The sequence below is a fragment of the Spermophilus citellus genome (genome assembly GCF_964194105.1).
Source record: "Spermophilus citellus genome assembly, chromosome: 1".
NCBI classification, from domain to species: Eukaryota; Metazoa; Chordata; class Mammalia; order Rodentia; family Sciuridae; genus Spermophilus; species Spermophilus citellus.
This window is the reverse complement of record NC_138182.1, coordinates 47043178-47104125: the sequence shown is the minus strand read 5'-3', so window position 1 is coordinate 47104125 and position 60948 is coordinate 47043178. Positions and strand designations below refer to the sequence as shown.

General features: G+C 42.3%; 1 protein-coding gene across 1 annotated transcript; it reads left to right on the top strand.

Annotated features, from left to right (window-relative positions):
* Positions 1-1461: 1461 nt before the first annotated feature.
* Positions 1462-14277, top strand: RGCC (regulator of cell cycle). The gene is made up of 5 exons (XM_081284898.1): positions 1462-1703; positions 2241-2426; positions 10505-10612; positions 12400-12462; positions 13881-14277. The coding sequence occupies exons 1-5, from the start codon at positions 1661-1663 to the stop codon at positions 13886-13888; spliced, it is 408 nt and encodes a 135-aa protein (XP_081141024.1). The 5' UTR covers positions 1462-1660; the 3' UTR covers positions 13889-14277.
* Positions 14278-60948: the final 46671 nt, after the last annotated feature.

Below are 60948 nucleotides of genomic sequence, written 5' to 3'. Positions count from 1 at the left end.
GCAACTCTTTAGCTTCAGCTCCCAGACTGGCTGCTACTCTGGGCATGACTAGTGAGTATCATGGGCAAGTCTTTTGAGGAAGAGCAATAGGGAGAAAAAAAAATGGATTTACAGGGGAGACGAATGGGGAAAAGAGGAAGAAAGTGATAAAATGAAAGAAGCAGGTGCCTTGCCCCATTGCCTCAGGGACCTAGTTGTCTGCTTTCCTATTTGGAGCCTCCTCCTAGGTGCTCAGTTCTCCTCCTTACAAGCCTGCAGAGCTTCCTTCCCATTCTGGAGGGAGGGAGGGTGTGGTGAAACTCTGAAAACAGACAGACCTGCCTTATATCACTAAGAGACTGGCAAACTTCTTTAGTTTGTCTGTCTGTCCCTTGGTTTTCTCACCTGCAAACCAGGGGAGCTAGGACTGGTGCATGACAAGTACTGGCACCTAGAAGACCCTGCAGAACTGGGATAAGATGCCTATCTTCCCTCAGGCCAGAGACCCTTGACGCTGACCAACAGAACTTTCTAGACTGATGGCTATTGAATGGCACTTGAAATGTGTCTAATGCAACTGAGACTGAAATCTTTATTTTATTCAATTTTTATTTTTATGTATTTATTTAAAAATTGCAGTACTGGGAATTGAACACAGGGCCTCAGCATCCAAGGCGTTTCAGCATGCTGGGCAAGCATTCTGCCACGGAACTAATCCCCAGATCCTTGCTTTACTTTTATGTTTTTTTAAAATTTAAATTTGTTATATATAAAACAACCTTGTTTTACTTTTAAATAGCTATCTATGGCAAATGTCTACCACGTTGACTGGCACAATTGCTAGGGTGTTCGCTGGGTTGGGAGTGTGGCACGGTCCCCTGCCAGGCCATGGAGCAGGATGGCTCATTCTTGTGCACACTGCAAGGCGCCGGGTTCGCTCTGCCTTTACACTGTGATTTCTTCCCTTAATAAACCAACCCTCTCTGAGTAAAGCCGGGTCTGGCGGGACTACAGCAATTAAGAGCTCAACTTACTTGTCTCCTTGCCTCCCAGCCTTTCCAACACCCGATAGAGCCTCCCAGGGTCATGGGCTCCCTGATACTTTTTTGCAGCGAGGCGGAGAGAGTGCATTTCCACGTTCGTTTCACCGACCAGGAAACTGAGGCTCGGGGAGGTTGTGGCAGATGGTGGGAAGTAGTGGCGCTCCAGTCTTAGCATAAACTCGTAGGAACTCTAGCTGCTCCAAAGACTGCCCGTGGGTCGGGTTGTCAGGGTGTGTGGGGAAAGCGGAGGGTAAATATTTGGGGCTGTAACCCGGACTCCGGCCACAATTCGTCACTGCGGTCCACAGGCTGGCGCGTGGCGAGGGCGGTGCTTCGGCGACCGGGGCGTCCCCGAGGTCGGCAGGGACCGACCTCGGCGGCTCCGGCTTCCGCGGCCTCGCCCCGCCCCGCCCCGCCTCCGCCCGGGGCTATAAGACTGCGGGGCTGGCGGCGGCGGGAGCCGGAGACTGAGCGGACGCGGGCTGGGTTGGGAGCAGCTCGGTGGGATCCGAGCCTGACGGAGGGAGAGGCAGGGCGCGAAGGTGAACCCGGCAGCAGCTCCGATCTCAGCGCACAGTCCCCGGCTGGCACCTCGCAGGGCCTCCCGCCACGCGCGCCGTGCCGAGCCCAGCTGCCCCATGAAGCCTCCCGCAGCTCAGGGCAGCCCCGCGGCCGCCGCAGGTGAGTGTGGGGTCCTAGGCTCCCCTCAAAGCCCAGCGGGGGGTGGGGGTGGGCGAGAGAAGAGGAGTCCCTTGTTGTCCCTTCCTTCCTCACCCGCGGGACCCTACCCACTGGTGACCGCGCGCGCGGGCGGATGCAGCTTAGCTCCCCGCGTAGGACTAGGGATCCGAGCCCGACGCGTAACGGGCACCTCCTGACTCAGTCTTCCCACTGCCACCAGATTCGCACGCGCCCGGGTGGAGCGAGCGTAGGGACAAGCGCCCGACAGCGCGTGGGAAAGACTGTGGCTGTGTCGATTAGCTGGAGGACCTAGGCTTTCAGCCTCGCCGTTGCAGGCTCGGTTTCCTAATCTGTGCAACAGGCTGGCTAGCTGAAGGCACTTTGGAGAGTGGTTGAGGATTGAAAGAACTGCGTGAATGACACCTGAAAAAGGCGCAGTAAATGTTAGTATCCTAGGGAGTCGTGGCGGTCCCCTCCTGCCCCCAAGAGTAGCTAACCGCAGCACCCATCAACTGAGCTCACCGTCCCTGACCCCAGCCCCAGCCATGGACTCCGCGGCTGCCGCAGACCTGACCGATGCGTTGTGCGAGTTTGACGCGGTGCTGGCTGACTTCACGTCGCCCTTCCACGAGCGCCACTTCCACTACGAGGAGCACCTGGAGCATATGAAGAGGCGCAGTAGCGCCAGCGTTAGTGACAGCAGCGGCTTCAGCGACTCAGAGAGTAAGTGTGACCCCTTGCTAGGACAGTGGCCCCGTGACCTCACTGCTCAGGCTTTAGCCTCAGTTTGTTTAATCTGTAAGTAGACATGGGGGTCAGGAAACCGAGACCTAAAGCTCCAGGAGGCCTGGAAAGTTGAGTTTTCAGGACTTGTAAGCCCAGCAGTGGTGGGACCCATGAAGGTAGTCCCGGAAGGCTTTTGAAGGACACATTTACCTCTTGCCTACAGGTATGTCATGAGCCCGTGGCAGGACTCCTGGGACCTCAGCCAGGCCTTTCCACAGTTTCCTCTCTTTCTCCTCCTTTCCTGACCCTTCTAAGCTATAACTTTAACTTTTTAGAGTATGTGGAACAAGAGTCACCTGAATGGTGGTGGTGGTGGTGGTGGTGGGGGTTGGGGGGGACATGGGTGGACACAGTACTGAAACATTTGTGAAACCAGAGAAGATTTCATAAGCTGCTGTTCTTGGAATTTTTGAAATAACTTCTTGCCCTTTCTTCTGGCCCCGAGCTCCCAGACTTGTTGCTCCATTGTATGCAGTTTTGAAAGAATCTCTGGCACTGCAGAATTCAAGTACAAGGGTTTTAAGAGTGTCCCTCTTCCTTCAGGCGGTTGGTCACCCAGCCTGGAGGGGGAGCTAGAGAGTAATGACATGGAGGGGATTCCTGGTAATCTTTCTTACAAAGGGGTCTACCTCGGGACCTCTTTGTCCTAAAAAAATCTTGTAAAGAGACAGTTTTTATTTTTTTTTCTCCAGGAATTCAAATGCCCTGTATGATTATGGATATCTGTTTGGATGTCAGCAGATTTGGCAACTTTTAAATATTACATGATTGTTGATTTTCAAATCCTGGATTACTTTATTGTTTTTCAAAGTGAATTTAGAATTCATCTCTTTATTCTAGATCCCTTAATCCCTAGATGGGTTGCAAGCATGAATGCCACTATCTTTGCTGCCTTTTATTCTGAGGGTAAAAGGAATGGCCTTATGATTCTCTTGTTTTGAAATCTGAAGCTTTCTCTTGTTATTGGGCAAAGGATTCATGCAAGACTTGCTCCTGAGCTATTGTCCTGAAAAGGGATGTGGATCCTTATCACCCTGGTCGGGGTCTGAGTCAGAAATCAGTTCCAGTTTCCTTGGCAGCCCTGCCAGAGAGTTAGAACAAGCTGTAACATTTGAGTAGAAAAGGGATTGAAGACTGTGCTCTTAATATTCCCTTAGAATTTTGGGTTTTTATTGCTAATGACCTGAATGCTCATTTTCAATGTCAAAGGGAAGTCTTCAAATTTTCGAACTTTTTCAATATCAATGGCCAGACTTAAACTTGTCTCCTTTTTATTGGGGCATGGAGCAAGTTCTTCTTAAAATACAATTCTTTCCTCCGTGGAAAAGAAAGCCGGGACAGTCTTGTCATTCCTGCTCTGTGGCAAAGAGCAGCTCCTTTAAAGCCATAGCGTCATTCTGCTAGAATACAACCTGAGCATGTCCATTCATGGCTACTCATACTTTCCACTGGGTAGGATTTCAGATCTTCATGTGTTTTCAGGGGTCTCAGAGAATGAACTGACACACATTCTTAACAGTTTGCGGGGAGATACTTGGGATAGAACTTGTGGGTTTTTTTAGGGTATATGTGTATATTTTCCTTTCTGCTTTTGTTGTTAACTGTTAACCTAACCCTTAGTTTGGTGGTTAGAGAAGTAATGGGAAGGGTCTAAAGAAGGCTCAAATGACATTCATCTTTGCTATAAATGTGTAGTTTGTTTCCCACAAGACTAGTTAGAAATAATCTTGGCAGGAGTTGTGTGTATCTAAATAGTAATTTCTTAAGGAAGCATAATATGTGTATTTTAATTGCTGCCAAGAATTGAGCACAGACATTTGTTACACTCATTTGTCTGTTTGATGTTTTTCTGTAGAAGAAAATGCAGGAGAGGTAGAGCCTATTGAAAATTAGCTCTCTGGAGGGGGACAACCAGAGTAATGAGTGTAACAGCAGCTCACTTTTGCCAAGCCCTTACTATCATTATTCTGATAATTATTTATTAGCTCTTGCTATTAGTGATCTCTTTTTTTTTTAAAAAAAACTTGCCTTCTTTAATGCTTAAAAAAACCACTAAAATGCACATATGAGACTATATCGTACAGATCAGAATCATTGGAACCAGTGTCTTTCATGAAAATGTTATGTATGAAGCTATAACCAGTGTTACCTGGTTTGTCCTCTACCTTTTACAACTCTGTTTCTCAGAGGGTGCAATAAAGGTACAAAGGAGATCAAAACAGGATTCCTGTTTCTTTGAAGAGCACTACTTCTTCCACCCAAAGAAGTAAGTTACTTAGGAAAGAAGGATGGATATTGAATGAAGACTACTCTTCCTGTTCCCACTTTCAGGGAGACCTCCTAAGACATGAAGGGGGCAAAATAAGATTGCAAAATAAAAATTCACATTAGGGATGGATTCAAATGGTAGCTGGTCAAAACAGGGTAGTATCTTTCCCACAGATTTGTATTCCAACATATATCACATACTTTACTGGGAGCATCTTTAACTTAAGCAGTAAAAGAGCAATCCACCTGGGAGCTAGGGCAGTGTTTTTCAAACTTGACCCTTAGAGGTGCTTTAGAAGTTGTGAATATTTTTGGTTTAAATGTATCTATCTATCTATCTATCTATCTATTTATCTATCTATCTATCTATCTATCTATCTATCTATCATCTATCTGTGTTGTAGTTGGACACAATACCTTTATTTTATTTATTTTTTTAATGTGGCGCTGAGGATCAAACCCAGCACCCTGCACATGCTAGGTGAGCACTCTACTGCTGAGCCACAACCCCAGCCCCCATTTAAATTTGTTTTTAAGAATATATATTTTTAGTATTTTAAAAATTATAAAAATATAATAGCATGATTTCTCCACTGTGTTTAATCAAAATTTTACTCATTATAGTCCATATTTTAACCAGTATGGTAATTTCTATTACCTGACTTTATAAAAAGTTTATAACATTATCCTAAACCTTAAAAGATGGTATGAATTTTTGTCCTTGAATGTTTTGGCATTTTGCCTTTTTCCTTTGCGGGGGGTGGGGTGGATGGTGGTGGTGCGGGTGGAGATGTTTTGATACTTAATAGGGAAAGTCTGTGGTCTACTGTGTGTCCTCAGCTATAATGATATCATAGACCATATTTGGGAATAAGGAACTGGCTTCTTCAGCATGAGCAACGTATACCAAATCTACATATCTTTGTCTAGACTATTCTGGTCTAGCCCTAGGTGAGGGAACATTTTGGGTTCTAGGGGACCAGAATGACAGCATATCAGTTGATGTGATTTGGGAGCCACTGAGACTAGAACCTGGATTTATTGAAACCCTGAGTGGATAAAGCCAGGTAGGAAGCTCTCCGGATGTCTGGTACTGTGTTAGGAATTCTGGATGAGTGACAGATCTTACTCTGGCCAGGGTGGTGAAACTGAGTATAGGGGCTCTTTCTTATTGTATTCCACTGTAGTGAGGCTGTCAGAATCTAGATTTTGGGGAAGAGAGTCCCCACCCCGACCCCTGTCTCTGCCATTCCCTGTGGGAACAGGGAAACAGATCCAAGGCTTTCTTTTTCTCAGTTAATTACTATAGTTTGCTTGCTGTAAACGCGTGGGATTGTTCTATATTTACAGGAGCTCTGGGCAAGGTTTACTGTCTGTGGTTTTACTTCCCTCTAGAGTAGCACATGTCAGTGCTAACCCTAAATTACCTTTCCCCCTCTCCCTCCCCAACTAAAAAAAAACACGTCTACTTTTTAAACAAGTCTCTTGTTTTTGCCTGGAGTTTCTGAAGCTCTGTTGGTGTACCTAAAGTTAATTTGGTTGTATATTTAATATGCTTTTACTTCTTTTGATGCTGTCTTAGAAAACCCAACCCCAGAATTTGAGGTTCCCTGGCTTCGGTGCACTAAGAGAACCTGGCAAGGATATTTCCAATAGGGGAGTTAAGATGATTGTGAGAGAACTTCAGAGCAGATTGAAGTAGATCTTATAGGCCCTCACATATTGAGCCATAAAACCTGCCAAGTTTCCCCAAATAATCCCAGTATGAGTCCATGGAGCCTCTATTAATAGCACCTCCTGATACCAGGGTGGGGCATTAATACATGAATACACTATCAGCCAGGGACACATTGCTGTCACTTTATCAGACTAACTGGCTGATGTTTTGCAAGGAATAGAGTTCCAGGGAATGGGAGTCAGGCCTTGCTTACCACAACACCTACTATGAGATTCCATTCATTATAGGTGTGTAATAAAAGTCTGTGGGAAGAAGTTTTATTGGGTAAAGGATGAAGAGAGGTCTAGAGTTTGGGGTCCCTCTGTGTAGGGGGTTTGTTCTTGGGCCCTTCTGGAGAGAAACTTAAGAATTTTGCTACCATCTAAAAAAGAGCAGGATCCAGAGTCCAGAATATTGGTTTTCTTTTTTTTACTTATGAGGATCTTTTCTCTCTTGGGCTTGCTATTTGCCATTTTGCTAGGAACTTTATTAAAACGACAGGCATCATATACAGGGCATCTGGCCTATAACTGCCCTTTTGCATGGTCTCTGTCCTATGAGATCTTTCCATGGTGGCATGGCTTCGGGGCTCTTGGGGTTGCTTTTTTTCATGAATGGCAGGTGTAGATTATTGGTATAGCTGCCATTTAGATGCAGGTTTAACTTAAGGATGCTGGGACTTCATTTCCTCTTGATGGTTGAAGGTCGAACATCTCAGAATGTGGAGTTAGGTCAGCCCAGATGGTGTAAGGACATGGAAAGAGAGCAGAATGGTGGTGTGGCAATGAGCCAGTGAGACGCCACCCTGCGTGTGTGTGTATGTGTGTGTGTGTGTGTGTGTGTGTGTGTGTGTGTGTGGTGGTGGTGGTGGCAGGGGCAGGGGGAGGGGAAGCCAGCGCATGCTAAACTGGAATGCCTGTGTGTGTGTATGTTTTTGTATATAGTGATACTGTAACTAGTATTTTGTGTCTCTCCCTCCCTTGTTGTTGCCCGTGTAGCATGAGTTCATTAACAAGAAGAGACAACTTCTGACTATTATGGGAGTTTGGCTTGTGACTGAATTTATCAGTCAAGTAAAAGTCTGGGAGTAGTTTTCTGAGTTTGAGGAATGTACTTGATGAAGGCATTTAGCATGTGGGTCAGGTTCTGAAGGAGCAAAGGCAAGCTAGGGCTGTCCTCCGAGATTATGGCTCTTCTGCTGAGTGTCCTAAGCCAGCTGGGTTAGTTGAACTTTCCCCAAATCCTCACTGATACCCTTTTTCCTCCCTCCCGTTTTCTTTCTTCCTCCCCACCTTCCCTCCCTCCCCTTCCCTCCCTCTTTTCCTCCTTCCCATTTTCTCCCCCCTCCCCCTCCCTCCCTCCCTTTCTCCCTTCTTTACTTACTTCTTTCCTTTTTATGATACAGGTGATTAAACCCAGGGTCACCTTATCACTGAGCTACATCCACAGCCCTTTTTATTTTGAGACAGGGTTTCCCTAAGTTGCTGAGGCTGGCCTCAAACTTGTGATCCTCCTGTCTCAGTCTCCTGAGTCTCAGTTGGGTGCATGTACCACTGCACCCAACTTGGATACCCATTTCCCCTACTAACCTCTTTTGCAATGTGCTTTTCCATGTTGAGATATTTTTCCTTCTACAGACACTTGCTAATGTTTGGTCTACTTGTCTGGAGGGCAGAAAAAAAAAAGTGATATTTTTCTCCTATCCTGAACATGAGTACATGAGGGTATAAAATTGCTGGAGATATTGGGCCTAACAGAGATGAAGTTCAAAGTCAAGAGAAGTGCAAACGGGGTGGAGTGAGGTGTGGTGATGAAGCTGACTCCCAAATGCCAGCTGTTCTGGGAGATAGAGACCAGAGAGGTGCCCTCTGAGCTCTCGGCCAGCAAGTCTTGGAGCTGGAACTTTGCCCAAGGACAGGCATGACTTGCTTAATGTCTTTCAGAGCCCAAGGCCTCATATACCTTGCTCTGGTTTGTGATCTGACTCTGGGACTCTCTCTAGTTTTCTTGCATCATCTCCTCCCCACAAGTGTCTCAGGCTCTATCTGTGGCAGTTCCCCTGGTTATTGCACAGTCACAGACAGCGAGGCCCCTCCATAGGTCCACAGTCAGCACAACCACTTTCCTTTGTGCAAGGGATGGCTTGAGAGGTGCGCAGCTGGTAAACCAAGCTGAAGGGCTTCTCAAGTCAAGTTTTGGAGAATACACTCTGAGAAATATTAAGAGGAGGGCCACAGAAATATGTCCCTATGTCAAGTGCACTTGGGAATAAGGCCCAAACTGGCTTCTTTATCACAAGACATCGCAGGCACGTTAAAAATGGGAATGCCAAGGGTGCTTGGTGTTTCTATAACTTAGTTGATCATGCAACTTCTTCTTTTCCAAGGACCAGCATTTTGAGGAGTAGGTTTGGGGGCATATGTAGGTATAAGGTTGGGTGTTTGGATCTCGGTGTTCATCATCAAAGCCCTGAAAAATAACTGTGGTCCTATTAGGTGACCCAGGCTGGACCCCTGGAAGGAAGAAAAGATTGTGAGCACTATTCACAAGGATATTCTGGGCATGTTTAGAAAAGTGGACCAGATAGGCATAGAGGCCAGAAATAAAGAGAAGATAAGATGGCACCTGGGACTGGGAGAAGGTAGAAGAGAGAGCCTCATACCTGGGAAGGTGTAGCAGCCTTTTAGGGCTGAAGCGAACTCTCTCAGAACCAGAAACCTCTTTCTGCAACCTGATTCCTTTAAACTTGGATATCCTTTTTAATGTAGTCAAGTTCATATTTTAGTTAAAGGAACCAAAAGGCAAGATGTTTTTGCCTTCCCCTGAGCTGGAGGGAACTGGCTGCAAGTGAAGGAAGCCCAAGGAGGAGTAGGAGCCTGCCAGACCCTTGTTATTCAGCTGCCCTTACTCACCTGAAGAACTTTCCAGAGCTCATCTCTCCACCACCTCGGCTGGCTTTGTGTGCTCTTTTACCCAGAAAGGCTGTTCCATTGCCACCTCAGCAGCCACATCCTGCTTCCGCTGGCGGCTCTGCCTTTGAGCCCTTTGCCTTGGTGCTGCTCCCTTTCTCTTTCACCACGCCACAGCTGGGCTAGCTATGGTCTGATTTCCCCTACCTTGGTAGGACTCAGAGACGTAGAATCTCAGAACTTCAGAGCAGGGAGGGTCTTTAAGGATTCTTTAGCCCACATTTCTGTTTTATTGCTGGGTACACTGAGGCCCAGAGATACTGCCTTGCTCAAGAGTACTTGAGTGCTCAGTAGCTAAGCTGCTTTGAGTCCTTCTGCAGTCCAGCCCTGGCTCTGGGTCCTTGCCTTGCTGTTGTGCTAGTCTCTGGGGTTATAAGAATAGAAGGATCTATGAAATCCCTTGCATGTCTGTAGTAGGTAGCCTACCAGGAATAGAAGCCTCCTCTTCTTCTTTTTTATCGTTATAGTGCATTATAATTATACATAGTAATAGAATTTGTTGTTTCATGTTTACAGATGCCCACTATATAACAACGTAATTTGGCCAATTTCACAGGAACAGAAATCTATCTTTGACTCTCCTTGTTTCTAGAGTGCAGAATCTTGGGGAAATCCACAACAAAGACTCTCAAGAGCAGTGCAGAGGATTATTAAGCCATAGGATCCACCTTTGTTTGTATCTTAGGGGGTTCCGAGAACTGGGGGACATTTTTCATGGAAGATGATTCCTTATTTCTAACATGCCAAACCAACCCCCACCTCTATCAGTCAAGCACTGGCTTGACCACTGGGTCTGACACCTGTTCAGTAGGCTCTTGTGTGCTAGCCGAGGTCTGGTCCTACTGATCCCCTTACACTTGGGTGTGTTTGACTAGAAACACACACATACACTCACCTGCCCCAAATCATTTCAGGGCATAAATATAAGATCTCAAAATCCACCTGATTTCTTTACTAGCTTTGCAACTTTCAGAGCTAAACGATTGTTTATGAGTAATTAACAGACTAAGGAGTCTACAGCTGAGTGCTATTTCTAATGAGTATGTTTTCTTTTCTGGAAGGTGCAGATTCACTTTATAGGAATAGTTTCAGCTTCAGTGATGAAAAGCTGAATTCTCCAACAGAGGCCACCCCAGCTCTGCTCTCATCCACTGTTGCTCCTCGGAAAGGTAAGCTCACTGGTTGGAGTGTGAGCTTTTCTGCTTTTAATTTTCCTCCCCTTCCCAATCCTTCACTTTTCCTCTTGTTCCTAACCAATCTTTTCCACATGTGAAAAACAAACAGATAAGATTAATATCAGTATGGTAGAGTGTGAACTGGAATTTGTAATTCCTCAGGGTTTTGATCTGTGTGAGGACAAGAGTAAATAATTTGGGGTAGACAACCTGCATTCATGGGGGAAAGATGACTTGTAGATTCCAGACTGTTCTTTCTCATTGTAAACATGACTGTGCCAAGATGATAGCGCTTCTTTCTGTTCTCCTCCCAAGCTACTTGGTTCCAGAATTTAAAAATAAGCAATTTGGCTTTGCAGAAAGGATTTTTTTTTAGTGTATTAACTATTTAACCAAAGCTTTCACACGACCAATTTAGTAATTAACTTATGTCATCATTATGAGACAAGAAGTGGCCTAACATGATCCAGAATAGCAGCTCCAGCCTGTCTCTACTGTGATATTAATAGATCTAAAAAGTTTTTAAAGATGCATGAGCAGTTTCTTAATTTTGGGAATTGACAGAGTGTCTCCAACTGGAGAGCTGAATGTTCTGTTGTACTGGACAAGCGCCCTTTTGAAAACAAAAGAAGTTTTCTTCCCCCCACTAAGGAAAGTTATACTTGCTGAAAATAGTTGCAGAATGTAATAAAAATGGAACATATTTTAAAAGAAATATGAAGATTCCATCACTTTTCTCAATCTGGCACTGACAGAACGTCTCTCTTTTCTGAAAGAGATATTTTTAAAATTCCCTTCTCAACACCGCAATCCTAGCAGCCACTGGGGATTCGGCCACGGTTCAGCTCTCTGTCTATAATGGATCTGTGGAATTCAGAGACAGAGCAGTCTAGAAAGTAGCTTAAACAGTGTCTAGATTTTGCTACCTGATCCTCTAGAGATAGGAATTAAAGCTGGGGAGGGGGAGCCTCTTTTGGCAAACGGACTTGAAAAGTGAAGAACAATAAGCCGGTTGTAGCCAGTGGAGGATGAATAATTAAAATACTCAGTAATGCATTTTTGGGAAAGCACCAAGGGTAAACTCCACAGAAAAAGTAAAACATACAGAGAAAATATACATCTCAGGTTACTGAGAGATCAAAATCTAGATAAAGACCGTTACTTCTTGCTGGCATCACCATAGGACAAGGCTTCCTGGGCCCAGCTGCCTCACATCTCCTTCCCTGTGCCACTTCCAGGAGGAGCAGTGTAGTTCTTCATTCATTTTGTGCTGGAGGGGCTCTGAGGGCTGCAGTACTGCCCTGGGGTGATAGGACAAGCAAGAATGCATCAGAAGGTGGGAGCCATATGAATTACAGAATGTGGGGCTCCATTCCACACAGCGCCATGCTTGCTATTTTTGACCGATAACTCAGATCCTTATCAAGCAAAAAGTCAAAATATTTTGTTTTTCCTCCTTTTCCTCCTTTTCCTCCAAACTTTTAAGACAACAAAGTGAGAGTCTTCTTCCAGTTTTAGGAGGGTGCAGGGTGAGGGTGGTGGGAGAGCAGGTGATGAACTAAAAAGGAAATATTGAGGCTAGTCTTTAGCATTGGTTTCTGAGTTTACCATGAGTAAAGGTTGGAGCAGACACTCAGGAATGGTTACGGGACATGCTTCAGTAAAGTCTCTGAAGATAGATGTAAAATGGAAATAATCCCTCGCATAATCCTGGAAAACCCCAATGTGGGGTCATCAGCTGTCTTTGATGGGGAAACTGAACTCAAGTTCTTATTTTACAGCCAAATTAGGAGACACAAAAGAGCTAGAAGACTTTATTGCTGATCTTGACAGAACATTAGCAAGTAAGTACATGTCTGGCAATAAAAAAAAAAAAAAAATCAAACAGAAAACTAGCCGACCCCTTTGATAAAGTGCTGTAATGTCAGCCAGCTTGCCTCGGGGCATGAGGTTACATCATAAGGCTTCTTTAGGTTTAGAAATAGGACCCTAGTGGCTTGGAAAGAAATTCTGAGGATAAGCTTGTGTTAAAGTAGACCACATTCCTTTCTAAACTGTGATGACAGGTCCCTGGTGAACAATGGTGTTTTGTTTGGGGAAATAGTAAGCAAGACTGGAGCTTTACCTTCCTGATGGCTTGTCAGGTTCCTTAGAGAAGGAGAGCTGGTGGATCACATAAGCATTAAGCAGCACACCAGAGAGTTCCATCCCAGGGAACCCTCTGGCTAATTTTCCCAGGTTAGATCCAGGAAACTTGGTGAGATCTGACTTTTAAGACCTAGGTGCCAAAGAAAGAATTGGTTTGGGGAACCCATACCAATTACTGAATAACCTGGATTAAGGATGCAGTACTTGTTTCCCATTTTGGAATCATACTAATGGTAACCCAATTTGTGTGACCAAAGATATTGACAACTGAAGATATTAGATCATTAACTACAATGGTGGTTGTGGGCTCTAGGGGAAGAATCCTTATAATCTATCCATATACCCTACTTAAAAAGGACAAGATTGGCCAGACTTCTTGGTGCATGCCTGTAATCCCAGCAGCTTGGGAGGCTGAGGCAGGAGGATTGCGAGTTCAAAGCCAGCCTCAGCAAAAGTGAGTTGCTAAGCAACTCAGTGAGACCCAGTCTCTAAATAAAATACAAAAGAGGGCTGGGGATGTGGCTTAGTGGTCCAGTGCCCCTGTTAACCACCACCCCCCGCCAAAAAGGGGGACAAGATTGTAAGACTCAGGAGGACCAACTCCAGCCTCCAGGATGAAATTTGTCCCAGCTCCTCCATTTTTTGGTGAAAGGGATAATTTTCCTTAAAAAGAATTCTGTGCTGTACTAAATAACCAAGTAAAATGTGAAAAATTAGATCCCAAACTATTTTAAAATAGCTCTGTTCTTAATACTCTTTCAGAAAGATGGAAACATCAGGTAGAAGGTCTTTGCATCATCTCTATTTACCTGAAGATTTTATTGCTCCTTTTCTTACATGCTGCTACACCCTACATCAGAAGATCTAGGCCTGTTTTGACAAGAGAGTATTCTAACTGCAGCACAATTTGTATGAGACCTATGTAACAGGCCTGTCTACTTCATGGAAATTGCAGTTGGCCGCCCAGTCATTCCAGTTAATCAGACACACATTACGTGGGAAGCCTGCCATTAAGTTTGATGCTTTGATGCCTGTCTGAGACCGTGTGATGTGGTTAAGCATGGGGATCATGAAGTTCTGTGAGTGACTGACCTTCTTTATATCCTGTTTACAGGTATGTGAAACGAGGAGTTCCAGGTCCTTTTATTACAAGAGAGAAGCTTCAGAAAGCTCCGAGGACTTGACAAAATCAGCTACTAGAAAATGCTGCCAGAGGCGATAGAGATGGACGCTCACCTACCACCAGGCCATTCTTAGACTCACCTTCAAATTAGCCCATGGGCCCGTCTCTGGGCAATTTAGACAGTGAAACTGACTTTGTTGACCTGCCTGCAGCTAATTAGAACAGGTGATCTATGCTAATGTATTTTTCTCTTAAAACATAGCTTTCTTGTAATTTAAAGTGCTTTTATGAAAATATTTGTAATTAATTATATATAGTTGAAAATAGTAAAATGCTCTCCCTATTATAATATATTTTTGTATGCAAATAAAATTTGAACTGGAGTCTATATTTTGTAAGCTTCCCTTCTCTTTATTTCTCTCCCTGTGTTTCCATTCAGTAATACTCTAGCAGGAACAAAAAAAATCAGCACATAAGATTATATACACCACATACTATGCTATTCTTTTTGGGGGGTGGTACCGAGGATTAAACTCGGGGGTATTCAACCATTGAGCCACATCCTCAGACCTATTTTGTGTTATATTTAGAGACAAGGTCTCACTGAGTCGCTTAGTGCCTTGTCATTGCTGAGGCTGGCTTTGAATTCAAGATCTTCCTGCCTCAGCTGAGCCGCTAGGATTATAGTCGTGTGCTGCTGCGCCCAGCTATAAATTGCACTTTCTTTAGCCTCTTTCTTCTCCTCAAGTTTCTGGGAAAGCTTTTATGTTGAATGCAAATATTTATTTCTTTTTGAAGTTGAGATATTTTTATGGTTTGGGTACGAGGTGTCCCCTAAAAGCTCCTGTTTTAATGCAGGAGTATTCAGAGGTGAAGTGCTTAGACTATGAGAGCTGTAACCTAATCTGTCCATCCTAGTTTGAATGGATTAACTGGGTAGTAACTGTTGGCAGGTGGGTCATGGCTGGAGGAGGTGGGTCACTGGAGGATGCTCTGCATCCCTTTCCCCTTCCCTCTCTGTCCTTCTGCTGCTGGTGTCCTTGCACCATGATGTTCTGCCTCACCTTGGGCCCAAAGCAGGGGAGTTACTGACCATGGACTAAACCTTTGAAACTGTGAGCCCCTAATAAACTTTTCCTCCTCTAAGTTGTTCTTATCAGTTGTTCTTATCATTTTGGTCACAGTGACACAGTGCTAACACAGAGATAATTCCCATTTTGTAACATGCAATTCAATGGGTTTCAGTATATTCAAAGATATTGCAAACATCACCACTATCTAAATCTCTGCCTCTATGGATTTATATAGTCTGGAATTTCATATAAATTAAGTACATGATGTTTTGTATCTAGTTTCTTTCTCTTAGCATAATATTTTTAAGGTTCATTTATGTTGTAGCATGAATCAGTACTTTAATCCCTTCTATGGTCAAATAATATACCCTTGTGTGGATATGCCACCTTTTGTTTATGAATCCATTGGTTAACAGACATTTGAATTAGTTCCACTTTTTGGCTAATGCATACACATATGAAAGTATTTGTATGAATGTATGTTGTCATTTCTCTTTCTTTTTGGTACTAGGGTTGAACCCAGGGACATTTAACCACTGAGCTTCATTCCCAGCCCTTTTAAAATTTTTTATTTTGAGACAGAGTCTTGCTAAGTTGTGTAGGCCCCTCACTAAATTGTTGAGGCTGGCTTTGAGCTTGTGATCATCCTGCCTCAGCCTCCTGAGTCACTGAGAATACAGGCATGCACCACCATGCCTGGCCTTGTCATTTCTCTTGAGTGTATCATTAGAAATGGAATTCCTGGGTCATGTGTTAATTGTATGTTTAACTTTTTGAGAAATTACCAAACGTTTTCAAAGCAGCTGCACATTCCCATTGGGTTGCATGCAGATTTCAACTTCTCCACATTCTCATCAACACTTGTTAATTCTCTCTTTTTGAATATAGCCATCCTAGTGAGTGTGAAGTAGTACCTCATTGTAGCTTTGTTTTGTATTTACTTTGTTTTGCATTTTTCATGACAAAAGATGTCTCTGTGTTTATTGGCCATTGTCATATCTCTTTGGAGACATATCTATTCAAATCCTTTGTCTGTTTTAAAACATTGGACTCTGTTTTTTATGTCAAGTTACAGGAATTTCAATGTATTCTGGATACAAGCTCCTTATTGGGTATATGATTTACAGATATTTTCTTCAATTTTGTGTATTGTCTATTCACTTTTTTTGTCCTTTGAAGCTTAAAAGTTTTATATTTTGAAGAAACCCAATTTATTTTTTCTGTTGTTTCTTGTGATATTGATGTCATAGCTAAGACATTGTTGTCTAATCTAAGATTACAGAGTTACCAGTGTGCTTTCTTTTAAGAATTTTACTCCTGAAAGAATAGTTTTAGCTTTTAACATTTATGTCAGTGACATACTTTGAGTTAATTTTAGTATGTGATGTAGGACATAGGAGTCCAACTTCATTCTTTTGTGTGTGAATATCCAGTTGTCACAAAATAGCACTATTATTGAAAAGTCAATTTTTTTTCCCGTTGAATTGTGTTGGTATCCTTGTGGAAAATCAATTAGCCATAAATATATAGTTTTTTAAAATGTATCATCAGTTTCATTCCACTGATCCACATAACTATCCTTATTGTATTACTACATAGTCTTGATTATTACAGCTTTATAGTAAGTTTGAAATTCAAATGTGTGAATTGTATCCTTATTTTGGCTGGTATGGGTCCCTTGCATTCCTTTAAATTTTAGTATTACCTTGTTAATTTCTGCAAAAAAAAAAAAAAAGGCAGATGAGAGTTTTGCAGATAGTGTTGAATCTATAGATTGCTCTGGGGAGAGTTGACCTCTTAATGACGTTAGTCTTCTTGGCAGTTTTTAAACACAAAATATCTTTAAATTTATTTTCTTTAATTTCTTTTGATCCTATTTTGTAGTTTTCACAGTACAAATTTTGCCTGCCTTTCACTAAATTTCTTTATAAGTATTTTATTCATTTCGATGCTATTGTAAATAGAATGTTTTTCTTATTTTATTTCTAGGTTTTCATTGCCAGCATATGGAAATACCATTGATTTTTGATATTGATCTTGTGTCTTGAAACCTTGCTGTACTTGTTAATTATATCTAATAGTTTATGTGTGTATAATTCTGTATTACTTGCAAATAGAAATGTTTTACTTCTTCTCGCATATGCTGAATGCTAACCTCTTGTTTAGAACTTCCAGTATAATGTTGAAAAGAAATGGTGAGAGGACACCATTCTCATTTTGTCCCTGGTCTAAGAGAATAAGCTTTCTTTCAGTCTTTTTCATTAAGTATAATATTAGTTGTGGGATCTTTTTAAAAAAATCAAATGAACCCTTGAGTTGTTTTCTAAGCTTGATTTTTCTGTTACCTGGATCTGGCACTTGTTCATGCATCAGAGCCTTGATTCACTTTGGATATATATATATTTTTTCAATCAGGACACAAGTGGCTATTATTTTCACTGTAACTTTTATTACTGGCCTCTTTTGGAACTGAAGATCTAACTTCATTTGGCAGCTCTTTCTGTATGGGCTCCTGGGATCTGGATTCCCAAAGTTAGAAGTGTAGTGTGTGAAGTTTTATAAGGAAAGGAAATGGATTCTTTTTATAAGTGTGTGGGAAGGGCAGTTTGTGCTCCATAAACCCCTGTTGGATAATGACTTAGGGACAAGTGGGCTGTGGACTGAGTCACAGCTTGGGGTTCTGGGAATGCCAAAAAAAAAAAAAAAGTGTTTTAGAGTTTCTCAAGATGTGTTTCAAGGATTATAACCCTAACCTGTTTAGAAAAATAAGGATTAAGTTATTAAGGTATTAAGGTCATATACTTGAAAATGCTGTATGCTACATGTTCCACTTAGAGATTTATAATGCATATTATTGTATAAGTTACTTAGGAGTCAGTCTAAGTTGCTGGATCAGAGAACCAAACAGGGTGGCTTGAAAAAGAGGGAAGTTTCTTTCTCTTTAGCATTCCCGAAATGAGTGGTACAGTGTTGGGAGGGTGGCTTTCTTATCCAAAGTGACTGCTCCTGATCTTATCACATTTACAGCCCAGCAATCAGAAAGGAGGAAAATCAAGTCAAGCTCAGGCCTGTTTCTTTCAACGACATGAGTAGAAGGCACAGTCACTTCTGCTCACATCCCTGTGTTCAAATCTTAATCAAATGGTCATTCCAAGCTGTGGGGGAGGCTGGGGAGGAGTTTCAGCTGAGCAGTTATTTGCTTAGCTAAAATTCGAGAAATCCATTATTTAAGAAAGATGAAGAGAATGGGTATTGGAGGGCATCTAGTCATCTTTTCCTTGGCACATTGAAACTTCGAAGTGTCCTGCAGCTAAGAGACCTAGCTTTTGTCTTTCCTTCCTTCCTTCCTTCCTTCCTTCCTTCCTTCCTTCCTTCCTTCCTTCCTTCCTTCCTTCCTTCTTTTTGGAAAGCTGTCAATAATCCACAGCATTTTGGCGTTCCTTGGAACACCCCATGGGAAGTGCTATCCCAGGTAACCTCATTGTTATGGGATCTATTGTACCCCACCTTCTCCAAGAGGATGGCTCTTGCAAACCGTTCAATTGCTACCTGGAGAATGTCAGCCAGCAGGCTTTTGGGAACAGAATGAGACTGGATATTACGCAGACAAAGCTGACATGTTTTTGACTGGGAATTTTCTAACTTCTAGGAGGAATAGCTAAAGCAAAACAAAAAAACACTTCATACAAGTAAGAGGATCTAGTGTAGCCCAAATAATCACAGGCCTGCCAGCCTCTGGACTGGGGCAGAGGAACCAACAGGAACCACCCACATCATGTTGAAGTGAGCTACATCCTGCCTACCCCCAGGTGTGAGAAGGCTCATCTGAGTGGAGGGGCCAGAAGTGGTGATGGTCATCAGTCAAGATTGGGGACACTGAGGAAGTTTCTCCACAGAAATATCCCTCTAGGGGTGGGATGGGGGAGGGGGAGACATGGAGAACCCATTGTTCCTTGTCTGATGGGCCTTCACGTCAGACCAGCTTCAAATCTCAGCTTGACCACACACAGTACCTTGGACAGGATTTAAAACAATTTTTTTTTAAGATGTGGATGGACACAATGCCTTTTATGTATTTATTTATGTGGTGCTGAGTCTTGAACCCAGTGCCTCACACATGCTAGGCAAGCACAAAACCACTGAGCCATAACCCCAGCCCCTGGACAGGATTTTTAAACCTCTTAGCAGCTCTGCTTTTTCATTTGTAAAGTGGGGGTGTGAGTCTCTTCTCCTAAGATCAGAGCCAAAATGAAATATAGAATATGAAAAGTGTTTGGTGCTCTTTCTCTTCTTCAAATCACAAGAACACTGGGCTGGGCTCCTACATCCAAGGTAAAAGGAAGCGCCACTTACTGTGGCTGCTGAGGGCAGGTCTAACCACACTGCTCCTTGTCTGATAGAAGAAAGCAGCAGATCTGGTCTAATGAGACCAGAGAACACAGACAAAGGCCACGAGACTGGCTGAAGCCCCAATCCCACCACTGACAAATCCCTTCTCTCTCTGGGCCTCACATTCCTCTGGTGAGGCTAATCCTCCCTTCCTCAAACTTGCCTCTCTCCCCTGAAAAACAGATGGAATTTTTCTTGTTTTTTTGGTTGTGTGTTCCTTCCACACCCATATCCAAAATGTTTTCCTGTGTTAATTTATTTGGCTAAGAATGCTGGTGGTGAGAGACACTGAACAGGAAATGGCTGTCATAGCTGCTGTCTGCCAGTTTTGTTTTTTTTAAGGTTTTCTCCTGAACAGCTCACCTTCTCTGGGCGGCTTGGTATTACGTGCAAGAGTAAGTGGAAGGGGAAAGGGAAAGGGAAGCACATTTTTAGAAGAGAACATTTTCCTTCAAGTTCAAAGTTTACTGAAGGTCAAGGAATATGACAATCCACAATGGCAATAAAGGTGGCTGCTTTCCACCGTCAGGCCTTTGTACTTGTAGTTCTCTTTGCCTAGAATGCCTTTTCTGTTCTGTTTTTCTAGTTAATTCTACTTCCCTGGAATCAGCTCAAGTACCACTTGTTTGAAAAGGCTTTCTCACTCCTGACCCCCCAATCTAGGTTGGCTCATCAATGCTATGTACTTGAGGAACTTTCCTTAAGTGTACTTGGTTTGGAATGAAATGCTTGTGTAGTTTGCAATAAAATGTCCATTAGCATAATTTTTGGGGTAACGTCTCCTCAGCTTCCTGTAACTGGATCATAAGCTTCACAAGGGCAGCGATCTTAGCTTCTCTGGCTTGGCTGGCCACCAGATCCCAAGTGACTACTGTTGTGCTGGGCACATGTTCACACTCAGGCCATACCCACTGAACGAACCACCAAAATTCCCACCTCTTCCACAGCCCCAGCAGGCTGGCATGCCACAGTGCCTGTGGGGTGCTTGCTGGCCTTGTCCCAACCTCACTGGGCCACTCTTCTCATGCAGATCTTTACTGTTTTGCCTTTCCCATCCTGCCACAGCATATGAAATTGACCAAGGGCCCACACTAGTGCTGAGGTCCGCCACAATCCCTTTCCCAGCTACTTACAATTGACAGGAGAAGACTAAGAGAATTTCAGGGCCACAAGGAATGCATCCCTAATGGTAGAACTTTAGATATCCTGAGTGGTAGTGGGGAAAGAGATGGACCTTGATCCTAGTGCAATTTTAATGTCCTTTTCTAGGACTCAAAGACACCAGAGTCAGAAAAATTTTCTTAGTCTCACTGTAGACAAATACTGTATAAGCACTTGTGTGTATGTGTATGTGCACCTGCTTTTACATGCACAGGTGTGCCCACATGTGCATGCGTGTGTGCGTGCGTGCGTGTGCCTGTGTGTGTGTATGTATCCGCGCGAGTGTGTACGTGCGATGCAGTAGAAGTTATACGAGACAAAATCATGGGCCCTGATTTGGATGACCCATAGAAGAAGTCAGGGTCCTGATCATCTGTTATTGGGCAACTCAGCAGACTCTCCTGTGAGTAATGTGACAGTCCATTCTGCCCTGGGGGGCTGGCTCTGCCCTCCTGCTGCTGGGCTTGCCTTTGCTGGTCGATGTCACAGAACAGGATTATATTCCTACTTGGGGTTTCATATATCACATGGAAAGGGCCCAGTTCCATGTGCTCCCAAGAGGTGTGTGACCTGTTGTCCTAGGCTCACAGCCAAAGCCTGTTCTGGAACCAGAAGCATCAGAGCTTGGCTGTAAATCTGAGCCAAAGGAAGCCCCCACCTAGCCAAGAAGAGGCCTGGGAGGGGCAGGTCCAGAATGTGACTGCTGTTTGTCAAGGGTGTCTTGACGGTGAGCCTTGGAGCTGCAGGAAGGAGGACCTGGAGCCCTGGGTGGGGAAGGGAGCAGCAGAGAGTTACCAGCCATTTGGGAAGGGATTCTGAGCGAGGGGCTTGCTCCTGCTTAGGAAAGTGGGAGTGTAAAGAAGTTCCTGGGATAACTCCGCATCTAGACGGAATTTGGGAAACAGGATGAGTTACCCAGTGAGGTTTCAGGGAGGTAAGTAGATTTGAAGAAAAGGAAATTGTCAACCTAAAGGGGAGTGGGGAAGAGTTTCAGTCTCCAAAGAATACTGATATTTATTTGGGAAATAGCTGGGCTTGCAATGGGAATATGCATGTCACAATAAACTATGTGCATATTCTAGAAAGTTGAGGCAAGGGAAAGTTTTTTAAAATTTATTAGTTATAGTTGCACACAATACCTTTATTGATATGTGGTGCTGAGGATCGAACCCAGGGCCCCGCACATGCTAGGCGAATGTTCTACCATGCGTCACAACCCCAGCCCCAAGGGGAAGTTTTTAAAGACAAAAATAAGGAGAATTCTGTCAGATACTTTGAAACAATAATCCTTGACTACAGTGATTAATAGCAAGAAGGGCATCAGTCTGAGGCTAGATAGGTACTAGGCAGATGTCCCTGGAGAGGTACTTTTTGTATAAGGTGTGTTGGTCTCTGCAAGCTTGTGGTCTGACAGTCTTTTGTGAGAGTTACTATCAGGTAATCAAAAATGACAACCCTTCCTTCATAACCTCCTGGCCTTATTTACTTTTTTGGGGGAGGTAAGGTTGACACAAGAACTTTTTGATTTTGATTTCGACAACATTCATATTTCTTTCCCAAAACTTAAAGCAGAATGAAGTTGAGGATCATTCTGGAAGTTGGTTTGGAAGCACCTTTTCCAAATGCAAGAGTTGCTGTCATCTGATCCTCCTCTGACTGGCTGTATTTCCTTGAGCTGGTCCATAAAAAATGTTCATCTAGTCATGCTGCCTCACTTTAGAGACAAGAAAACTGACACTGTGGGGGCCAAAGGATTAAATGACCAAACAGTATGTCCCTTGGGGGGGGGGGAATTCAGGAAGGTGAAATCAGGGATATAAATGTGTCACAGGAGAAATGAGCTCCACAGACCCAAAATATAATTGATGAGAACAATCTCCATGATCTAGGACTGACAGAGTGGTTAGCTGTGTCCAGAAGGACGTTTGCTTGCCAGTGGCTTGGGAGCAGATAAGAGGGGTTGGGTAAGGCGGGCGGCAGGGGAGTGCCAATCCACAGACAAGAAAAACATTGGGGGAGGGAGGTCACCTTGATCCAAGGAAGCCCATTGTGCTAAGATTAGAGCCACCCTAGAGGGGTTACAAAACAGGTCAGGGCCATGACCTTTGGGTCCCAAAGCACCAGGGAAAATGAAATCTAGATCTCCTTGGCAGGTTGCTCGGTAGAGTTTTTCAAACCCAGCCAAACTGCTCACAATGGCATAATCTGTGATCCTGAGATTCTAAGGCAGGAAACTCTCCTGCATGTGAACACTGCCTTTTCAGTCCATCTTGTCCTGAGATCTAGAATTTGTCTCCTGCTGTATCAAGACCTATTTTTAAAAGCAAAACTCTTCCCCTGGGAGAAAAAAAAGAGACAGATGCCTTAAGTCCGGAAGGTCAGATTAGCATTTCCTCCTGATAAGTGAGACTCTGCAATTGACAATCACTACTTTATTTCTCTTAAGATGACAGACACTGGCCTGTTTCTTTCCTTGGAGCTCAGATACTTGCTTTCTGAGTCTCCTGAACAATGCAGGAGACCTAGGGAATGTGCAAAGAGCTGGGTTTATATAGTCGGAGGAATAAAAGACCGAATGGCAGTTTAATGCAACTCAGTGTCACCTGCTTTCCTCATTGCCAAGAGTGGAGTAAGGGATCCCATGGTTAAATGACAGCACAAGACGTCTCAGTTGTGCACTCCTGTCTGGTGGGGAGTACACAGAGGGGCTGAAGTTTGCTTTCTCCTGCAGCTTTTTCATCTTTAAAGGATAGGGTATGATTTGCCCAAGTGGGTATCAGGAAGACCCTTTCTGAGAGCAGGGGTTGGGCCTGTAACACCATAAGCCTTTTTCCTGTGGTTGATCTTCCTGGTCTCTGTTCTCCCCTGTGGGCTTTTCAAGCTGTTGCATTTCAGTGAATCAAATGCCACTTGCACAGAGAACAGTGCACAGAGTCTGCAGGGCAGGCTGAAGATGAGCACTTGGCCAGGGTGCACCAAAGTCACTATTTCAACACCACCCTTCCATACTGTAGGATGAAATGATTCTCACATGACATGCGCCCTTTCTAGGGCATCATGGAAGACTCAGAAGTCACTCTGGAGTTTCTGAGGGAAAAGACATCCTGTTTGGGGATTTAAGTCTAGCAGTAAAAGAGCATGAAGTCATCTTCTGTGCGCAGATTAAAAGGGATGTTTCTGTGAATGTGACATGGAGGCAATCCACTGCAGCGCTTCGATAGGGCAGCTCTGGGAATCTCCTTATGGTGAGAATGTGATTCCAGTAGACATTGTTGTCCTCAAGCTACAAGGAAGATAAGGCTTTGAGGCAGCAGAGCTGGTCCTCTGAAGCTCCTGTGGGTTAGGCTCATACTCCATCATACCAGATGACCCCAACGAAAGATCTGGGTCAGTTGACCTCCTGCCACTCAAGACTCAGAGGCTGGCCTTGTTGGATTTTGATCAGGTAGAAATCTTGTCAACTTTACCCCTCGTCAATGAAACTCTGTGTCTCATTCACCTTCTAACTGATGCAGGACAGTCTCAGAAGCAACCAGGGATGGTTTGTAGCTAAGTGAGTTAAGAGATGCTTTTAGGAGTTGTCTTGGCACAAACTGTGACCTTACAGTTCTACAGTTAGAGCTGTAAAAAAATAAATAAATAAATAAAAATAACACACACATATTTTTATTTTATTTTTTTTGCAGTACTGGGATTTGAACCCAGGGTCTTACATGTGCTAGGCAAGTATAGCTCCCTATTTTTAAACCACTTTAGAATAATAAGAATAAAGCTTTAGCTAAAGAACTGCTTCAAATCCTGTTAGTTTTCTATTTGGGTGATTTGGGACAAGTTATTTAATCCATTTGAGCTTGAGTTTTGGGCATAAACAACGTGTTCTAATTAATCAAAGTCTTATTAAGAAAAATAAGTGAGATCACACAGATGTAACTCTTGTACATAGGAAATGCAAGGTGGAGCATTTTTGTGCTCTTGAAAAAATTATAAAAAATAAGCCTATTTATCATAGCAGGCCTAGGATTTTGTTTTAATTTTTAAACATACTAGCACCCTAAGAAGCTTCTTTTGGGGACCTTCAGAGTCCCTATGCTGGACTTTCCTGTTCTCCAGCCTGGGGATTTTACCTGAAGTCTACCTAGTTTGGGCTGTTTCCGATATCCTGGCTCCCACTTCAGCAGGGCCCATTGTGATTTCCCTCCTAGGAAAAGTTACACCATGATACAAGATCAGCCCCAAGTCCCCCAGATCCTGGAGCAAGTCCAGATGGGAAGCCTCTTCCCCACTCCCGGCTGGATGCAAAGTGCCTGACTCTCATTGCATTTCTATAAGTTTAACTCAGCTGCTTCCCACTCATTCTCTCCCACAAGCCTGTGAATTTCTTAAGAACAGGGACTGTATTCCTACCCATTCTGTATATCCCGGCCTGCAGTAAGGGATAGCAAAACCCAGTTGAGTTGTAGAGTTTGGTATAAGACAGGACTTCAAATTTGGCAAGTGATCTACTGACTCACAAAACATCACCTTCTGCTTCAGTGGGAGACATTCCAAGGATAGGAAAATGGCTTTCCAATGTGCACACTTATTTATTAACATTTTTAAAAAAATGACCCAAAGTCAGGGAGGCCCAAAGCCAGCGACCAGCAGCCAGCAGCCAGCAGCCAGCAGCCAACAGCCAGCAGCCTGCACTGTGTAAGCCAGATTGGCAGGGCTGGCCCTGTGCTGCTGTGATGGGCAGGGAGAACTTGGGAAATTGGTGCTGATTCCCCTGGAGGGGAATCCCAGAGCCAGCAGCATGGCCCATCTCACAGCTCCTCAATGGCATGAAATGGAATTAGAAGCAGGCCTGGAACTTGTGCAGCTTAGTATATGTGGTGTTGCAGGCAGAGTGGCTAAACTGGTTCTGTGCCTTCAACATTTTTTCCATCCTTTGACCCAGTGTTAACTCACCTGGAGATTTTTTCCCTTCAGCCACTTTCCAGCTCAGTTCAACACTTATTTGAAACAATCACCACTTGCAGCCATCACCAAATCATTCCTGGGTCCCCTTGCCGCCACCTCGTGCTCATCTCTAAGTCCACCCTTCTATCCATCCCAGCTGCCACTGCTTTGGTTCAGCTCCTGGTTATGTCTCGTTGAGATGACCAGTCCCCCCTTCTGATTTCTAACTTTTTCCACCCAGGTTCCTGCTCAAAGAGCCCTTCTGTGCTTTCTCACTGGCTTAAGGATAGACTTTCATATGACAGCTTCATACGCACATACCACAAAGTTGTTATTTTTGTTATATTCAGAGTTGTGCAACTATCTAATTCCAGAACATTTCCATCATCCCCACCCTCCAAAGTAACCCGTATCCAGCGGCATTTATTTCTTCCCCACAGCCCCTAGCAACCACTAAGCTACTTCTTCTATGGATTTGCCTACTCTTCACATTTTATATAAATGTAAGCATGCAATATGTGACCTTTGGTGTCTGGTTTCTTGTACTAGCATAATGTTCTCGCGATTCCTTCATGTTGTAGTGTGTATTAGTACTTTATTCCTTTTTGTGGCTGAATAATGTCTCATTGTGTGGATTTTGTTTATCAAATGTCCATTCATTGATGTCCATTCATTCATTTCAGTTGTTTCCACAAATAGTACATTTGTGTTCAGATTTTGTAGGGCATATGCTTTTATTTGTTTTGTGGAAGAGTGGATTTTTGGGTTTTTTGATATGTAAAGATTGAGTTCAACTCCTTATGGTGAGGAGAGTCCTGCCTGTTCTGGGCCTGCATTTGGGCTCCTGATGTGCCCTGGCCCTGCCTCATCTCCTCTTTCCAGTCAGACCAGACTAGAGCAGCTCTCAGAGCAGATCATACCCGACACTTCCTGCCACCCACCCCTGGCATGACCTGCTTCTCTCTAAGCTCTGAACCTACATAATGCCTTCAAAGCTCAGCTCAGATGTCATAACAACTGGGGATTCTCCAGTGGAGGAGGGAAAGCCCTGCTTTTATGGAGCTTGTGTTAGAGTGGGAGAAAATCGGTAAAGAGCAATAATAAGATTACCATGTTAGTAATCATACATGCACATAGCTAGCTCTTAACCAGAAATTTGCTTCCTTCTCCACAATGTGGAATTATGCCTGTCCCAACAGGAACAAGGTTTATTTTCCAGCCTTCTTTTAATCTGTCCAGATGTGACCATGTTATCACAGGAAAGCAGGGAGATGAAACTCCAAACCTCCATTCTTGTGTTCATATATAAAAGAAAATTTCAAGCCAGACACCAAAAGTCATGCAAGAGAGCTTTGTTATAAATGATACCAGAGTGGCAGTGAGATGAAAATAAAGTAAAAACAAAGTAAGGCTCAAGCAGAGACAGAGTGAGAAAACAACAAAGGAACATGCTGTCTCCAAATTTACGGCTGTTTTGAAGTTGTCTTGAGGATTTGGGTCCTCCTTCAGCACCCCTCCTGCACACCGGGCAGTGGAGTTTTTGACCCTAATTGGTTCTCTCTGGAACTGCCATGGTGTCCACCCTGTTAGGGTGGTGGCTTCCTCTACAAGTCAAGCCTATGTTAATGTGGGTACTGGAGTCAGTGACTGGTCACCTTACTGAGCCTGAACCTCTAAAGAATCTCCCTTTCTAAGATAGTAAGCGACACCTGGTGCTATAACTTCTAGTTTGATCTTGACTTTATTAGTCCCATAAATCCTTCTCTCTTGAGGTATCCTGCCCCCCCTTTATCTCTTCTACTTTTGTTAGTTTATCCTCCAGGTTTGTGTACCAATATTTTTTCCTGGGTTATCTGCTACAAATCGTTTACTCATCGACCTTGGCAGTAACTTCAAGAAAACTCTTTAAGAGTAACTTAAAGTAAACCTGTGACCTCTCTATGCATTTCAGGGCTCATCACTAACTTCTACCAAACAATGTAACTAATTCTTGTCAGTGGAGTGTGAGTAGAAGAACTGTGCACTTCTGCAAGGGGGCTTTTAAGAAGCGGGTCATCGTTCTTTGTATATCCTGGAGATTAATGCTCTGTCTGAGGTGCAGGTGGTGAAGATTTTCTCCCATTCTGTAGGCTCTTTCTTCATGTTCTTATTACCTTTTCTGTATGAAGCTTTTTAGTTTGATGCCACCCCATTTATTGATTCTTGATTTTAGTTCTTATGCTTTAGGAGTCTTATTGAGGAAGTCTTTTCCTGAGCCAATATAATGGACAGTTGAGCTTGCTTTTACTTCTAGTATGTGTAGGGTCTCTGGTTTAATGACTACTAGGACCTTGATCCATTTTGAGTTGAGTTTTGGGCAGGGTGAGATATTAGGGGTTCAATTTCAATCTACTACATATGTATTTCCAGTTTTCCCAGCACAATTTATTGAAGAGGCTACCTTTTCTCCAATGTATGTTTATGGTACCTTTGTCTAGTATTAGATGACTGTATTTTTTTGGGAATGTCTCTGTATCTTGCATTCTGTTTCATTGGTCTTCAATTCCATTTTTGTGCCAATACCATGCTGTTTCTGTGACTATAGCTCTATAGTATAATTTAAGGTCTGGTATTGTGATGCCTCCTGCTTCATTTTTCTCCATAAAGATTGCTTTGGTTACTCTGGGTCTCTTATTTTTCCAAATAAATTTCAGGACTGCTTTTTCTATTTCTATGAAGAATGTAATTGGAATTTTCATGGGAATTGCATTAAATCTGCATAGTGCTTTTGGTAATATGGCCATTTTGACAATGTTAATTCTGCCTATCTGAGAACTTGGGAGGTCTTTCCATTTTCTAACGTCTTCTTCAATTTGTTTCTTTAGTGCTGTATAGTTTGCATTGTAGAGGTCTTTCACCTCTTTTGTTAAATTGATTTCCAAGTATTTTATTTCTTTTTTTGTTTGAGGCTATTGTGAATGGAATAGTTTTCCTGATTTCTCTTTCAGTTGATTTGTCATTGGTGTATAGGAATGTGTTTGATTTATGGGTGTTAATTTTATTTCTTGCTATTTTGCTGAATTTGTTTATGAGTTAAAAAAGCTTTTTGGTGGAGTTTTTGGGTCTTCTAAATATAGAATCATGTTTTTGGAAAATAAGGATAGTTTGAGTTCTTCTTTTCCTATTTATATCCCTTTAATTTCTTTCTTTTGTCTAATTATTCTGGCTAAGGTTTCTAGGACTATGTTGAATAGAAGCGGTGAAAGAGGGCATCCTTGTCTTTTTCCAGTTAGTAGAGGGAATGCTTTCAATTTTTCTCCATTTAGAATGATGTAGGCCTTATATTTAGCATATACAGCTTTTACAATGTTGAGGTCTGTTCCTACTATTCCTAGTTTTTCTAGTGTTTTGAACATGAATAGATGTTGAATTTTGTCAAATGCTTTTTCTGCATCTATTGAAATAATCATGTGGTTCTTGTTTTTAAGTTTATTGATATGATGAATTACATTTATTGATTTCTATATGTTGAACCAACCTTGTATACACAGAATGAATCCCACTTGATCATGTGCTATATTTTAAATGTTTTTGATGTGATTTGCCAGTATTTTATTAAGCATTTTTGCATCTATGTTCATGAAGGACATTGATCTGGATCTGAAGTTTTTTTTCCTTGATGTGTCTTTGTCTGGTTTTGGTATCAGGGTGATACTAGCTTCATAGAATGAGTTCAGAAGGGTCCCTCCCTTTTCTATTTCATGAAATAATTTGAGGAGTATTAGTTTCAGTTCTATTTTGAAGGCCTGGTACAACTCAACTCAGAATACATCTTGTCCTGGGCCTTTCTTTCTTTCTTTCTTTCTTTCTTTCTTTCTTTCTTTCTTTCTTTCTTTCTTTCTTTCTTTCTTTCTTGGCTTTTGATAGCATCTTCAATTTCATTGCTTGAAATAAATCTATTTATATTTTCTATGTCTTTTGTTTCAATTTGGGTAGCTCTGTATATCTCTAGAAATTTGTTGATCTCATCATGATTCTCTATTTTATTGGAGTATAGATTTTCAAAATAGTTTCTGATATTTACTTTTTCATCATGAATTTTAGTGATTTGAGTTTTTCTCTTCATTAGCTTGGCTAAAGGTTTATCAATCTTATTTATTTTTTTCAAAGAACCAACATATTGTTTTGTCTATTTTAATTTTTTTGTTTCAATTTCGTTGATTTCAGCACTGATTTTAATTATTTCCTGTCTTGTACTTTTAGTGTTGATTTATTTTTATTTTTCTAGGGCTTTGAGATGTAATGTTAGGTTATTTATTTGGTGACTTTCTATTCTTTTAAAGAATGTGATCAGTGCAATGAACTTTCCTCTTAGACCTGCCTTCATAGTGTCCCAGAGATTTTGAAAAGTTTTGTCATGATTTTTGTTACCTCTAAATATTTTTAAATTTAATTCCTGATTTCTTCTACTATCCATTGGTAATTCAATAGTATATGATATGCTTTTTCCCATCCTTTTACCTTCAATCTGCGGGTGTTTTTGCTTATGAGGTGAGTCTCTTAGAGATGGTATTATTTTGTCTCTAGGTGTTAGAGTAATTGCTATTTTTTTATTTTATTGTTTATTTCTAATTTCATTCCATTGTGATCAGATAGAATGCAAGGTATTATCTCTATTTTTTTGTATTTGCTAAGAATTGCGTTGTGACCTAAAATGTGGTCTATTTTAGAGAATTATCTGTGTACTGCTGAGAAGAAAGTATATTCCTTCCTTGATGGATGAAATATTCTATATAAGTCTGTTAAGTCTAAATTATTAATTGTATTCATTAATTTGATAGCTTCTTTATTGAGTTTTTGTTTGGAGGATCTATCTAGTGATGAGAGAGGCATGTTAAAGTCACCCAGTATTATTGTGTTGTGGTCTATTTGATTCTTAAAATTGATAAGAGTTCATTTGATGTGCGTAGGTGCTCTACTGTTTGGGTATAAATATTTACAATTGTTATGTCTTGTTGATGTATAATTACCTTAAGCAGTATGAAATGACCTTTATGGTCCCTTCTGATTAACTTTGACTTGAGGTTCACTTTATCTGATATGAAAATAGAAACCCCTGCTTGTTTATGAGGTCCATGTGAATGATAAATTTTTTCCCATCCTTTGACCTTCAGTCTGTGGATGTCTTTGCTTATGAGGTGAGTCTTTTGGAAACAGCATATTGTTGGGGCTTGTTTATTTATTTATTTATTTATTTTTAGTTCTCGATGGACACAACATCTTTATTTAATTTATTTTTTAATTTTTTATGTGGTGCTGAGGATTGAACCCAGCGCCCCGAGCATGCCAGGCGAGTACACTACCGCTTGAGCTACATCCCCAGCCTGGGTCTTGTTTTTTAATCCAATCTGCAAGCCTATGTCTCTTGATGATGAGTTTAAGCCATTTACATTCAATGTTATTATTGAGAAATGATTTTTATTCCCTGTCATTTGATTTATTTCTCATTTTTTAATTTAAATTAGTTTTTCCTATGATTGATTATTCTTCTAGTGTAGTACCTCCCTTTGCTGGTTTCCACTTTTATTTTTCATTTCTTCTTCTTGAAATATTTTATTGAGTATGCCTTGTAGTGTGGGCTTGCTGTTTGTGAATTTTTAAAACTTTTCTGTAACATGGAAGGTTTTTATTTCATCATCAATTCTTAAGCTTAATTTTGCTGTGTGTATTATTGACTGGTATCCATTTTCTTTCAGAGCTTGGTATATATTATTCCAAGACCTCCTAGCTTTGAGGGTCTGGGTTGAGAAATCAGCTGAGATCTGGATTATTTTATTGTTGATTTCCCTCTAAATGTTACCTGTAGCTTTTTTTCTGGCAGACTTTAAAGTTCTATTCTTATTCTGTATAAACAAATAACCCAATGAACAAATGGGCAAAGGAACTGAATAGGCACTTCACAGAAGAAGAAATATGAATGGTCAAAAAATGTATGAAAAAATGTTCAACATTTCTAGCAATTAGAAAAGTGCAAATTAAAACTATACTGAAATTCCATCTCACTCCAGTTAGAATAATAATTATCAAGAATACAAGTAACAATAAATATTGGTGAGGATGTCAGAAAAATTGTTCACTATTACATTGTTGATGGGACTGAAAATTGGTGCAAGGACTCTGGAAAGCAGTATGGAGATTCCTTAGAAAACTTAGAAAGGAACTCTCATTTGACCCAGTCATCCCACACCTCAGCATATACCCAAAGGACTTAAAATCAGCATATTACAGTGACACAGCCATATCAAATGTTTATAGCAGCTCAATTCACAGTAGCCAAACTATGGAAAAAACCTAGGTGCCCTTCAACAGATGAATGGATTAAGAAAATGTGGTATATACACACAATGTAATATTTCTCAGCCATAAAGAAGAATGCAATTATGGCATTTGTGGTGTATGGATGGAAATTGAGAATAACGTGCTAAGTGAAATACACCAGTCTCAAAAAATCAAAGGCCAAATGTTCTTTCTGATATGTGGATGCTCACCCATGACAAGGGAGGGTAGGAAGGGGAGGTATAGAAGTTCATTGGATTAGACAAAGGAGAATGAAGAGAAGGGAAGGGAGATGGGAATAGAAGAGACAGAAGAATGAATCAGACATAACTTTCCCATGCTCCTATATATGCATACATGACCAGTGTAACTCCACATCATGTTCAACTCTAAGAATGGGATCATTGTAATAGGGGGGCTGGGGTTGTGGCTCAGTAGTAGAGCGCTTGCCTCGCATGTGTGAGGCACTGGGTTCAATTCTCAGTCCCGTATATAAATAAATGAATAAAATAAAGGTCCATCAACATCTAAAAAATTTTTTAAAAAATTGTAATGGGTTGTACCCCATGTATCATATCTATAATATGTCAAAATACACTCTGTTGTCATGTATATATAAAAACAAACAACAAAAAAAGAAGTGGGTAGATTTTCTTCATATCTTTCCCTCTGCAGTTTGGGTGCAGGGGACTTTGAGGCCATCTGGGCTGGCAGGTCCACGAGACAGAAGGAGCCTGGGGCCTGAGTCACCATGTGGAAGAAAGCAATATACTCACTAGTAAGTAAGGCTGATAGGGGGAAAATGAATTTCTATTGTCTAAGGCCACTGAAATGTATGTTAGGTGGTTTTATTAAAGCAGTTAGTGTTTCCCTAATAAAAATGAAAAATTAAAGGATTTTCCCATCAGTTACAGTCAGATATAATTCATATTTTCCAGAAACAATTTCATGTTTGCTTCCATTTGCTTCCTGCTTGGTATGTTTTGTGTAAGGGTCCTCTAAGCCAATCCTGAAAATTTTTCCACTCGTCAAAAGTGTTCCCCAAAGTATGCTGGGCAGAATCGGCCAATTGAGAAGGAACATGGATGGCTCGGTAGCAGGGAGGGATGGGTATTTGTGTACTATATTATTACTCCTCTCTCATCACTTCCCAAGTCTCCCCACCCACACACATACAATTTCTTGTCTGTTATCAGGGAGAGCACATTTTCTATTCTGGAGTTTTCTCAAATACCGTCTTGCAGAATCCTCAGTAAGTGAACCTGCATAACCTGTTAACCATGGGCCACCTATTTTTTCCTTCAAAGCCCAACTCTCTGCATTGGTTACACTCAGATTCCTGAGCGTGGAAAAATTATGAAGATTCCACGTGGAGACACAGGAGGCAATTGCATCTCACCAGAAGAGCAGAACTTCCCTGTTCTTACTTTCATGGGCTCTGCTCTTGGTCCCACTCTTCCTCTTTACAGCAGCTTTTCCAGACTCTGCTCTTTATTCCCTATTTCCTCCCCTTCCCTGGCACCACCTGTTCACTTCTGCCTCCTCCCTCTTCAGCCTCCTCCCCAGATTGGGATCCTGTCTTCTGAATCTCACTCCTTTTCCTTATATGCAGCACCAGTATTTCCCATTTTACCCTCTAATCCTCATAACACATAATCTTTCCCTGGATCTACTCTCCTTAAATAAAGTAGGGTAGGGGGATTATAAATAACCATAAAGTCTTTTATTCTACCAGAAACCCAAAACAGGCTTATTTTCTTTCTCTCTCCCTTTCTTTCTAAAACATCTGCCACAGCACAAACACTCAGCACATCCTTATCAAATCAAGGGTGCCTGGAAATATACTGAAGACATTTTGAATTTATCTAAAGGAAGCATACTTTGTTTTGAAAGTGCAGTTGTGATGGCAACTAGAGTCTTCACCAGACACATAAAAGGGTTCACGTCAATCCACCCAGCGATGCAGAAGGAAAGGCTGCTTTGTACCACGTGGCACTTCTAACAGATACTAGCAGGTGTTCCTGGCTTAGTGCTTGGTGAGCTGGGTTTCACATTTAAGTCACTGGCTACAGACACCTGCATTTTTGCACAGAATACAACAATCCTTATTATAATGCTCAAGTATTCAGATGTGGTTGATTCCAAACTGGCCTAAACATGTTCCTTATACCTCCAAAATGGGACCAGTCTTTTAAGTGTTTCAGATTCTGCAGACACAAGATTTATGGTGCAGAGTTCCTGCTCCTTAGAATTATTCTAACTGGAGTTTTATAGTTTCCCCATCAATTTATTATGATTATACTTTATTGAGCTTTTACCATGTGACAGGCAGTATAATAAGCACTTTCATGCATTATCTCACAATATCCACACAATAGTCAAGAGGTAGCTACTATCATTGTTCCTTATTTACATAGGAAGAAACAGAGAGGTTAAGCAATTTGCTTAAGACCACCAAAGATCCAGTTCTGTCAAACTCCAAAGTCATACTCTCTTGATCATGTTTCACAGCAGAAGGTGAAACTCCTGACTTTGATGAATGATACAGTATAGTGTCAGAATGCAAATGATTACTATGCTGCATCTCTGGGGCCCCTTGCATGTGGTGGGCTGGTTCAGGTCCCTTGTTGAAGGTTCAGGTCTGCTTTACAAGTGGGTTTGGGAAGAAGAATGAGGATTGTCAAACTGCATAGAGGATGTTCTAATGCCATTAATGAATGCTCTTTTTGTATTTCAGATGAACATTGATCTCTGCAATGATAATGGAATGCCTGCATCTCCCACTCAGAAGGAACCTAACAGCATGTGGCTCAGGCTCTGTATCCAGGAAAGAAATGACCCTCGGTACTTTTTCTTCTGCACCTAATCCAAGATCATGAATATTTGCACCTAGTTTTTATTTTCTTAAGAGCTTCATAGTTTCAACTCTTACATTTAGGTCTTTGATCTCTTTTGAGTTAATTTTTGTGGTAGGTAGAGGAAATAAGTTCTTTACCTTGAGAATGTGGATGGTTCCACTGGCTTATCAAATAACAAACATAAGTATGTGCAAGTAATTGTGTGACAATGATAACTTAAAAATTAGCTTATAAGAGCATACTACTACATATTTATAGCAGAAACTTCAGAAAAAAATAGAAAGGTAGAGGTGGTAAAGAAAGCTTAATTTGTAATTCCATTATTAACTATTAGCATTTTGCTGCTTTTCTATTTTATTTCAGTATTTCATCAGTTTTTTAACCTTATTATATTTTTTTATTTGTTCTATTAGGTACACATGACAATAGAATGTATTTTGACATATTATACATACATGGAGTATAACTTATTCTAATTAAGATCACATTCTGTGGTTGTATATGATGTAGAGTTTCACTTGTTGTGTGTTCATACATTAACTAGGAAAGTTAAGTCAGAATCATTCTACCATCTTTCCTATCCCCATCCCTTCTCCCTTCTCGTCATTTCCCTTTGTCTAATCCACCCAACTTCTGTTCTTCCCCTCCCCCTCCTTGTTGTGTTTAGCATCCACATATCAGAGAGAACATTTGGCTTTTGGTGATTGGCTTATTTCACCTAGCATGATAATCTCCAGATGCATCCATATTTGTCAGTTCTATTTTTAAAAAATTTATCATGTTTTTATATTTCTCAAGAATATAGCCAGGTGCAGTGGTGCACATCTATAATCCCAGTCACTTGGGAGGCTCAGGCAGGCACCATCAAATGGCATTGCAAATGAGAAGAGATCAGACCAGCAATGGCAGTGGTGAGCATGAGTTGGCCTGGGGCTGGCCCTGATGAAATAAGTAATGCTTATTGATTGCTTATGTACTCCAATCCATCCCAAGTGCTTCACATAGATGGGCAGGGGCAAGGAAGTCCATCATTACGCTCCATGATTACATGGGGAAACTGAGGAACAGAAGGGGTAAGTAACTCACCTAACATGCAGCCAGCAGCCTGTCCAGGATTTGCACTCAAGTTACTTGGTGCTATCTGCCTCTCAGTGATGCAATGGAAGATGATGATGGTGTCCAGCTGTTTAATATTTATCATGCTGCAGCCTGATACTCTACTCACACTGGATGAAACAGAGTGTTGTTCTGGGTTCTGGAGTTTCAGCTGTATGTGAGCAAGGCCAATAAAGTCCTACTCTCAAAGGGCTAACGTTCAAATGTAGAAATAGATAAGAAAATAAACAAAGAAATAAAAATGATTTCAGGGAATGACAAGTGCTAGGAAAAAAAGTAAAATAGTAAATGTAAAATAGTAAAATGTGACGCAGAATGAGGAGGAAAGGAGGTCAGTGAATGAATGACTGCATGGAGGAGCTGTTGTGGTGAGGAGGGTGGTGGAAATCTGAGCACCTGCCATTCAAAATGTTCGCACCTTGAGGTCCCTTCCCTCAGCTCCACAGATGCTGTGAGGCCAGCCATATTGAATTTCTCCAGGCAGTTTTTATTTCTAGAAACAGAGGAGCCACGGCAAAGTTGTGACATCCTAGAATTTAATGTTTGTAGCCTGGTATAGTGGCACATGCATGTAATCAGCAGCTGGGGAGGCTGAGGCAGGAAGACCACAAGTTCAAGGTCAGCCTCAGCAAATTAATGAGGCCCTAAGCAACTTGCATGACCCTGTCTCAAAAAAAAAAAAATAAAATAAAATAAAAGTATAGTGTTTTAAACATTTGTTTCCCCATTTGTTCAGTGCCATCAGACTTTTAATTGAGCTAGTCATTATGCATTTATTTTAATATTAAATGTGTTACTACTTATACTTGAAAAGAGATCCCTCAGGAACAAAGGCATAATGTTTGAATTATAGACTTTTCTCTGTTGATCATTCTAAAGCTACTGCTTTTATTGAAGTGTTTATCCTTCTGAGACATGCTGAGAACAGAAAGGGAAAATACCACAATTCTAATGCAATTCAAAGTAAATATCAGAGAAAGGTCAATGCTTTTGCTCAGGCCCTTCCTTTTCAAAAGTAAACACTTGGAGCATAAAACGCTCTTTGGGAGTTTTATGGGACCAGTGCCACTGGCTCTCACCTTGGCCAATGAATTGTATAATGTCACCCCTTGTCCTCACCCATGAACCCAAGGAACCTGAAAATCTGCAGGACAACGTTCTGACATAACTCGAGGTTGACAGCTGGGCCACCTGAAGGAGGGTGAGAAATAAGGGAGGCTGAGTGGCCAAGCACAGTGAATACCGCTGTGCCTGTGACAGTCCCTGGTGACTAGGCGAGGGTCAATGCATTGAGGCCTGGATGCCAGATGGGCACAGGGCTGGCTTCTTCTTTTCGCTCGCCCCTGCGCCCTTTACAGGGACCTTCCTTTTGCTCCTCCACTCTCGGTCAGCCTCTTCCTCTTCCCTCCTTCCTCTTGATCTACCTTGGCTCATGCTGATTGTGGGAAGCAGGCAACTTAACTGCAGCCAGTGAGGTACAGGTACACCAAGACCCTTGGGGTAGAACAGATCTGGCCACAAGTGTGGGAACAGGAAGCCCAAAGGCCAGCGGCACTGGTAGTCAGCAAAACCACGAAGTTACTTTGGGTCCTGGCTGGTGCACTTCCTGGCCAGCAGAATGGTGGCAGTGGTGATCAGGTGATGTGTACAAATGCCCAGGTGAGGAAGCCTGTTTGGACTTCCTCAGGGAGCAGGTTACAGGGTATAGAGAGCAGACAGCGGTGCTAAGGCAGAAAGCTGGGTGATCTAGCAAAGGATCGAAATCTCTTTGGGTCTCAGTTTTCTCATCTGTCAAAAAGGATAACTCCTAATCCCAGCAGCTCCGGAGGCTAAGGCAAGAGGATCATGAGTTCAGAGCCAGCCTCAAGCAAAAACAAGATGCTAAGCAACTCAGGGCCTGTCTCTAAGTAAAATATAAAATAGGGCTAAGGATGTGGCTCAGTGGTTGAGCCTGAGTTCAATCCCCAGTACCCTCTCCCCCCCAAAAAAGGATGAATTAGTTCTTCCTCACATGATAAAGCTTGTGACTTAAATGAGGCAATAAATAGAATAATGGAGACTGGGGCTCCAGGAAGGTTGTTAATAAAGCACAATTAAGATCCAGTTCTCAGACTGAGCTGCCAGGTGTGGCTTGAGGCTGGAATGTTCTGTGGTCATAACTAGGTCTCTGGGTGAGTCTGGAAAAACAGCAGAAGCTAATGCAGAGGACCTAAGAATCAGGCAAGGGGTCAAGACGCTCCGTGGGGTGGGTGGAAATAGTTCTGCAAAGCAACTTGGTAAGAAAGGTACTTAATTAAAAGGTTTTGGGGAAACACATCATGATTTAGCCCCTGGCTGGAAAGTTATAAAACATTGATCCTACTGGTGGTTTTGAAAGCTTTTGCCACTAAGAAACCGAATCCTGGGCTGGGGATATGGCTCAAGCGGTAGCGCGCTCCCCTGGCATGAGCAGGGCGCTGGTTCGATCCTCAGCACCACATATAAATAAAGATGTTGTGTCCACTGAAAACTAAAAAATAAATATCAAAAGATTCTCTCTCTAAAAAAAAGAAAGAAAGAAAGAAACCGAATCCTACTGCTTCTTGTTCTCAATTTCCCCCCTTTTCTGAATACTTATTAACACCCCCAGGAAATGCATGTGCCTGAAACTTCTGGGTTATGAATCTCTTCACAGCCCTTCTTCCTCTTGTTAGGTTGGGGCCAGGGCAGAGGGTTCTTAAGCGACTCTAGCCCCAGGCAGTGATGAGGGAGCAGTGGAACCCCCCGGAAAGAAGGGCCTCAAACGGTTTTCTTTCCTGTTTTAAAAATTATTTTGGAATAATTGTAGATTTATAGAAATGTTGCAAAGACAGAACAGAGAATCTTCATGCACCCTTCACCCAGCTCCTCCTAAGTTAGCCTGTTACATAACCAGAGCCATTTGTCAAAGCGGAGAAATGAACCCTGGGACAACAGTGACCGTGCCAGACTTGATGGAGAGGTCATTACCCCTCTCACTCCCAGTTTGTATTCCCTGCATTACTTTCTCTTCTCTCACCTCATGGGTGGGACAGCAGGGTGAGGTGAGGGGGCAGGGAGGGAGTACAGGTGTCCTGGGAACTGGGCACAGACTCTGTGATGCCCTCATGAGACAGGAGATGCCCCAGTGTGGCCCGATGGAGAGGGCCTCTGGATGGTCACCCACCAAGAGCAGGCCGAGGAAGCTGAGGGCTGAGAGAGCAACTGCGCGTTCTGGGGGAATAATGGGATGGGCCACTGAGAAGTCCGTGAAACCCAAGGGGGCTGCCATACTTATAGCCACTTTCTGAGGAAAGTAGCCCAGCTGTTCCCCACCTCGACTGAGGGTGGCAGAAGTTGGGAAGTGGAGCCCAGCCCTGAGACCCAGATGGCTCCGTCAGGCTGCACACGGTGGGTCAAGGCAATGGGCCAGGCGAGGGAGAGCTCACGCATCAAGGTGGCTTGGCAGGACTGCCACTCACAGGCGCATTTCATGGTGATTGAAACAACCAACCAGTCCTCTCCCTCTTACATGAAGGGTGGGCTGCCTAAGCTCCAGAGCTATGTGATGCAGGAGGGAGAGACAGTCTGGGGTCTCTGTGAAGCCCAGTCCTGCACCCCTGGGCAGACACGTTGGGATGTCTATGCAACATGGATTTACTCTTTCTTTGCTAAAACAATCTGATGAATTCTGGTCTCCACCCTCTGCCCAAAAGCCAAATGCTTCATTCAAGTGCTCCCATTTTGCTTTCCAGTTATTGGTTTAAGCATGGACACGTGGCACAATTCTGACCTGTGAGGTAGATGGGAGGAGAGATCCTCTGACCTGGGGAGTGAATAGAGGAACAAGAATGAGTGTTCTGAGAAAGCTTTCCTCATTCTCAACAAGAAACTCAAGAGAGCTGAACGCGGTGGTGGATGTCTGTAATCCCAGTGACATGGGAGGCTGAGGCAGAAGGATCACAAGTCTAAAGCCAGCTTTAGCAATTTAGTGAGGCTGGAAGCAACCTAGTAAGACCCTGTCTCTAAATAGAACACACAAAGGGCTGGGGATGTGGCTCACTAGTGAAGTGCCCTGCATTCAATCCCCGGTATTTGAAAGAAAGAAAGAAAGAAAAAAACTCAAAAGAGGAAATCGCTTCTTTCCTGAGCCTGAGCAATGGGTACCTGGATGTGATATCTGGAACTTTGGCAGCCATCTTGTGACAGCAGTGAGATTATTAAAAGGGGATGATGTGAAGACCCAAGTTCTCAGTGACGTCACTGAGTCACCCAGCCAATCAAGTGTGGAGACTTTGAACTTTTTGTGTACTAGCCAACTGATTTGTTTTTTCCATTACTTGAGGTCAGTAAGTTACCTAGTGCTAGTGACTGTGCACCCCATGGGGACACTCCCAATTCCCCCTCTTGGTTGTGTAAATCTTCACCCAAGATTTCTGTATTAATTTTCTGTTGCTGCTGCAACCATTTACCAAAAATTTAGCGGCTTAAAGCAAAACACATTTACCCTCTTGCTATTCAGAGGTCAGAAGTTTAAAAAGCTAGGTGTTGGCAGGGCCACATCCCTTCTGGAGGCTTCTGGAGAATCTGGTTCCTTGACTTTTACAACTCCTAGAGGCCCTTCTGTATTCCTTTACCGTCTTCTAAGGACACTTATGATGGCTTTGGGTCCACCCAGAGAGTGCAGTGTAATCCCCTTCCCTAAAAATCGAACTCAGCCCTGCAGAGAACCTGTTACCATGTAAGAAACATGGCTGCAGGCTTGGGGGTTTAGGGTGTGGAGTTCTTCTGAGGGCATTATTCAGCCTCACATCTCCCCCACCTAAAGTCATCTGTGTGTCCCCTTCTTGGTTTTGCACAAACTGATATTTCTCATGGTGTCCCTTCAGGGCACAATTTGCAAGGACCCCAGCCTGACACAGCTTACCTGTCATTTTCCACCAAGCAGCTATGGAGGCTGTGTTCCCTGTGGAAAAGGAGAGCTTAAGGGTCAGAGAAAGATGAGGATTTTGGATGTAGAATGAACTGTAGCCACTTCAAAGTGGAAAGAAATAGGGGCCTTGTGTTTTTTCAGTAGAAGGAAAGCTGAAAAAGATGTTGTCTACAGAGGTCTACCAGATGGTTCAAATGGGGTTCACATTTCCCTTACAGACTCTGCTTTTGAAGACCCTTATCGACGTCAGAGCCCAGCAACTCTGAGTAGATCAAGGTGCTTGGGCGTCTCTTAGGGCGGATGAGCATTGCAGTTGAGCTCCAAGACCAATAGGCCACTGATCTGTTTCTCATCCATTCTGGATACTTGGCTAGTTTTGTCCTGGGGAGAATTCAGAATCACAGGGTCAGCCATTTTCCTCCTTTGTGTCACATGCTGGGCTTTGTGCTGAACCACAGAGTCTCATATACAAATCCTGAGTGTATTCTCCATCTGTGGAACATATCTCTGTTTGATTTTCTGCCTTCTTTGCATCAGGTGTGAAACAGGGTCACCTTGACTGTGAAATGAGGGATTGAGACCAGTCTCTCTACCCCTACAGCTTTCAAATGTCACAGCTTGTGGTTGGGATAAGGACACAGAAAAGAAATTTTTGGAGTCAGAAACAATGAGGCCCAAACATTCAGAGATTTCCAACCAACCAGGGCAGGATATGGTGGAAGGGTGAGCTATGTTGACTCTGGGTCTCTATCTCCCATACCCAGCTAGGTCTGTGTTGCCTGGCCTCTGAGGTGTCAGAAGATGAGGCTTCATGTTGACTCTGCCTTACTGTAGCTCCCTAGCCACCCCCTCTTCCAGCATCCTTTAGAGCTGCCCCAGGGGTAGGAAGATGTCCAAGGTCCACCAGCACCAGCAGAGGCAGATCTGTGACCCAGGATATGAGGAGCACAACAACACAAACCTTGTTTGGAGAATAAGCCACTTTTAGAAGGCAAGGCTACAACCTCCATCTGTTGGTCTCAATTTCAGTGGTCATAATATTTCACGCTTTGCCTTGGTGAATCTGTAGAGAACTTTAAGCTTTCAAAGAATTCTTTTTTTTCTTTTTTTTATTGGTTGTTCACAACATTACAAAGCTCTTGACATATCATATTTCATACATTAGATTGAAGTGGGTTATGAACCCCCAATTTTACCCCAAATGCAGATTGCAGAATCACGTCGGTTACACATCCACAATTTTACGTAATGCCCTATTAGTAATTGTTGTATTCTGCTACCTTTCCTATCCCCTACTATCCCCCCTCCCCTCCCCTCCCATCTTCTCTCTCTACCCCATCTACTGTAGTTGATTTCTCTCCTTGTTTATTTTCCCATTCCCCTCACAACCTCTTATATGTAATTTTGTATAGCAATGAGGGTCTCCCTTCATTTCCATGCAATTTCCCTTTTCTCTCCCCTTCCCTCCCATCTCATGTCTCTGTTTAATGTTAATCTTTTCTTCCTGCTCTTCCTCCCTGCTCTGTTCATAGTTGCTCTCATTATATCAAAGAAGACATTTGGTATTTGTTTTTTAGGGATTGGCTAGCTTCACTAAGCATAATCTGCTCTAGTGCCATCCATTTCCCTGCAAATTCTATGATTTTGTCATTTTCTATTGCTGCATAGTACTCCATTGTGTATAGTTGCCACATTTTTTTTTTTATCCATTCATCTATTGAAGGGCATCTGGGTTGGTTCCACAGTCTAGCTATTGTGAATTGTGCTGCTATGAACATCGATGTGGCAGTATCCCTGTAGCATGCTCTTTTAAGGTCTTCAGGGAATAGTCCGAGAAGGGCAATAGCAGGGTCAAATGGTGGTTCCATTCCCATCTTTCCCAGGAATCTCCAAACTGCTTTCCAAATTGGCCGCACCAATTTGCAGTCCCACCAGCAATGTACAAGTGTACCCTTTTCTCCACATCCTCGCCAGCACTTGCTGTTGTTTGACTTCATAGTGGCTGCCAATCTTACTGGAGTGAGATGGTATCTTAGGGTGGTTATGATTTGCATTTCTCTGACTGCTAGAGATGGTGAGCATTTTTTCATGTACTTGTTGATTGATTGTATATCCTCCTCTGAGAAGTGTCTGTTCAGGTCTTTGGCCCATTTGTTGATTGGGTTATTTGTTATCTTATTGTCTAATTTTTTGAGTTCTTTGTATACTCTGGATATTAGGGCTCTATCTGAAGTGTGAGGAGTAAAAATTTGTTCCCAGGATGTAGGCTCCTTATTTACCTCTCTTATTGTTTCTCTTGCTGAGAAAAAACTTTTTAGTTTAAGTAAGTCCCATTTGTTGATTCTTGTTATTAACTCTTGTGCTATGGGTGTCCTATTAAGGAATTTGGAGCCCGACCCCACAATATGTAGATCGGAGCCAACTTTTTCTTCTATCAGACGCAGAGTCTCTGATTTGATATCAAGCTCCTTGATCCATTTTGAGTTAACTTTTGTGCATGGCGAGAGAAAGGGATTCAGTTTCATTTTGTTGCATATGGATTTCCAGTTTTCCCAACACCATTTGTTGAAGATGCTATCCTTCCTCCATTGCATGCTTTTAGCCCCTTTATCAAATATAAGATAGTTGTAACTTTGTGGATGAGTCTCTGTGTCCTCTATTCTATACCATTGGTCCACCCGCCTGTTTTGGTACCAGTACCATGCTGTTTTTGTCACTATTGCTCTGTAATATAGTTTGAAATCTGGTATCGCTCTACCGCCTGATTCACACTTCCTGTTTAGAATTGCTTTTGCTATTCTGGGTCTTTTATTTTTCCATATGAATTTCATGATTGCTTTATCTATTTCTACAAGAAATGCCATTGGGATTTTGATTGGATTGCATTAAACCTATAGAGAACTTTTGGTAATATCGCCATTTTGATGATGTTAGTTCTGCCTATCCATGAACAGGGTATATTTTTCCATCTTCTAAGATCTTCTTCTACTTCTCTCTTTAGGGTTCTGTAGTTTTCATTGTATAAATCTTTCACCTCTTTTGTTAGGTTGATTCCCAAGTATTTTATTTTTTTGGAGGATATTGTGAATGGAGTGTTTTTCCTCATTTCCGTTTCAGAAGTTTTGTCGCTGATATCCAGAAATGCCTTTGATTTATGCGTGTTGATTTTATATCCTGCCACTTTGCTGAATTCATTTATTAGTTCTAGTAGTTTCTTTGTAGATCCTTTTGGGTCTTCTAGGTATAGAATCATGTCATCTGCAAATAGTGATAATTTAAGTTCTTCTTTTCCTATTTTTATGCCTTTAATTTCTTTCGTCTAATTGCTCTGGCCAGTGTTTTGAGAACTATATTGAATAGAAGTGGTGATAGAGGGCATCCCTGTCTTGTTCCAGATTTTAGAGGGAATGCCTTTAACTTTTGTCCATTCAGAATGATGCTAGCCTGAGGCTTGGCATAGATAGCTTTTACAATGTCAAGGTAAGTTCCTGTTATCCCTAGTTTTTCTAATGTTTTGAACATAAAGGGATGCTGTACTTTGTCGAATGCTTTCTCTGCGTCTATCGAGATGATCATATGGTTCTTATCTTTAAGTCTATTGATGTGGTGAATAACATTTATTGATTTCCGTATAGTGAACCATCCTTGCATCCCAGGGATGAATCCTACTTGATCATGGTGCACAATTTTTTTGATGTGTTTTTGTATTCGATTCGCCAGAATTTTATTGAGGATTTTTGCATCTAGGTTCATTAGAGATATTGGTGTGTAGTTTTCTTTCTTAGAGGTGTCTTTGTCTGGTTTCGGAATCAGGGTGATGTTGGCCTCATAGAATGAATTTGGAAGAGCTCCCTCTTTTTCTATTTCCTGAAATAACTTGAAAAGTATTGGTATTAATTCTTCTTTAAAGGTTTTGTAAAACTCTGCTGTATACCCATCCGGTCCTGGGCTTTTCTTGGTTGGTAGTCTTTTGATGGCTTCTTCAATTTCATCCATTGATATTGGTCTGTTCAGATTGTGTGTATCCTCCTGACTCAGTCTGGGCAAATCATATGACTTAAGAAATTTATCGATGTCTTCACTATCTTCTATTTTATTGGAATATAGGTTTTCAAAATAATTTCTAATTGTCTTCTGTATTTCTGTAGCATCTGTTGTGATATTGCCTTTTTCATCCTGTATGTTAGCAATTTGAGTTCTCTCTCTTCTTCTCTTCGTTAGCATGGCTAAAGGTCTGTCAATCTTATTTATTTTTTCGAAGAACCAACTTTTAGTTTTGTTAATTTTTTCAATAGTTTCTTTTGTTTCAATTTCATTGATTTCCGCTCTGATTTTAATTATTTCTTGCCTTCGGCTACATTTGCTGTTGTTTTGCTCTTCCTTTTCTAGGGCTTTGAGATGAAGTGTGAGCTCATTTATTTGTTGGTTTTTTCTTTTTTTGAGGAATGACCACCAGGCGATGAATTTTCCTCTTAAAACTGCTTTCATTGTGTCCCATAGATTCTGATATGTTGTGTCTGTATTTTCATTTATCTCTAAGAATTGTTTGATTTCCTCCTTTATGTCTTCTGTAACCCATTGATCATTCAGTAACATATTGTTCATTTTCCATGTGATGTAGGATTTTTCCTTCCTTCTTTTATCATTGTTTTCCAGTTTCATTCCATTATGATCAGATAAAATGCAAGGTATTATCTCCACCCCTTTATATTTACTGAGGGTTGCCCTATGGCATAATATATGGTCTATTTTTGAGAAGGATCCATTTGCTGCTGAGAAAAAAGTATATCCATTTGATGATGGTTGATATATTCTATATATGTCAGTTAAGTCTAGGTTATTGACTGTGATATTGAGTTCTATAGTTTCTTTATTCAACTTTTGTTTGGAGGATCTGTCCAATGGTGAGAGAGGTGTGTTGAAGTCACCCATAATTATTGTGTTGTGGTCTATTTGATTCTTGAACTTGAGGAGAATTTGTTTTATGAATGTCGCAGCACCATTATTTGGTGCATAAATATTGATAATTGTTATGTCTTGTTGGTGAATGGTTCCTTTTAACAGTATATAATGTCCTTCTTTATCCCTTTTGATTTACTTAGTCTTGAAGTGATTTTATTCGATATGAGGATGGCCACCCCTGCTTGCTTACGAGGACCGTGTGCGTGGTATATTTTTTCCCATCCTTTCACCTTCAGCCTGTGGATGTCTTTTCCAATCAGATGTGTCTCCTGGAGGCAACATATTGTTGGATTTGTTTTTTTAATCCATGATACCAGCCTATGTCGCTTTATTGGAGAGTTTAAGCCATTAACATTCAGAGTTACTATTGATATATGGTTTGTACTTCCATCCATGTTTGATTATTTATCCTTTTTTAAAAAAATTTAGTTTGTTTCTCCATGATTGTCTTTCCCCTCGCTCTCTGTCTTTACCGAGGCACTTCCTACTGATGGTTTTGGTTATTGTTTTTCATTTCTTCCTCATGTAGTGTTTTGCTCAAAATGCTTTGCAATGCTGGTTTTCTGGCTGCAAATTCTTTTAACTTTTGTTTATCATGAAAGATTTTTATTTCGTTGTCATACCTGAAGCTTAATTTTGCTGGATACAGAATTCTTGGTTGGCATCCATTGTCTTTCAGTGTTTGAAATACATTGTTCCATGACCTTCTTGCTTTCAGTGTCTGTGATGAAAAATCCGTTGTTAACCTTATTGGTTTACCCCTGAATGTAATCTGTCTCCTTTCTCTTGTAGCTTTTAATATTTTCTGTTTGTTCTGTATATTGGATATCTTCATAACCATGTATCTTGGCTTTGGTCTACTGTGATTTTGTGTGCTCGTTGTCCTGTATGCATCTTCAATTTGTATATCTGTTTCCTTTTTTATTTCTGGAAAGTTTTCTGTAATTATTTCATTCAGCAGGTTACTCATTTCCTTGGTTTGAATCTCTGTGCCTTCTTCTATCCCAATGACTTGTAAGTTTGGTTTTTTTATGTTATCCCATAACTCTCGGATGTTTTTCTCGTGATTTTTTACCAGCCTTTCTGAGTTGGCTAGACTCTTTTCAAGATGATATATTTTGTCTTCATTATCTGACGTTCTGGCTTCTACTTGCTCCACTCTGTTAGTGATACTCTCAATTGAGTTTTTAATTTGGTTTATCATTTCCTTCATTTCTAGAATTATTGTTTGATTATTTTTTATAATCTCTATCTCCTGATAGAGATGCTTAACTTCTTCTTTTATCTGTTTATGTAATTCATTCTCAATGTGTTCTTTCACTGCTTGGATTTGCTGTCTTGTATCCTCTTTAAGGTTCCATTCCATCTGTCTAAGGTGTTCCTTGAGTTCTTTATATGACCATTTTTCTGATGACTCTAGGTCCTCCTGAATCTTTAGGCTGTCCTGCATTGTTTGTACTCCTTTTCTTCCTTGCTTTTTGAAGCTGCTTATGTTACTTCTTGTTCTGTTTGACTGCGGAGTTACTGTTTACTCCTATAAATTTATTTGATGCTTGGGAGGAAAGGTATTAGAAGGGAAGGGAAGAAGTCACTAAAGAGAATGAGAGTAAGCAGGTAGAATTCAAGGAAGGGGGGATAAGATAATTGAAAAGAAATGAAAAGACAAAAGAAGAAAAAAATAGGAAATTAAAAAAGAAAAAAAATTTAAAAAAATAATAAAAATTAAAATTAAATTAGAAGAAAAAAAAATTTAAAAAAATTGTAAAAAAAAATTTAAAAAAAACAACAAGAAAGAAAAATGAAAATGAAAGAAAAACCCAAATCAAAAAAAAGAGAAAAGAAAAAAAGAAAAAAAAAACTAATAAGTGCAGTCTTAGAGTTTGATTAACTTCTCTTCCAGTAGGTGGCGCTGTGCCCACCAGGCGAAGTTTCTCCTGTCAATACGCGGGAACCAATCACTGTGCAGCAGCTCCTCCTCCCAGACTGGGCGAGTCTCCAATCCTGAGTGCCTAGGGCCTCCTCTTGTGTCTAGTCACTTCCCACTTTTCCTCTAGCCAGACCCCTCTCACGGGTGCCGCTCACCACAATACTGGCTACACGCCAGGTCTGCTGCTCCCGGGAGCCCTGTTTTCATGAACGACTGGGCACACTCTTCCTGTTTGCCATTCCCTCAGACCCTAAGTTTGTAGAGCTTGGGGCTGAGAATCCTCAGCGAATTTTACTTGCCCTCCGGTAGCCACGCCCCTGGTAGCTGGTGCAAGAGACCTCAGCTGTCAGCCCTGGTGGGAGCGGTAGTTCCGCGCCTCGAGTCCCGCGCCACCTCTGATTCCCTGGGTCTGGCTATCGTGCTCAAGGGAGAGCTGGGAGGGGCACTTACGGGAGAGCTGGGAGGGGCCCTTAAGGTTTCCCCGATGTGTGGAGAGGGAGGGCTAGGGAATTACACACCTGTAGCCGCAGGTTTCAATGAAGTTATCTCCTCTGCCACAGTCTGATGACGTCAGTTCTCTGCCATGGTGGTATCTCTTGCAAATGGCGACAGTTCGTTTCCCTTTGCCGGGTGACTAATGCAACGGGTGGGTCCTTACTGTCTCTCCCAAGCCCCGTTTCAAACCTGTGGCCACTACCTATGAAGGCTCAGTAGGCATTTACCTCCGTAGGATGAGAAGGGCTGACCAGTTGTTTCAGCCGGATGGATTAGTGCTGAGTCACAGCTGTTTGTCTGCGGGAAGCAGGCGAACGGGAGCTTGAATTCAGCCGATCCGGGCTCAGAGTGTGTTCTGAGAGGCCCAGACTGTTCGCCCCAGATCCATGTCAGCTCAGCATTGCCTAGTGATCCTGAGCAAACAGATTTAGGTTGTTTACGACTCCCTATGCCTGCACAGCTGAAGAGTTCAGAGACTTGATCTCTCTGCGCCCGCCGCCATGTTGGAATCTCAAAGAATTCTTTATTTAATGACTCAAAGAGGATGAACTGAAGGAAGACACATGGGAACCTCTCTGCACAAAAGAGTAAGCCAAATGGATGGTGACATCAGCAGCTGATGTGGTCACATCATCAAAGCTGATGCCAGCAGCCCTGACTGGCCACAACTCTGGCTTCTTGTGAGCCACCTGCCACATTGGAAGTCCCTTGTGTCCTTTCTAGGCCTCACTTTTTGCAGCTGGGTTACAAAAATCTATGTCTTCTTCCTCCTCAAAGGAACTTGTAGCACTTAATGGGAAAGGCATGGGACAAAAGAGCTTCTTGGAGAAGACAAGAATGTGGAGCTGAGAACTTTTTGCTCTCAGAAGTGTGTCCAGCTCAATCTCTTGTTGTCTAGCACTCACTGCCTCCACAGGTGGACCACACATGTAGGTGCATGTGTGTGTGGGGTTTGCATTCTGAGGTAGGAAGATGTCCAAGGATTTTAAGACACAGCCAACATGAAGGAAAAGACATGCAATCCGGAGATCCAGGGGACTGAGGAGATGATCCTGACACATGGTTTGGACAACTGTCAATGTCATACTTAGAAATCAATCCAGGGCTTGTTTGTCAGTTGCATTGCTGTCTATATTAAGGGTGGCTGGGAAGACTGCTGATGATTCTCCAGACCTACAGGGTTTGATTCATCCAGTGTCATCCCAGGGCAATGATAGATCGGTCTGATTTTAGGCAGAGAACAGCAAACCAGTATGAACACTAGACAAGCCTTCTAGATACTTCAGGAAACTTTCGACATCATATTCTTCTTTTCTCTTTATCTCCTTTGCCACACTCAGCAGCAAAAAGCTAGAAAACCACAGGCTCCAAGGAATCCCTGGAGAGAGGGGCCATGCTAGGGGGGAGCTGGTCTTTCACAGAGCCAAGGTAAAGTGGGGAGCAGGGAATGCATCCACAGTGGATGTATCAGTCATGATAGCTAGAGAGATAGCCAACTTTTCAGGACCTGAAAAGGGTTACTGGAAATATCAGGTATCAGGGCTCAGAGTATGACCACTGGGAGACCATTCTGTCCACAATGGCCATTGGCCAAGGACATTGGATACTTGATATACTTGCAAAAGGCAGAATATAGCATATGGAGACATAAAGGAATCTCCTTTGTAGCCAAGAAATGAAAGATGCTTTTATTAGTTGGGGTTTATAGTTGAAAGCAAAAGCAGCTGACTCTGGCTCATGAAGTAAAGGAGACTTTATTAACAAGACATGGGGCAGCTCACAGCATCATAAATGCTGTGGGACACCACGTTTAGAAGTTGCATAGCCAGGTGGAGCAACCCAACTCCTGCCATAGAACACATTTGCTCTGCTGCAGGGCCCACTGTGACACCCCAACACTGGGTACTGGAAACAGAGCCTCTCTAGAAGCTGGATGAAGTGCTGCCATAATTGTGATTGTCTTTTGCCAGGTCATGCTGTGCAGGGAGATCTGTTTTTGTTTGTAAGGGACAGAGAGGCCAGTTCACTCTCCTTCCCTGTCAAGGGAGCTGGAGAAGCCAGAGACTAGCGCTTTTAGATTCCATGGTGAAAGGTGGTCCTCACAGGTGTGTATGTGTGACAAGCACAGAAAGAGATACAGGTCTTTGGTGACCAAACAGATGACACTTGTCCCCTACAAAGCATGAGGTTATATGAACTGACTATGGGAACCTGACTCTGATTTTCCTTGGACAGGGCCTCTGTCTGATGCCCTGTCTCTTCTGGGGGTGGGGGTCATGGTCCTGATTGTTTCTGAGATATTTTACACTTATGGTCATTCATCTGTTCCTGAGCATCGGAACTTCTGTGTAAAAATAATGCTAGCTAGGAAACAATTTATAATTTAATTTAATAATTTCCAGATTTATTGAGGAATAATTAAACATGCAGTAGATACAATTGAATATATAAAATAAATAATTATCAATTACATGTATGTAATATGATAATTCATATATTTGCATATGTTGTGAAATGGCTGCTATAATAGTATTAGTTACATTTACCACCACCTCACTCAGTTCCTGGTCAAGTGTGTGTGTGTGTGTGTGTGTGTGTGTGTGTGTGTATGTGTTGAAGATACTTAAGATCTGTTTTTTATACCTTTATTTTATTTATTCATTTTTATGTGGTGCTGAGAATTGAACCCAGTGCTACCACTGAGCCACAACCCCAGCCCAAGATCTATTCTTTAAGCAAATCTCAAGTAAACAGTACATTATTAACTATAGTCACCATGCTGTAGGATAGAATCTAATGTTTCTGTTAACATAATGTTCTTTTTAAAATAATGAGCCTGTTATTCTAAATAAAAATTTATAATGTATACACTCAGTAATCAAATTCCCAAATATAATAAAAATGATAACAAAATCTTTATATAATTAGTAACTACCATATTAGGATGTAAAATGCATTAAACACAAATTAAAACACCAATAATCAATGTGGTGGCTAATGGTGGCATTGTAGAGAGTGACACCTTAACACTTTTCAGTGTCAACAACATCAGAATGTTCACCTCTGTGAACATTAAGCATGCTTTACAAAACCTCTGCCTGAAATTCTGATGTTTTATTAATTATAATTGCACTGTTTTCCAAGACTTTATTGGCATGTTGTTTTGTTTAAAATGTAGTATGTTATGTTTCAGGGATGTAAATATCAATGTACCCTAGACAATTCTGGCTAAAAACATTACTGGGAGAGAGATGTATGTTCCCTGAAGTTTGGATATTAAAAACTGAGAGGCACCCTGCAGGGGGGATGTTAACCGGGAAGATGTTTTGTGGGGAAAGTGTTAAAGTGTCACTTCCTACAATGCCACCATTAGCCACCACATTGATTATTGGTGTTTTAATCTGTGTTTAACGCATTTTACATCCTAACACAGTAGTTACTAATTATATAAAGATTTTTTATCATTTTTATTATTATCTCTGTTTCCTTTTTCCTATTTTATTATTATCTCTGTTTCCTTTTTTTTTTCACAACCACATTTCTTGAGATTACTCATATTTATACGTCTTTGCCTTTTGTTGACTCTGGGAACCACTACTTCTGGTTTCTTTCACTGATTCCATTGGAATTGGTCTTGTTAAGCTCTCCCAGGATCTCCACTTTGCTAAATCCAGCTTTATCTCTACTTTATCTCTACAACATTTGTCGTGAGTTAGCCCCTCCTTGAAACATCAGTCTTTTTTTGTGTCCATGACACCTCATCACTCTGGTTTTCTTCCACCTCTCTGGTGACTCTTGCTCTCTCTTCTTGGCTGGCTGCACTTCCTCTGCCTAATCCCAGAACATCACCGCCTCCCCCGGCCTGTATTCTGGCCCCTTATCTTCATCTCCGACATTCCCCAGTAGCTCATTCATTCTCATGACTTAATGACATCTGTGTCCTGATGGCCCCTACATTTCTGTCTCCAGTCTAGGGCTCTCCTTGGAGTTCCAGACTTGTATGCTCAAGCATCTTTTAAATTAAATATATATATATATATATAGTTGTATTTGGACACAATACCTTCATTTTATTATTTATTTTTATATGGTGCTGAGGATCAAACCCAGCACCTGGCATGTGATAGGCAAGCGCTCTACCGCTGAGCCACAACCCATCCCCTGCTCAATGCATTTTTAGAAACCATTTTTATTTAGAGACAATGTCAAACTTACGGGAAGTTTTGCAAAAATAAAAACAGCACAAAAATACCTATATGCACTTTACCTAGATTCATCCATTATTAACATTTTTCTCTATTTGTTTTTTTCTCTCTCCTTTTCACTGTGTATTACATACCTGTAATATGTAATATTATGTACATGTGTTCATGTACAGATGTTTTGAAGTATTTGAGGTTAAATTACACTTGGCCTTTATTCCTAAACATTCAGTGTTTTCAGAGGTGGAGAGTATTCTTTTATATAACCACAACATTACCAACCGCAATAAATTTGACATTGCTACAAACCTTTAATCTACCATTCATATTTCAACTGTCAGTTAACTCAAATGTGTCTTTTTTTTTCCCCTCAGCATAAGTACCAGTTAGGGTCAGATATTGTATTTAATGGTCATATCTTTTTGGTTTCCTTTAATCTACAGCATTTCCGCAGCTTTTCTTTATCATTTATGACATTGACATTTTTGAAGAATACTATCCTCCCTCACCCCACTTAAATAGGAACTTGCTATTGTAGATTTTTCGATGTCTTTTCTTGATTAAGGTCAGACTATCTTCAGTCTACTAGACACAACCAAGGTTGGGTTGTGTCCTTCTCAGAGTGTCACATCAGAGGTCCACAAAAATCCGTCATGCCTCAGTGGTACTATTAGTTATGATCACCGTGTTGATGTGCTGTTTGATTTCTCTGCTGCATAATTTCCCCCCTTCTCCTCTTCCTTGCAGTTAACACATGATCTGTGGGGAGACACTTGAAGACTATGCGATATCCTGCTCCTTACCAAAATTTACCTCTAGATTTAGCATCCATCAGTGATTTATGCCTGATGCAGCCAGGTGGTTGGAAAGGGAAGCTTTTCTGACTCTAGCATTCCCTCCAGGCTGACCTGTCCCCTAGGTGCTGTGCAGTAGGGAAGAGCCCAGCCTCTCCTCATCTGCCTCCTTATTGGCTGATATATCTATATATATTTCTTGATATGCTTTTCGTGGCTGGCACCTCACCGCTGTACTTGTTTGGGTGCTCAGACTGCATTACTGCTGTCCTCAGATGACTTACAGATGGTTCAAACTTAACTTGTTCAAAATAGAAGCCTCAATTTCTCACCCCAAACTCATCTTCACTCATCTTAGTCTTTCTCATCCTGGAAAGGGTTGTTACCTCCACTCAGTTGCTCAAACCAGAAATCTAGAGGTCACCCTGAATTCCTCCCCTCTTTCATGTCCTATTCCTAATAACTAAGCGACTCCTGTTCCTCCACAACACGTGTCAAACCTTCCTGCCTCTCTTCATGTCTTCCCCATGGTCTGCATCCCAACCGCTGTCGTCTCTCACCTGGACCATGCTGCATCCTTTCCTAGTCTCCTGCTTCCCCTGTTACCCCTTTCTGAACAAACAGAACTATACTTGAGTTGTCTTTCCCTTATTTAAAGCTTTCTAATGGGTATAAGTGGGCTCTTCCATTATAACTGGCTATTGAAAGAAACAAAAGAAGGCTTGTTAAAGATGTAAGTACATATTCTGTTTCTAGTTAGGATTATCACAAAGAGGGAAATTCTCCATGAGCAAATCCGTAAATTTAACACAATCTTAGTAAACATAACAACAAAGAAATTTTGGAACTATAATTCTATGGAAAAACATATATGAAATAAGAGCCTGAACTTTTCTGGAAAAGAAAGACACCCATAGGGGGGTGGGATGAAGATGCACAGAATAGTTTTACCATAATTGAAAATTATCTTTAAATTTATGGTAATCAAACAGTATCATAATGGGGCATGAAGAAGCAAACTAATGGAATAGAATGAAGAGTCCAAAAAATAGACATAAAATATATAAAATAGCATTACATATTAATGAAGGAAGCCAGGCTATTAAAAATAATGTTCTGGGTAGCCATCTGGGAAAGTGCTATGGACCATTCAATCCTTGTGTCCCCCCAGGTTCCCACATTGAAATCCTAACTCCCAGTGTGATGGTGTTGGGAGATGAAGCCTTTGGCAGGTGATTAGATCATTAGAGGGAAGGCTCATGAATGGCATTAGTGTCCTTATAAGAAGAGATGGGAGAGAGCTTGCTCTCTTTCTCACTCTCTCTTTCTCTACCCTCTTCCCTTTGAGGATTCAATAAGAACATGGCCATTTTCTGTTTGTAGGCCAGAAAGAGGACATTCAACGAACACCAGATGTGCTAGCACCTTGATCTTGGGCTTCCTGCCTGTAAAACTGTGAAAAATAAATGTCAGTTGTTTAAGCCACCATTTAGCAGCCCAAACTGACTCAGACCGACAAAAGACTTGTACCATTCCCTACTTACATGAGTAAATTCTAGATGGATTCAAGATTTAACCTTATAAAATGAAACCAGGAAAGCATAAAATTCCAGAGAACTTAAATAATGTGAGTAAGGAAACCCTTCTAAGTATGACACAAAACTCAGAAGCTGTGGAAAACATTAGGAGATTTAACAAAATACAAATAAATTCTGCATAGCAATCAGACAAAAACCCCACTATAAACAAAGTTAAAGACAAATGATGAACTAAGGAAAATATTTGCAAGAGCAATTAAATTATTGAATATAAAAATATGCTCTCTCAAGTCAATAAAAAGACCAACGATCAAAGAAAAAAGCGCAAAGGACAAGAACAGATAATCTGTTGAAAAGAAAATACAACCGTTCTTAAAGCACTTCAAATTTCAAATGGACACAAACCCCAGCCCTGCCCAGGTTGGAGCTTGGGGATGCTCTTGTTACAGCATCAGAGAGGGAAAAGATTTTCTTTAGAGAGTATGTCATTCTAAATCTTTAGAGTGAAGTGACCAGATACTATGAACAACATTAAATGTGAAAGAACAAATTGGAAAAACAGTTGCAATATAAATGATCCAGTATTAATATTACAAAGGTATTTATTCTTTCAGCAGCAAAATTTATACACAGAGTTCAATCCTGACTGCTATTTGCTAGGCCATAATTATTCATTGCATTATTATTGATAATGATCTCATGCTATGAGGATGTGAAAGGTGATCCACTCCAGAGTCAGGATGATAAGTTTACCACATGCTGTTTGTTCCCTAGTCTTCTCAACTGGGCATGTTGTCCTTAAGCTACAAGGGCAGGGGATGGGTGTGGTTGTGAGGAAGACCCAGGATAGCTAGCAACACTTGCTGGTTGCTTATCACTCAACCTGCCACTCAGCACAGGGCAGTTCTGCAGAGGTCATCCTTGGTGATGTCTCTGCACACTTCTTTTCCCGCCTTTCCCCCTCCAGTGCTGAGGATTGCATCCAGGGCCTTGTGCATGCTACACAAGGGCTCTGCCATTGCACTTAATTCCCAGCCTCTCCCTATCCTGCTTGACTATGCCTGTCTGGATTTTGGTGACAATCTATGGAATAAAGGGAGGTGTACTCTGGAAGCTGAGTACACTTGTGGCCCTGCTTGCCACTTGCTTTTAGTTCTGAACTTGTCACTTCACTAGTGATGTTGGACTGGGTGGACTGGCTTCCTTCTCCAGTTCCACAGTCCAGAGCCATCAGTGTGGTCTCTCTCTGCAGTAACCTAGTGTGAAAATTTCCTCCTACTTTCCTTGACCTCACAGAAGCATGAGGTACAGTGGTCCTTGAGCCATGTGATATTGATGGCTTTTCTGAAGATTCATTGGGGCCAAGTGGAAGAAGAGCAGCAATCTTATCCTGCCCCACAGAGCTGCTGAAATATTTTGTCACTGTCCAGAGTCATCAGGTTGGCGTCACAGAACATGAGCACCTCCACCTGAGGATAAGTGGGGAGAGAGAGCATTGAGTCACAAACCTCATTTAGTCTGTCAATGATTTCAGGAGGTCAGTCCCAGGTCATCATCCCTGCCAAAGCCTTGTGCCTCCTGGAGGAGGCTGAGGGGCTGCCCACTTTCAGAAAGAACCCACTTTTGGGGGGAGCCAATCATTAAGATGCTTGAAGTCAATGGCAATGTATTTCTGTTTTGTATTTTCTCTATAGTGGCTGTCTTTTGGGAATAGCTGGTTCTTTTAGTCCCCACAGCAATTCCAGAGGTTTCTTTCCTTAAATGGACACATCACAATGTAACACAACATTTACCTTAAAGTAAGACAGAGGTGTGAGCACTACCTTGTGGGGAATAGCATTGGCTCTCAGCGCACACAGCCAGCCATGCACATGAGGCCTCATGCGACTCTGGGGAGAGCAAAGTAATAAATATTATCACATGAAGTGCAGAAGTCGTAGGGTGATGAGGAAGGAAATCAGCCATGGGTATTTTCTTATGTCCAATCACAGAGGCAGTATTTCCAATGTTGCAAAGAAATCCACTTGTGTTTTGGTGCATGTGCCACATGACCTTTGAACCTCTGTTGTGGGTAATACAGACCCACATCTACCTCTGTGGATGCTCAGGGATATGGTCAAGAAGGTCTTGTCAGAGCTGAGCCCAGTGGCTGGGCAGGCCATGGAGGCCTAGGTAGGCACATGGCTTGATGATTCTGAATGATTGCAAGGGGATCAGACTGGAGGGTACCTTTGAGATGCTAACTGGTCCTGAGCCCTACTTCCTCCTCGCTGTGGACTGCACAGACCAGTAGGTAATACTGCTCTGCTTTAATCATCCCGGGACCAGATACCAGGCGTAGTACTAGACTAGACAACGCTCCTAAAGCCCCAAGTTGTTGAGTGACCCATTCACAATCCATGTAACGCCCTGTACAACATGTTCCTGTGATAATGGTTATGTCACTACTGTAGTGATCTGGCTGTCAAATGGATTCTCTCATAAATATGAATCATTTGATGTCATATAATAATGATGATAATATCAACAAGTCTCCTTCTGCATCAGAGAGACTTATAGGAAACACTTGAGTAAAGACAGAAAACCATTCTGATCCAGGATAGTTTTTTCCTAAGCAAAGGTCTATTGAATGAAGATTTGTCTCTTGGATCCTAACTGGGTGTCAGATTGTGTGTGTGTGTGTGTGTGTGTGTGTGTGTGTGTGTGTGTCTGAGAGAGAGAAAGAGGAAGTGAGAGAAGGAGAGAGAGAGAGAGAGAGAGAGAGAGAGAGAGAGAGAACCCTTGCCCCCCAACCCATGCATGATCCTCTCTACACATGGCGTTGCCATTAGAATTAGGCAATGAGGACCCTTGCTTGGGGTCTTGTTTTTGAGAAGGGTACTTTGCATCTCCTCTAACTGAATCCACTCTTATGGGAAGAGGATGCCAGAGGGCCAAGGAAATGTGCTTATTGGAAACAGGCTGCCCTTCAAGGCCACATTCCTGGTTTTGGGCCCTTTACACATCCTGCTCAGCCATCCCTGAGCCCGTGTCCAGAACTTGCTTGGGTCTTTTCCCTGGGTTCTGGTTTCTCTGGGTCTATCTGCCTGAGAGGGACTTTTCCTTGTTGGTGTGTGCACCCTAGACCTGGGGATGGCTGCTTTGGAGGTAGGGATGGGAGAGCAGCATGCAAGTACAGACCCAGGGTGTCAAGGTGAGGAATTGAAGATCAGAAGCCTCCACCTGCAGCCTTGCCCAGGCTCAGCAAATGGAGACTGGGGACCTGCACATGTACTCATATTCCAGGTACGTGGGGCAGCTTGCTCCCATTTCCTTGCCATGTGAATGGCTCCTGAGATTCTTGCTCAACAGAAGCCCAGATTCTGGGGATATTTTTCCATGGGCTTTCTTCATTGAGCAACTGCTGCTGCCAAGGGATCATCACCCAGCCCTGGGATCCTAAAATGGTTTGAGAGGATGACTCACTGGGGGCTTCATGACTAAGAAGGCCATGGTTCACAGCTTGATTTTGTCTGTCAAACAAAAAACATGAGAGACATAAGAAAATGTCTTATCAAAGTGTCTAAAGAACACTGGGCTGAGACTCTCACCTGCACCTCACCTTGACAGAGGAGGGGCTGCACCACAGGACCCTGGGCCAAGTGGAGCTTCACAGCCCTCCCAGGAGAGTTAGGAACAGCTGCAGCAGCCCCCCGCCCCGCTTTCTGTTCCTTTCAAACTTCCATCTTTTCTTTATTTTTAATAGATATTGTCCTTGTTGGTATGTTGGACTATGGGGCTTTTGGGCCCTGTCCTTAGGGTGTTGGTTTTTTTGAGATGTTGGATCATCATTCTCTTCTAACCTCACTTGTCTAACGAGCAAATCCAAACGATGACTTTCTCCTCTGGATTCAAATGGAACATCTGTTCAACACTCTGTCTGTCCTCTGACACCCACTCACCCTCCAGGCTGGGCAGCTGCCTCCCATGACAGAGTTCCAGCCCTCAGCACCGACTGTCACCTTCTCTGACCGCCTGTTTAGGGTGTCCTACCCTCCAGGTTGGAAACCTGGTGTCGTCCTTGGTTCCCCTCCCATTTTAGCAGTGACACCAAGTGGCTCAATCAACTTTATGCAGTGGTGGGAAGATCCAGGATCAGGCTATTTGACTTGCTGTCCAAGCTTTTTGCTGGACCTGGGGCACTGGCTGGCCACACAGTGGCTATCGTGCCTCAGTTGCTTCTTGAAGGACCAGGTTAGAGTAGTCCTTCCTGGCCAGGAGACACTGTTCACTGGACCCTTAGGACCCTCTCCCAGGAGGACAGGGTCAGAGGACCCCAGATGGGGCAATGGGAGGATGGAAACTGGGGTGGCAGATTGCCTATCCCTGAGCCCGGCTTAAACTTTGGCAGGACCAGCAAGGTGGAGCCACTTCAGCAGAGGGGTCTCTGCTTCTCACCTCTGTGCACAAGGTTTGAGGTCCACAACCTCCCAATTCTCCTTGGAGGGTGGAAAACGGGTGCACCCAGCTTTTGGCCCCTCAGCTCCTCTGAGATGAGTTGTCCCAGGTCTGAGCAGTGAGTGATGACCACAACCAGTCCATAGAGAAAGCACCATTTCTTTTCTGTCGGCATGAACTCTCACATTTACGTTTGTGCCAAGCTGGAAATAACAATAACATAAACACTCCTCACTTGTCCTGCCTTTCCATGAAGGGAGAGGAAAGCCCAGCCCAGTCCAGGAAACAAAGTTCTCTCTGTTAGTAGACTCGGGCTTCTGTTTAAGTCCCCAGGGCCCCCACGGCAGTGATGGAATGAGCAGGACCCAGCAAGCTGGACGTACTGGACGGTCTGGGCGTCCCCCTCCCAAAGCAGGCCTTGTTTCTTACTGTGGGAGAGAGGCCCCTCCTGCTCAGCTGGGCTCCCTCGAGGTGCTGATTGGCCAGCTCTGTGGGAACCTGGGGCCCTAAAGGCCTCCCTCATGTAGAAAGGTCAGTGCTTTCTAACCCCTTGCCCTGGGCACCCTGGTCAAGGGCACATCATGTCCCCAAAGCACAGAGTGTGTCTCGGAGTCCCCATCCTCCAGAACAGCTGTCCCTTTCACTGTGTTGCTCAGGAAGCAGGAAAGGTTAAAATTTCCATCCTCTTAAGGAGATGCCTGCTGTGACTCAGTCTCTGACAGGAGTCTTTTCTTTTCTTTCTGGACTGGTGCTCCATGCAGAGAGGCTGATGGTGCTGCTGGGAGGCCATTCCTGCCACCCCCACCTCAGTGTGGCCAGGGAACTGAGAGAGGCCTCCCTGACCCGGCATCCTCCTCCTGTGGAGCCCTGAAATGTTCCAAATTCCCCTCTCCCCTGCCCTGTTTCTTCATCCGTCCAGCCTATTCTCAGTTCATTACCTCATGGCTCTGCACTCTGCTTTCTAAAGTGACAATTTCTTTGTAAAAATCCCTTGCATTGTAGCCAGGGATCTGTGGGGCTTCACCCTTAGCAGGCTCTGTGGCCCCCTCAGCACCACCAATTTGCAGGAGCCTGGGTACCATGGTGAGCATTTCCATAGCAACTCAAGCCAGCCTGCCTTCTTCCTGATGATCACTAACCAGGGCACTTCTCCTGGGCACCAGCATCTGTGGGATAAAGGAAGACAGTTTCAGTTCCAACTGGAAAGTAGAGCGAAATCATGATTAACTGAAGTCATCGGCTGGATTGGGGGAATGCAAGGTCCCTAACTCCAGGAACTTCTAAATGTTCACTGGATGTGAATCATTCTACAGATCTTATAGCTTTTGCTGCAATATGGACATCCTGAAGCACTTTCTGCCCTTCTTAGAATGGAAAAAAAATGTGGGGTGTGGAATAAAAAAGTGATTGGAAGGACAAGGTTTAGAAAATTGAGACCTAAGTTCTTAGAAAGAATCCCCAGGAAGAGTGTAATGTTATGTCACCAACCCTAGAGACAATCTCTTATTTTTATAACTGTAAAAATAAAAAATTGAAAAAACAGAAAAATAACATTTGACACAAAGGCCTCTCACTTAATATGCTCTTCTTATTTGTTTTGATGGCTTAGTTTTACTGAGCTGCTTATGGTTTAAGTTAGTGAGACATACTTGAAGTCTTAACAGTTTGGATTGTGAAACTTCTGGCAAATATTATCAGTACCCTTAAGACAGACAAACTTGGGGTTCATAAAGAGAACTTCCCAATTGTTCCCTCATTTCTAATTTATCTCACCTAGTAAGTAAACATTTCTTTTGTAAGGGATTAAAGACAATTAGAGGAATACATAAAGATACAAGTAAACAAATTAAGTACTTACTATTGAATAGATCAGAGGCTCTCAACGCAACGGTGGTTTTGCTTCCCAGGGGACATTTGGCAATGT

Excerpts from the sequence above, each read along its gene's own strand:
- RGCC (XM_081284898.1), top strand. The coding sequence starts at position 1,661 with ATGAAGCCTCCCGCAGCTCAGGGCAGCCCCGCGGCCGCCGCAG. Across the intron at positions 2,427-10,504 it reads CGGCTTCAGCGACTCAGAGA|GTGCAGATTCACTTTATAGG; the intron begins GTAAGTGTGACC and ends CTTTTCTGGAAG. Across the intron at positions 10,613-12,399 it reads CACTGTTGCTCCTCGGAAAG|CCAAATTAGGAGACACAAAA; the intron begins GTAAGCTCACTG and ends CTTATTTTACAG.